The sequence below is a fragment of the Pristis pectinata genome, chromosome 6 (assembly GCF_009764475.1).
Source record: "Pristis pectinata isolate sPriPec2 chromosome 6, sPriPec2.1.pri, whole genome shotgun sequence".
Taxonomy (NCBI): Eukaryota; Metazoa; Chordata; class Chondrichthyes; order Rhinopristiformes; family Pristidae; genus Pristis; species Pristis pectinata.
Window position 1 is genome coordinate 7,115,599 of NC_067410.1, and position 72,089 is coordinate 7,187,687.

At 44.0% G+C, this 72,089-nt stretch overlaps 2 protein-coding genes and 1 non-coding gene across 3 annotated transcripts in view; 2 read left to right on the top strand and 1 right to left on the bottom strand.

The window, feature by feature from the left end:
• The first annotated feature begins 19,787 nt into the window (after positions 1-19,787).
• Positions 19,788-45,456, top strand: dalrd3 (DALR anticodon binding domain containing 3). Its single transcript, XM_052018044.1, has 13 exons — positions 19,788-19,977; positions 22,749-23,050; positions 23,178-23,473; positions 26,189-26,241; positions 27,114-27,230; positions 28,053-28,123; positions 28,533-28,591; positions 30,623-30,705; positions 31,767-31,893; positions 36,607-36,665; positions 39,445-39,558; positions 40,493-40,561; positions 44,866-45,456. The coding sequence occupies exons 1-13, from the start codon at positions 19,789-19,791 to the stop codon at positions 44,983-44,985; spliced, it is 1,659 nt and encodes a 552-aa protein (XP_051874004.1). The 5' UTR covers position 19,788; the 3' UTR covers positions 44,986-45,456.
• On the top strand, positions 35,957-36,029 carry trnaf-gaa (transfer RNA phenylalanine (anticodon GAA)). Its single transcript has one exon. It is a non-coding gene; the product is annotated as a tRNA-Phe (tRNA).
• Positions 45,457-66,740: 21,284 nt separating the features above from the next.
• wdr6 (WD repeat domain 6) overlaps positions 66,741-72,089 on the bottom strand; it is a 17,058-nt gene continuing 11,709 nt past the window's right edge. The window contains exons 4-6 of the mRNA XM_052018945.1: positions 71,476-71,592; positions 70,740-70,858; positions 66,741-70,022 (exon numbers count right to left, since the gene is read on the bottom strand). Coding sequence (XP_051874905.1) covers positions 69,358-70,022; positions 70,740-70,858; positions 71,476-71,592 — 901 coding nt within the window. The 3' untranslated portion in view covers positions 66,741-69,357. The remainder of the gene's footprint in view (positions 70,023-70,739; positions 70,859-71,475; positions 71,593-72,089) is intronic.

Here is a 72,089-nt window from a genome sequence, read left to right on the forward strand (position 1 = left end):
CCTGTCCTTGTTTAACTTCCTCCTTGGTTACTGATTCCTGACTCCACTGAGGCCAATTCCCTCTCCCTTCCTCAATCGTGTGAGGATCATTGCAACAGCAACTCAGTCTTCAATTATGATTCCCTGGCCAGCTTTATGCAGGCAAATCTCAATGGATTAGTTTTATATACCAGAGAAGGACAACACTTTATGCTTCATCAGAAAGACTTTGAGTTTATGCTGACTCTTAGTAGATCAACTCAACAGATCTCATTCCCTGTTTCCCCACAGTTCTGCAAATTATTTTCTCTCACATGCTTATCCAAAGCCCTTGTGAAAACAGTGATGGATTTCCTTCCACCAACCTTACAAGCAGTGAATTTCGGACTGTAACTACTCTCAACATTTATTTTACTGAAAATGTTAGTTCTTTGCCCCTTGTCTTTGAACCATTCGCTTATGGGAACTGTTCCCCTCTACTTACCTCTCTAAGCCAGTCATCGTATTGTGTACTTCAATCAAATCTTCTCTTAATCTCTGCTCCAAGGAGAATAACCCTAATTCCTTGAACTTTCCTCATCCCTGTAATGATTCAATTAAGTCTTTTCCGTACCACCACTACATACAAACCATCAGTCTGAAAAATAGCTGTTCACAGCTACGCTTTGCTCCCTATCTTTAAGCGACTTTCCTTTGAGCCGCTGCTATTGACCCTTTAATTTCAGGTTCTGTTAACCAGACTTTTGGGTGGGGCTTTATCAAATACTTTGGAAGAATCATTAATTGTACCCTGAGCCAACTCTGCCTCAAGGCCAAAAACAGATGTACCCAAATTTATAGCCTATTTTTTATGCAAGTTTTGGCATGGACAAAGGGCTAAATTTTCAAGCTTGTACTACCAGCAAGGACTAACTTTGAGTTATGTTGGTGGTGAACTTATTTTGGGCTCCCTGCCATGTTCATGAGATTTGAAAATCAACTCACAAATATCTATAACATGAGCTGTGCCTGTCAGTGGAAACATCCTTTGTGGAATGCAACCAGATAGGATTAAATAATGTAGATCATTATGTCAGACTTACGGTGGCTTTACCTTAAATTGCTTTTGTGTGCCATAAGGCATTTAACCACTTAATGATCCTACAGTTGTTTGTATCCACTCAGTTTAGATCATGGCTGATGCTTTCCTATCAGACAGGACTCAGATACCTTCTTTTTGTCTTGGCAACAGAGTAGAATCGCTACAGGATCTAAACCAGGGCTCTCCAAAGCATCATTCCAATGCTGATAATTCACCTAGTCTAAGTAACTCAATCCTAATTGCATTTGTTATTGTTACTAGCTGGTCTGCCCAGCCTGAACTTCATACATCGAAAGGTCTTGGGAAAAGCTGTTCTAAGTGCTGTCGATTTGTGGAGGAGTAACAATTTGGTAATGTTACTGAATTAGTAAACCAAAAGCCTTAAACATTGTTCCACGGACACAACAGTTTGGGAATTTAATTAATTAAATAATCCAGATTAAATCATCTAAAATAAAAGAAACACAGTACACAGGGCCTCATTACTATTGTTGCCAAAAAACACCCATCTGGTTTAACATGTCCTTCAGGGAAGGAAATCTGTCACCCTCACCCAATCTGATCTACATGTGACTTACTTTCTCACCCGTCTTTGTGCCTTTGGCAATTTAGCAACCATATCTTTGGTGCGTTTATCAAAGTCATTTGTGTAAATTATGAAAAACTGAGGGCCCAGCATTGATCCCTGTGGCACACTACTCATTACCCAACCAGAAAAATATCCATTTATGCCTACTCTCTGTTTTCTATTAGTCAGCCAATCTTCTATCCAAGCCAACAGTTCACCTCCTACACCATGAGCTTTTATTTTCTGCAATAACCTCTGATGCGGCACCTTATCAAATGCCATCTGGGAACCTGAGTCTCGTACATCTTTTCAGTTTTCCTTTATCATCTTCAAAACACTCCAATACATTGGTCAAATATTATTTGCTTTTTATAAAATCAAATTGATTTTGGCTGATTACCTTGAATATCTTTAATAATGCCTTCTAATATTTGGGCAGCGAAGTGGCAAGCTAGTAGGGTCACTGCCTCACAACAGATTCGATCCTGACTTTGGGTGCTGTCTGTGTGGAGTTTGCATGTTCTCCCTGTGACTGAGTGGGTTTCTTCTGGATGCTCCAGTTTCCACCCACGCCTCAAATACATGTGGGTTGGTAAGTTAATTGGCCACTGTAAATTGCCCCTTGTTCATAGACAAATGGTACATTCTGAGGAGAGTTGGCGAAAATACAGGATTAATGTAGGATTAGTACAAATGAGTGGCTGATGATCAGTGCAAACTAGGTGGGGTAAAGGACCTGTTTCCATGCTGTATCTCTTTATGATGCTATTTCCCTGTGACAGATTTAGGCTAACTGGCCTATAGTTTCCTGCTTCCTGTCTCTCTTTTTGAATAAAAGATTTACTTTTGCTACTCTCTGATCTAATGGAGGAACCTTTAGAGAATATTGGACAAGTAAAACCATAGTATCAATTTTCTCACCAGCCACTTCCTTTAAGACAGTAGGATGAAGTCCATCACAAGCTGCAGATTTGTTAGCCTACTGCTCCAACAATTTGCTCAGTACCACTACCCTGTAGGTTGCAATTTTCTTGTTTCCACCCCCCCCCCCTTTAAATTTCCAATTTACAGCTATTTCTGGGACGTTATTTGCATCCTTTACACAGAAGACTGATACAAAATACTGTATCTGTTTAACTCATTTGCTTTCTCCTTGTTTTCCATTATTAACTTCCTAGATTCACTTTCAATACAGGACCAATGCTCACTTCATTAAATCTTTTCTTTATAAAATGTCTACAGAAACTCTTGCTGTGTCTTTCCCATTTCTGGCTAGCTTTATCTTGAGCTCTAATTTTTCCTTCCTTATTAATCTCCTAGTCGTTTGTTGCAGTTTCATTTATTTTTTTATATTCTCTCCAATTTTCTGACCTGCCACTCATCCTAGCACAATTAAATACTTTTCTTAAAGTTTGATACTATCTTTAATTTTTTTATTTAGCCGCGAATGGTGGAATTTTCATTCTTACTGGAATGCATCTATTTTGTCTATTCTGAAAGATTTCCTTAAATTTTTAGAAATCTACTTACCCATCCCAAAACAAATCTGCCAGTTCACTTTAGCTAGCTCTGCTTTCATGCCTTTATAGAGCTGTAGGGTTGTACAGCATGGAAACAGGCCCTTCAGCCAACCGGGTTTATGCCAACCATCATGCCTTATTGTACTAATTCCATTTGCTTGCATTAATTCCATGCGCTGGTCATTCAAGTACCTGTCCAGATGCCTCTTATATGTTGTTACTGTTTCTTGTCTCCACCACTTCCTCTGGCAACTCATTCCAGATGACAACTACTCTTTGTGTGAGAAGATTACACTTCCCCTTAGATCCCCTTTAGACCTCCTCCCTCTCACCTTAAACCTATGCCCTCTGGTTTTAGACACCTATGGGAAACAGACACTGGCTCTCTACCCTATCTATGCCTCTCATAATTTTATATATCATGCCACCTCTCAGCCTTTTTCACTTCAGGGAAAACAGACCCAGCCTATTCAATCTCTCCCTGTAACTCATAGAACATAGAACACTACAGAACAGTACAGGCCCTTTGGCCCACAATGTTGTGCTGACATTTTATCCTGCTCTAAGATCTATCTAACCCTTCCCTCCCACATAGCTCCCCATTTCTCTGTCATTCATATGTCTATCTAAGAGTATCTTAAATGCCCCTAATGTATCTGCCCCCACAACCTCTGCTGGCAGTGCGTTCCACGCACCCACCACTCTCTGTGTAAAAAACTTATCCCTGACGTCCCCCTTATATCTTCCTCCGATCACCTTAAAAATATGCCCCCTCGTGTTAGCCACTGTCACCCTGGGAAAAAGTCTCTGCCTCTTATCATCTTGTACACCTCTATCTGGTCACCTCTCATCCTCCTTCTCTCCAAAGAGAAAAGCCTTAGCTCACTCAACCTATCCTCATAAGACATGCTCTCCGATCCAGACAGCATCCTGGTAAATCTCCTCTGCACCCTCTCTAAAGCTTCCCCATCCTTCCTATAATGAGGCGACCAGAACTGAACACAATACTCCAAAGTGTGGTCTAACCAGAGTTCTAACTCATTTAAATTTAAAAGATTAGTCTTGGATTCAGTATTCTCTGCATCATACGGAATGCAAAACTCAAACAGATAATGCATGCTACTACCTAGGGATGCTTTAACAATGGGAAGAGAAATGGCAGATGGAATTTAATCTGGCCAAATGTGAAGTGTTGCTCTTTGGGAGATCAAATGTAAAGAGACAGTACACTGCTAATGACAGGATCCTTAACAGTGTTGATGAACATAGGGATCTTGGGGTCCAAGTCCATAGCTCCCTGGAAGTGGCTGCACAGGTTGATAGGGTGGTAAAGAAGGCATATGGCATGCTTGCTTTTATTAGTTGGGGCATTGAGTTCAAGAGTTGGGAAGTTATGTTATAGCTTTGTAAAACTTGCCTGCATCTGGAGCATTGCATTCAATTCTGGCCACTCCATTATAGGAAGGATGTGGAGGCTTTGGAGAGAGTGCAGAAGAGGTTTACCAGGACGCTGCCTGGATTAGAGGGCCTGTGCTATAAGGAGAGGTTGGACAAACTTGGGTTGTTTTCTCTGGAGCAACAGAGGCTGAGAGGAGATCTGATAGAGGTTTACAAGATTATGAGAGGCATAGAAGAGTAGACAGCTGGTATCTTTTTCCCAGGCTCAAAGTGTCTAGTACTATAGGGCATGCATTTGGTGAGGGGGGTAAGTTCAAAGGAGATGTGCGGGGCAAGTTTTTTTTACACAGCGAGTGGTGGGTGCCTGGAATGTGCTGCCTGGTGTGGTGGTGGAGGCAAATAAGGTAGAGGCTTTCAAAAGGCTTTTAGATAGGCACATGAATGTGCAGAGAACAGAGGGAAATGGCCATTGTGTACGCAGAAAGGATTAGTTTAGTTGGGCATTCAATTACTAGTTTAATTAGTTCAGCACAACATCATGGGCCAAAGGGCCTGTTCCTGTGCTGTACTGTTCTGTGTTCTAATGAAGTGATTAATTATCCTATCTTATTACACAACCTCAGGTCTGGTCTAGTCCAATGCATGCTCTTATAAGAAACTGTTCTGAAAACACTTCATTGACTCCTTATCCAGGCTATCTTTGCCAACCTGATTTTACCAGTCTTTGTGTGGATGATTATGATTATCACTGTACCTTTCTGACAAGCTCCCATATTCCTTTCTTTATACTCTGTCCTACCAGGTGCTTATCTTAGGTGGCATGTTGACCACTCGCAAAAGGGAGTTCTTGCCTTTATTATTTCTCATCTCCACCCGACTCGCTTCTACCTGGTTTGCTGAATTCAGTCATCCCTCTCCATTGCACTCCTTGAGTTTCCTAAATAACATGTTCTCTTTAATATTCAGGTCCCAAACAAAGTCATGCTGAAGCTAAGTCTCTGTATAGGCTGTCAGATCAGACTTATTTCTACTTGCACAATCGGTTCACGTTTCATTTCAAATGCTGCATTCAGACTCAAAACATCCTTGTTTGCTCCCCTACTTGAATGGTTTCCTGTACCACATGGTCAGTTAATTCATCCACCCTGTAGCCTCATCTCATCCACAGAAGCAAAAAGGACCTCACACCCATTGGGGAATTGCAAAAGCTGAGGCTCCTTCACTCCTGCCCTCATGGTCCCTTACTTGCCTCACCTTCCTCTGTCCTTGACACTGACCAAAACACAAACCCCTGTCTAATAGGGTATGATCAATTCCTGGTACAAAGCATCCGGGTAACATTTCTCCTACTTGATGTGGGGCAGTGCCTGCAGCTCGGTTTCAGTGCAATGACTTTCACCTGAAATTCCTTTAGCTGAAAACACTCACCTATTTCCGTGTCAATGGCAAACTTGGGTATCTTTCAGTCTGCCCATTCCTCCAGGTCATTAATCTAAATTATAAATAATTGTGAGCCAAGAACTTATCTTTGGGGCACTCCACTAGTTACATCCTTCCAGTACCAAAAAGACCCATTTATTCTGAGACTATCTTCAAGGCAATAACCAGTCTTCAATCTATTGCTAACACACTTCCCCTAATACTATGACCTCTTATCTTGTGCACCACTCTTTTATGTAGCATCTTGTCAAAACTTTCTAAAAATCCAAATACACAACATGTATAGGTTCCCCTTCATCAACTCTGCTTGTTACATCCTCAAGGAACCCTAGCAAATTTGTCAAATGTAATTTACCTTTCATTACAACATATTGATGGTTTGATTACATTAAGTTTCCCTTAATGACTGGCTATTTCTTCCTTTATTATAGACACCAGAATTTTGCCAACAATAGGTGAAAAGCTAACAGGCCTATAGTTAACCACATTTTGTATTCCTCCCTTCTTGAACAATTTGTAGTTTTTCAATCCACTGGCATCGTTCCAGAATTCAGTAAGCTTTGAAGAACTTCAACCAATGGCTCCACTATCTGTGCAGCTGCTTCCTTTAAAACCCTCGTCTAAAGGCCATCAACTTATTTGCCTTTAGTCCCATTAGTTTTTCCAATACCTTATCCTTCATGATTGTTATACATTTTTCCACACTGTTTGAAGCTAGCCCATCAGATATCTTTGGGACATTTGCAGTGATCACCACCATGAAGACTGATGCAAAGTATTGATTTAATTTATCTACTATCTCCTTAATTCCTCAGTCTCTAGGGTCACACACCTACCCTAACAATCGTCTTCTATTTTATATATCCAGAGAAGCCCTTGCTGTTTGTTTTGATATTACTTTATAGCTTTCTCTCGTAATCAAATTTCTCTCTCCTTATTAACATGAATCTATTTTATTACCTGAAAGCTGATAGAATCAAAGGGAAAGTAGCAGCATGTATACAGAATGGAGTTGTTACAGGAAGCCGAAGATGGTAGTGAGTGAATATTTATTACAGATTGGGATATTATTTGCAATGGTATTCTACATAGCTGAATTTTGGATTCAACGCCCCTTTTCACTTAGTCTTCAGCTTAGATGACACCGGTTTGTAGATGATATGTAACCTGGTAAGCAGGTTTGCATGTGTGGACTTCAGGATGGCAGGTGGGATGGTGACACGGGCAGTAACTTAGCAAATGAGTTTAGTGGAGAGAAATGTGAAGATGACACATGAGAGGAATAATATTGAGAGTATACAATAAATGGAATGACTTTGAAAATGTAGATGAGCAGTGAGATTTTATCGTTTATATACACAATTTTTTGAATGGTCCAATTACTCTGTAGCCTCTCCCTATCCTAATAAATTAGCTACAGCAGCTGCAAACATTCAATGCAGCCACTGGTACCAAATTCAAGATTATTTATAAGACTATTGAAGGGTCCCAAGCCCAAAGTTGATCACCTTTCCAAACTGATATTTTTATTATTCACACCAACCTATCTCCTCACATCCAGCTAACTTTCAATCCATCCTTGTACCACACCCCATTACATGCCTGCTAATTTTATGTCCTAATTTTGCATGAAATACCTCAAATGTCTTCTGTAATTACAAGCACCTGCTCCACGAGCATCTAAGTGATATCTTATTAGAAAGAAATAAGCACAGTAGGAGGTATTTATTTTCAATTCTAAATGTATTTCAAGAGAGATCAGAGCATAGAGAGGACTGTATTTAAAAAGTTAATCTTGTAATCAAGTAGTAAGAATGACTGACTCACATTGTTTGAAATATAATCAAATTGCATTGCAATTCCTGCCAAAATATAAGAGGGAGAAAAATCATAACTAGCAGTTCTGTAATGAGAGATTTCTGCAAGTAAGTGACAATCATGAAAGTGCTTCTGAAAATTGTTACTTGTTATGTACACTGCCATGTGGTCGATGTTCAGGGATCTTACGCAGGATGTTAGGGATAAATATGTCCTGGTGAGGCAGAGAAGGAATGGCAGGGTGAAGGAACCGTGGGTGACAAGAGAGGTGGAACGACTAGTTAGGGAGAAGAAGGTAGCATACATAAGGTATAAGCAGCAAGGTTCAGACAGGGCCCATGAGGAATATAGAGTAGCGAGGAAGGAACTTAAGAAAGGGCTGAGGAGAGCTAGAAGGGGACATGAAAAGGCGTTGGCTAGTAGGGTTAAGGAAAATCCCAAGGCCTTTTTCACGTACGTGAAGGGTAGGAGGATGGCTAGGGTAAAGGTAGGTCCAATTAAAGACAAAGGTGGGAGAATGTGTCTGGAGGCGGCGGAAGTGGGAGAAGTTCTCAATGAATACTTCTCTTCGGTATTCACCGAGGAGAGGGGTCTTGATGACGTGGAAGGGAGTGCTGGTAAGGGTAATGTTCTCGAGGTTGTAGATATCAAGAGAGAGGATGTGTTGAAGTTGTTAAATAATATCAAGACAGATAAATCTCCGGGGCCTGACGGGATTTTCCCCAGACTGCTTCAAGAGGTGAGGGAGGAGATTGTTGAACCGCTGGTAAGGATCTTTGAGTCCTCGTTGTCCACGCGGATGGTGCCGGAGGATTGGAGGGTGGCGAATGTTGTCCCCTTGTCCAAAAAAGGTAGTAGGGATAGTCCAGGGAATTACAGACCAGTGAGCCTTACGTCTGTGGTGGGTAAGCTGTTAGAAAGGATTCTAAGGGATAGGATCTATGAACACCTGGAGAATCATGGACTGATTAGGGACAGCCAGCATGGCTTTGTGAAGGGAAGATCTTGCCTCACAAGCCTGATAGAGTTCTTTGAGGAGGTGACGAGGAAGATTGATGATGGTAGTGCGGTGGATGTGGTCTATATGGATTTTAGTAAGGCGTTTGATAAGGTTCCTCATTGTAGGCTTCTTCAGAAGGTCAGAGGCCAAGGGATCCAGGGAAGCTTGGCTCTGTGGATTAGGAATTGGCTTGCCTGTAGAAAGCAGAGGGTTGTGGTGGAAGGAGTGCCCTCGGATTGGAGGGCAGTGACTAGTGGTGTCCCGCAGGGATCGGTTCTGGGACCTCTACTTTTTGTGATATTTATAGATGACTTAGATGAGGGGGTGGAAGGCTGGGTTAGTAAGTTTGCGGATGACACTAAGATAGGCGGTGTTGTGGGTAGTGTGGAGGGCTGTCGGAACTTACAGAGGGATATTGATAGGATGCAGAGCTGGGCTGTCAAGTGGCAGATGGAGTTCAATCCGGAGAAGTGTGAGGTGGTACACTTTGGAAGGACAAACTCTAGGGCAGAGTACAAGGTAAACGGCAAGGTATTTGGCAGTGTAGAGGAGAAGAGGGATCTGGGGGTTCATATTCACAGTTCACTGAAAGTTGCCTCACAGGCGGATAGAGCAGTTAAGAAGGCCTTTGGGATGTTAGCTTTCATAAATCGTGGGATTGAGTTTAAGAGCCGCGAAGTGATGATGCAGCTTTGCAAAACTCTAGTTAGACCACACTTAGAGTACTGTGTTCAGTTCTGGTCGCCGCATTATAGGAAGGATGTGGAGGCGTTGGAGAGGGTGCAGAGATTTACCAGGATGCTGCCTGGATTAGAGCGTATGGAATATGAGCACAGGCTTAAGGTAGTAGGGCTTTATTCACTGGAAGGGAGGAGGATGAGAGGAGACATGACAGTATATAAAATATTGAGAGGAATAGATAGAGTAGATAGCCAGCGCCTCCTTCCCAGGGCACCAATGCTCAAGACGAGAGGGCATGGCTTTAAGGTTATGGGTGGGAGGTTCAGGGGTGATGTCAGGGGGAGGTTTTTCACCCAGAGAGTGGTTGGTGCATGGAATGCACTGCCTGGAGTGGTGGTGGAGGCAGATACATTGGACAGGTTCAAGAGTTTGTTGGATAGGCATATGGAGGAATGTGAGATAGAGGGATATGCGGGAGGAAAGGGTTAGATAGTGTGAGGGTGGTCTGATGGACGGTACAACATGGTGGGCCAAAGGGCCTGTTTTGTGCTGTATGGTTCTATGGTTCTATGGAGTAAGAATTTGTATGAGTCAAAACTGAGTTTTTAATCCATTTTTCCACGACTGTAAGTATATTCCAAGTTAGGCATCTATGAAAACTTCCAAAACGATAAACAGACATTGAGGAGACCATAAGCCAGTTTGACAAAGGTAATATAAAAGTTTAAATTTGCTTCAAAGTCTAATTTGGCTTCAAATTTAAAATTCAGTTTTGTCATATTTATTTACAGCTTCCTGTAAATACTCAAAGGGCCGAATGGCCTATTTATGGTCTTATGGTCTAAAGAACTTCTACTTAAATGATTGTTAACATTCACTCTGAGGGAGAAGCTACCATTTAAAGACAGAATCAAGGGCCGTCCGGTCATAATAAGATGAAAAGTTGAATGAGTTCACCAAAAACACTATATTTAATTAACTGATCCATGATCAGTGGTTAGGTGAAAAAGCTGCTGTGAGAAAAAGATCAGTCATTCCTGCAAGTACACTGGAAACCTTGTAGTGTGTACTGAGTTCATCTGATGATTAGTTTCCTGCGTTGACATGCTTCACTACGAGAGCAGCCAGGATCAATCAAGCTCATGGCTTGGGCCAATTTGTCCGCAAGATATTTAAGAATTAGGCAACCCGATTGGTTAAGAAATCAGTCAATACCAAAGATGATAGATGACCTGAGTTCATAAGATTCGGTAAATATTATAAACTGGTAACCAAATGTACTTAGGAACAGTTGAATTTTATGCATGCATTTGCAAGTTCAACATAATCGTCTTAACATACACACCAAAAAAGTGATGGCAATTGTTTGTACCAACTGCTGTCACACAGCATGCCTGTAAACACATGCATTCCACCAAGAACCAGTATCTCTTAAAATAGCCTCTCAGCACCATTCAATATATATATTGCAACAAGTTTTACTGCTCGTTGCTGTGGCTCATGCACACTTGGCTTTCTGTCATAGGTTGAACTCTTGCCAAAGCAACAAGTTTATTCCAATACCAAACAAGGTTCTCAATCATTGGCTGCCAGTTTCTCACTGATGCGTCAGCCAAGGTCGTTGTCACTTTATTCATGGATGAATTAACATTTTGAGAGAGACAGAGACATAAGAGATTGCAGATGCTGGAATCTGGAGCAAAACAAAAACAAGCTACTGGAGGAATTCAGCTGGTCAGGCAGCATCTGTAGATGGAAATGGACAGTCGACATTCTGGGTCAAGACCCTTCATCTGGACTGTAAGAGTAGAGGGGAGGTAGCTGGTATAAAGAGGTGAGGAAGAGGGGTGGGGCAAAAGATAGCAGGCGATAAGTGGATGCAGGTGAGGAGGGGCTGATTGGCAGATGGAAGTCAGGAGGGGGAGGGGAGGAAAGGGTGGAAATGGTGAGAGAGCCTGGGAGGTGATAGGTGGAGGCAACAGAGGGCTGCAGATTATGGAATCTGATAAGAAATTTAGGTGAAAAGGAACCAAATAAGGGAGATGGCCCTTATTGCACTGCACTTTCTCTGTAGCTGTGACACTTTACTCTGTACTGTTATTGTTTTTACCTGTACTACCTCAATGCACTCTGTACTGACTCAATGTAACTGCACTGTGTAATGAATTGACCCGTACGATCGGTATGCAAGACAAGTTTTTCACTGTACCTCGGTACAAGTGACAATAATAAACCAATGGGGAAGGACAACAGTTTAGGGTTCTTCTGCCACTGGAGAGGGAGGGGTGGAGTCAGGCAGGGAGGCTCCTTATATATTGTTAATATGGGATTGGGGTATCACCCCAGGGAGCCACATGGGTGGCATCAGTGCTGTGGTTTTTTTACAAAACGTAACACTAATGACTGATGATTGATCTGTACACAAATGTAAAGGTTTGCACTGTTTTATTATTGTATACAGTTTGTCTTTTATTATGAATAAAGTTTATTTTAGTTAAAAAAAATACCAATACCAATATGTGGTGGCAGATGGAAACAGTGGGGTGAAGGACCTAGTGGGGGGAATGTGTGGAAAGAAATTGGGAGGAGCGGGTTGCTGAGCTGAGGGCGGGGGGTGGGGGAGTGGGCTGGGCTTAGCTGGAGGGGGGGGGGTGGGGGAGTTGGCTGGGCTTGGCTGGAGGGGGATGGAGGACTCGTAAAGAAGGGTGCGTGTGAGAGGGTCTGGGTAAACAGAAGGAGAGTGAAAGCGACAGAAGGGGATTGTGATACCTGAACCTGGAGAATTCAGTGTTCGATCTGTCGCTTTGTAGACTACCCAGGTGCTACTCTTCTAAATAACATTATTTTAAATTGGTTACCTCTTGAATTACACAAGAGCAGAGTGCTCCAGGCTGTTAGGTCGACAATGTCGGTGTCATTTGGCAATTAACCCTTTTGCTTTTAGTTACAATAAAATATCCACAGAAGGTGATGACAGCCCGCCAGTATTCTGTCTTGACAATTTGCAAAGACCTCACCACTAGTGATGCCAAACTCACTGAGTGCCATACTTTTTATATATTGAAGTTACAGAAGTTAGAACAAAAGGTGCATGCTAAACCTGCAATGAAAGCAAGTTAAAGAGATCTAAAGAGCCAGAAAGCATTCTGTAACTGAGTAAAATAAAAGTTTTTCTGCAGCAACATTCACCACACCAGAGTGACTCCAACTGTTCCAGAGGCAATGAAATGTTTTTTGAAGTCCAGTCACTGTTATATCGCACAGCAAGCTCCCACGAGCAGCATTATGATCTCTTTTTTTTCTAATGCTGATTAGTGGACGAATAAAGAAGAATTCCTCTGCTCTTCTTTTGTATCCACCTAAAAAGGCAGATCGAGACCTAGTATTTGACCTGAAAGGATCAAAGCAATTGTGTACAGTGAATGAAGAAAATCTATTATCTATTGAATAGCTCAAGGAATTATACTTTTTAGAAAAGGCTAGGAAGGGAGGGAATGAAAATGTGACCATACAAGGAAGAGCCCTTTGAGAGGAGCTGTCAATCTAAGAACGCACCTAATGTAGAGCTTTGAGTTAATTTGCAAAGTGCTCAGTTCAAGAAATAATTCATCATAAAGAAGCCAACTGGAATTGTATTAATCAAAGTCATTCCCTCTCTGGAGTATGCCAATAGGAGCTGAAAAAGGGAAAACTTACATTCTCCAGTATGGATAATCCTCTACTAGATTAAATGTAAATGACTGGGCATCAGGTTACAGGAAAAGGATTTAAAACAACTTCTAATTATGTAGCACATTACTACATCTTAGACAGCTCTGTTTTAGTATCTTGCAAAATGCAGTAATCATTTTGTATAAAGAATCCACAAAATGGTTACTTACTTGTATTTACATACTGCCCTTTAACTAAGGAATACTCAGCTCCCGTTCACTCAAAAGCCCCAGACTTGTGAACTATGTTGCCTCACAATAAAGAAATAATACGATTTTAAAATCCCTGTGTTTTCAAATCCTGCCCTGGAACTTAGCCCTCCCTATCTCTGTATTCTACTCTACTTCGAGAAACCTCCAGGATCTCTGAGCTTCTCATTTACAGCCTCTTGGACATCCCCAAATTAAAACCATTCCATCATTGGTGGCACTCTCTTAGCTGACAAGGCCCTAAACTCTGGAGTATCTTCCCTAACCTTGTAATTTAAGACCATTTTGACCAGCTGTCGGCCATCTGCCTTAATATCTATTTATATGGCTCAGCATCAGTTTTCTTTCGTTAATTGCTCCTGTGAAGCACTTTGGGATGTGCTACCACCTTAGAAGTCCAATATAAATAGAAGTACGAGAAACACCATGATGCTGGAGGAACTCAGCAGGCCAGGCAGCATCCGTGGAGAAAAGTAGGCAGTCAATGTTTTGGGTCAGGACCCTTCCTCAGGAATAGAAGTCATTGTTGTGAGAATCTTAGGCAATCCCATAGGATCGTGCATGATTTAAATGATCTGAAATAATCATGGGAATAGAGAGTAAAGCACCACAAAGAAGAATAATCAGGAAAATAAAAGAATCCAAGCAAATGAAAAGGGGGTTGATCAAAGGTAGCGGTTCATCAGATAGCAGAGACACAAGAAATTCTGCAGATGCTGGAATCTGGAGCAATACGCAAAAAGTGCTGGAGGAACTCAGCAGGTCAGGCAGCAGTTTATTTCCCTCCGTGGATGCTGCCTGACCTGCTGAGTTCCTCCAGCACTTTTTGTATCAGCAGATAGCAGTCAGGCTTCTGAATCAAGAGCATATGGGTTCCAGTCTCAAACTGAGCTCAAAATCCAGGCTGACATTCCAGTGGAATAATGAGCATCACATAGTCAGAGATAACACCCTAGGCATGAGAATCTAAATGGAAGTCTTGTCTGCTGTTTCAACTGGAAGTGGAAGAACCCATGCCACCGATATATCTCCCTCATCTTTTGGTTAGGGAACTTCAGGCTGGTGGAGTGGTTGCAATCCTGAAGTTACTTAAAAAGTTAAACATGAAGAATTAATGGGCACTGCAGGATCTGCCAATGAGGACAGTGTGAAGAGTGAACATCACTTGAAGAAGAATAGCACAAGAGTAAATTACCAAATAATGGTAATTTTGTCTAGAGGTAGAGGCTTGAATGATGTGAAATATAGAAGCTTAAAGAGGTGATGTTGGCTCTCTTGAAGAACGTTAAGGTGGACAAGTCCCCAGGGCCTGATGGGATATACCCCAGGTTACTGAGAGAGGCAACAGACAAGATTGCTGGGATCTTGACCAAGATCTTTGTGTCCTCTCTAGCCATAGGCGAGGTCCCAGAGCACTGGCGAGTAGCTAATATTGTTCCTTTGTTCAAGAAGGGAAATAGGGATAATCCTGGAAATTATAGATCGGTGACTCTCACATCAGTGGTAGGGAAGCCATTGGAAAGGATTAGGGATAGGATTTATGATCATTTGGAAAAGCATGGCCTAATTAAGGACAGTCGTCGTAGCTTTGTGCAGGGCAGGTCATGTCTTAATAACTTGATTGAGTTTTTCAAGGAGATGACGACGGTGGTTGACGAACATGGAGCAGTGGATGTTGCCCATATGGATTTCAGTAAGGCATTCCACAAGGTCACACAAGGAAATCAAAATACCCCAAATGCATATATTTTAATCCGATGACTACTGACAGGTAGTGAATATAGACACGCAAAACAAAGCAGGAAATTACAAAATGTATTTACAGAGACTAGTTTTACCAGTTTTGAAAGACATCAGAAGTGGAATGTTATTTAAAACAAGATTAACATACGATGGTACTCCAGGTTGCACCGAATGTTACTGCAAGGCAAGTAATATGTAAGAACTTTTGCAATTCTCACATTGACCTTCTGATATGATTCCCAAAAGAATGGCTTCCTGCCTTCCTCATTTCAAGGACGGTATAATCGGTTAGATCAAGTAGATTGCACCATGCAAGGTTACACAATTGTGTTGGTTATACTGGAAGGATCAAAGGGTAATTAACTGGCTGTCAGTGGTAACAATCAAAACTTAAACTATTTACCATCCTGGATTTCGATTCTTCATACCCTTGGCCTCCTGGTCTTGAACACATAAAGTCTAAAATATCAAATATCTCCACCCAGGTGTCAAGCTTCTTCGCTCTATTTTACTTTTGGCTCTTTCTGCCTGGGAGAAACTACTGCACAGTACTCTGTTCAAATCCTTCCCCCCTCCTGATCCGAACCTCATTATTCTTTAAAATATGTATTTATTTTTCTCTTTTGTCCCCTCTTGCAAGGACGTTAACTTCATCCTGTAGCGCAGCGGTTAGCGTAACGCTTTACAGCGCCAGCGACCCGGCTTCAATTCCCGCCGCTGTCTGTATGGATTTTGTATGTTCTCCCCGTGTCTGCATGGGTTCCCTTCGGGTGCTGTGGTTTCCTCCCACATTCCAAAGATGTCCGGGTTAGGAAGTTGTGGGCATGCTATGTTGGCGCCGGAAGCGTGGTGACACTTGCGGGCTGCCCCAGAACACTACGTAAAAAGATGCATTTCACTGTGTGTTTCCATGTACATGTGACTAATAAAGAAATCTTATCTTATACTTAGTACCATCCAATTCGCCATTTCTCTGAGGATCATACCAAAGGAGATCATTCAGTTCATCGTGCACAAATCAGCTCTTTCGAGAGAACTATTCAATTAATCCCAGTTTACCGTTCTTTCTGAACAGCCTGATAAATATTGAGTTTTGCAGTATAATTGTCCTTTGAAAATTGCCACTGAATTACCTTCTTATTGAGACACTTCAATCCAGGTTAAAACTTCCAGGCAATAATTGGCAATGGAAGTTGACAGCGTATTCTATGACAGAAGTCACTGCACAGTCAGACTCATTTTCCAAATAGGAAAAACATTTGATTTTAATAGAAAGCTGGAAGTTCTAACAGTTACACAGGGGGAAAAAAATCTCCATTCCTTTTTTTTGTCAATCTTTTTACTGAATCTCAAATTAATTCAAATTAATATACATAACATTGATAATTATACCTATGATGCAAAGAGATTGGGATTACAATAATAAATTAATTTATACTCACAAGGAGTAAAATATGTAATCTGGACCTCCCGCTCTCTTGCTAAGTGAACATGATACAGAAAAAAAAGAAAAGAAATTTAATTATATGAAAAGAAAAGCCCCAAATCAAAAAAAAAGTATAATAATAAGCAAAAGCAAACCAAAAACTTCAAAAAAAAACTGGACTGATATTTCTTCAGTTAAAAAAAACATTATTATGTCATCAGCTCCGCTCATCTATATTCAAAGGTTACTGAAATGGACTCGAGAAAGGTAAAAATCTCCATTCCAAGGTTGCTTGCTTTGTACCTCACCCTAAGTTTACCTGAGTCGATTTATTCAAAAGAATCAGGGCTAGGATTTCTGACTGAATTTCCTAGTTCAGCATTGTTGAGTATTATTGTAGTATATATTTGCTGTTTCAGTAGGATATCAAAAGATCAATTGCCAGCAGTGACTCAGTGGTTAGCAATCAGGTTTCTGAATTAGAAGCACACAGGTTCTAGTAACTCCCTCTAGAGGCCTGAGTACAAAACTCCAGTGTAAAGTTTCCAGGTTTGGGAGGTACTATCAGAGCATCCTGAGCAATTAACTGCAGTGCATTTGATAGATGGTACACACTGAAGCCATTGTGCACCCACAGTCAAAGAAAATAATGTTTAGAATAGTTGATGGGTGCCAATCAAGTGGACTGTTTTGTCAATAGATGGTGTCAAGCTTCATAAGAGTTGGCACCGCACACATCCGAGCAAGTGGAGGATCAGCAAGCCAGAATATACAAATGAAAGAAAAAGGAAGGGAGGCATGGCTGGCAAAAATGGCCAGTACTGATACAAGCAGAAAGAGTGAATTATCTATAGTTGGAGAATTTGATATTGAGTGCTGCAGGCTGCAAAACGCCCAGAGGAAAGATGAGATGTTGCTCCTCAAGCTTGCATTGGGCCTCATTGTAACAATGCAAGAGGTCACAGACAGAAAATTCAGATTGGATGTGGGATGGTGAATTAAATTGGCAGACAACCCAAAGCTCAGGGTCATTCCTGAGCAGTCACCCAATCTCCATTTGGTTTCTCCGATGTAAAGGAGATCACATTGTGAACACCGATTGTAGTTCACCAGATAGGAAGAAATGCAAGTGAATCGCTGTCCTACCTGGAAGGATTATTTGGGCCCCTCAATGAAGGGAAGAGGTTGCATGGAAAATTGCCATATGATTGGGAGTAGTAGGCAGGGACAGAAGAGCAGACCAGGGATTTGTAAAGGAAGCAATCCTTTTGAAGTGCTGAAAGGGAAAGGGAAGAAAATATGTGTCTGGTGGTGAAATCTTGGAGCTGTCAAAAATTACAAACGATGATCCATTGAATGCAAAGGGTGGAGGGGTGGAAGGTAAGGACCAGGGGAACTCTGTTCTTGCTCTGATCAGGAGGAAAAGGGATGAGAGCAGAGGTACAGAAAATAAATGAGATGCAGTCAAGAGCTTTGTCCACTATGGTAGAGTATCAAGTATCCAGTATGCCTTCTTCACCACCTAATCTCCCTTGTGCTGTGACCTTCAGGTATCCTTGAACTTGCAAACCATGATCCTCAGTACTCCCTGGGATTATATAATATCCATGCCAACCACAAAGTTGACCCTAATCCAAATGGAGACAAAATATCCCTTGACATTACATCAAAAAAGAGCAGGGGAATTCTCCTTTGGGTCTCCTGCCCATTTGACCACTCTGTCAACATTACTAAAGCATATTATCTGATCATTACTGGGTTGCTCTTCTGTTGAAGCTTGTGCGGGCAGAAGGTACAGAAGCTTGAGAACATGCCAGCAGGCTCAACGATTCCATCTGGCTGTTATAAGACTCTTGAATGGACCTCTCGTACCATAAAGATGAACTCTTGATCTCTCAATCTACTTTGTCATGGCCCTTGCACTTTATTTGTCTACCTGTACTGCATTTTCTCTGCAACTGTAACACTATATTCTGCGTTCTGTTTTGTTTTCTTTTTCATTTGTACTACCTTGATGTACTTATGTTTGGAATCAAATTCAAAGTCGAGTTTATTGTCATATGCACAGGTGCAATGAAAAAAACGTACTTGCAGCAGCAGAACAGGCACATAGCATCGGAAACACAACTTTCACAGGAAAAATATAAATTAAACATAAATTATACAAAGAACGTAATTAGAACAAAAGAAACAAAGCCCATTGTAGTGCAAAGTGGTCAAAGTGTTGCTTTCCTGAGGTAGTGATTAGGATTGTGCAGGTTGGTTCAGGAACCGAATGGTTGAAGGGAAGTAGCTTTCTTGAACCTGGTGGTGTGGGACTTCAGGCTTCAGTACCTCCTGCCCAATGGTAGCTGCGAGAAGATGGCATGGCCCGGATGGTGGGGATCTTTGATGATGGACGTTGCCTTCTTCAGATAGATGTAGACTTCCGATGGTGGGGAGGGATGTGCCTGTGATGTATTGGGCAGAGTCCACTACTCTCTGCAGCTGCTTACCTTCCTGCGCATTCCAATTGCCGTACCAAACCATGATGCAACCAGTCAGGATACTTTCAGCAGTACATCTGACAGTACAATGATCTGTCTGGATGGCATGCAAACAAAAGCTTTTCAAGCGTAGGGGCAGGCACGGTAGTGCAGCAGTTAGCACAGCGCTTTACAGCGCCTTACAGCGCCAGCGACCCAGGTTCAAAAACAGCCGCCGTCTGTAAGCAGTTTGTACGTTCTCTCCCCGCGTCTGCGTGGGTTTCCTCCGGGTGCTCCGGTTTCCTCCCACGTTCCAAAGACGTACGGGTTAGGAAGTTGCGGGCGTGCTGTGTTGGCGCCGGAAGCGTGGCGGCACTTGCGGGCTGCCCCCAGCACACTCTACGCAAAAAGGTTGCATTTCACTGTGTGTTTTGATGTACTTGTGACTAATAAAGAAATCTCATCTTATCTTGTGGCAATAATTACATTACCAGTGACCACACTTCCAAACAACAGTACTTGTAAATACTGTATAGACGTGTCTGCTTCCCCTCTCCCTGTGCAAAGGGTTGGATTCATCAGACAGACCCATGACTCTGCTGCCTGGGACGGAGACACTGAAGAACGACCTTTATGATACTCACAGCAGCAGCATGTCCAACCCTCCACTTTATTCAGCCAGCATTGCGGTCGCCATGGCAACCCCGAGCCGGAAGTCGGGCGGATGATCCGGAAATGATGTGCTCGCCATGGCGCTGGCCGGCGATGGTGGCGTTGACGCCCCCGCGGGGTTCACCCTCGCCGGCTGTGTGGCCGCGCTGGAGGCGGTGCTGGGCGGCGGGGGCGTCTGGTTCAAGGAGAGCAGCGGGCGCAACCTGAGCTCCCGCGACTGGATCGGGCCCAGGGGCGCCCTGAGCAAACTGTACCCGCAGGGTCAGGTGGGCGGCGGGGATCGGGGGTCACGGGGGGTGGACCGGGGGGGGGGGGGAATGGGGGGTTCCTGGGGGGATGGGGGGCCCTTGGGATGGGGGAGTGATGGGGGGGGGGAGTGATGGGAGGGGAGGGAGGTGGGGAGGGAGATAGATGGGGAGGGAAATGGCGGGGTCCCGTGGGGGGATGAGGGGGGGAAGGAGGGGTCCTTGGGGGGGAGGGAGGGAGATAGATGGGGAGGGAAATGGGGTCCCGTGGGGGGATGAGGGGGGGGAAGGAGGGGTCCTGGGGGGCGGAGGGAGGGAGGGAGGGAGATAGATGGGGAGGGAAATGGTGGGGTCCCGTGGGGGGATGAGGGGGGGAAGGAGGGGTCCTGGGGGGGGAGGGAGATAGATGGGGAGGGAAATGGTAGGGTCCCGTGGGGGGATGAGGGGGGGAAGGAGGGGTCCTGGGGGGGGAGGGAGGGAGATAGACGGGGAGGGAAATGGCGGGGTCCCGTGGGGGGATGAGGGGGGGGGAAGGAGGGGTCCTGGGGGGGAGGGAGGGAGATAGATGGGGAGGGAAATGGGGTCCCATGGGGGGATGAGGGGGGGGAAGGAGGGGTCCTGGGGGGGGGGGAGGGAGATAGATGGGCAGGGAAATGGCGGGGTCCCATGGGGGGATGAGGGGGGGGAAGGAGGGGCCCTGGGGGGCGGAGGGAGGGAGGGAGATAGATGGGGAGGGGAATGGCAGGGTCCCGTGGGGGGAAGAGGGGGGAAAGGAGGGGTCCTGGGGAGGGGGGGAAGGAGGGAGGGAGATAGATGGGGAGGGAAATGGCAGGGTCCCGTGGGGGGATGAAGGGGGGAAGGAGGGGTCCTGGGCGGCGGAGGGAGATAGATGGGGAGGGAAATGGGGTCCCATGGGGGGATGAGGGGGGGGAAGAAGGGGTCCAGGGCAGGAGGGAGATAGATAGATAGATGGGGAGGGAAATGGCGGGGTCCCGTGGGGGGATGAGGGGTAAGGAGGGGCCCTGGGGGGTTCCTGAGGGAGGGAGGGAGGGAGATAGATGGGGAGGGAAATGGCGGGGTCCCATGGGGGGATGAGGGGGGGGAAGGAGGATCGGGGAGGGAAACGGGGAGGGGGTTCCTTTGGGGGTATCCTTGGGGGAGGGAAATGGGGGGGGGTACTGTGGGAGGTGTGAGGGGAGGGAAATAGAGGGGGTCCTGTGGGGGAATGGGGGGAGGGAAATGGTATTGGTTTATTATTGTCACTTGTACCGAGGTACAGTGAAAAACTTGTCTTGCATACCGATCGTACAGATCAATTCATTACACAGTGCAGTTACATTGGATTAGTACAGAGTGCATTGAGGTAGTGCAGGTAAATTTAAAAGTGTAGAACAATTATAGTAAGGGTAATGAGTAGATCTGTAGAGAGCAGCTTGCAACGAGTCGCCACGCTCCGGCGCCGTGGAGGAGGTCTCATGGGGGGAAGGGAGGTGGGAAACGGAGGGGACCCTGTTGGGGGGGGGGAATGGGGGGGGGGGTCCCATGGGGGGAGAGCTGAGTGGGGTTCCTGTGGGGGGCATGGGTGGGAACCCTTAGCAAATTTTACCCACAGGGTCATGTGGGTGATTAGGTCAGGGATCACGTGGGGGTAGGGTTCATGTTCCGGGGGGGTATCCCCTGGGGGAATGGGTGGGGGTCCTGTGGGGGAAGCGATGGGTGAGGGTCCTGTGGGAGAATGGGGTGGGGTCCGGTGGAGGCATGGGGGCAAGAGATGGGGTGGGGGTCTGGTAGGGACATGGGGGTGAGAGATGGGTGGGGGTCCCATCGGATGGGAATTTTGGGGGTCCTATTGGGGGGGTGAGGGGAATCCTGTGGGATGGGGTGAGAAATGGGTGGGGGTCCCATGGGGGTGTGGGGATGGGGTGGTGAGAGATGGGTGGGTGTCCTGTGTAGGGTTGGGGGGGAGTCCCATGGAGTGGGGGGGAGATGGGTGGGGGTCATGCACACTCCCTCCCCTCCCCTCCCTGCCCATGCACACACGCAACCTTCCCTGAGATACTTCAGACTTTGTCTTCTCTGTTTAGCTCTGTGGTTCTGCATCAAACCCATCTGATGTGTGCTGTGATGCAGACCTACCAAATTAGCCAAACAGTGAAGCTCTAAAGCTTGTTGATGCAAATATTTCTGATTATTTTCAAACATTTGATATTTTGCCATAACGTAAAATGGTAAATTTTGATCTCATGCCCTTATTATGACGGCTTGTTGCAGGAGCAGGGTTGATTTGAAGTACGGTACCTGCTCCCAAACAAGTGGAAGGGTGGGAAAGCTAAATGGGAAGTGGTGCATACACTTGGGTTCAGGTGTAGAAACAAATCATTTTGGTATAAGATAAGATATCTTTATTAGTCACATATACATCGAAACACACAGTGAAATGCATCTTTTGCGTAGAGTGTTCTGGGGGCAGCCCGCAAGTGTCGCCACGCTTCCGGTGCTAACATAGCATGCCCACAACTTCCTAACCCGGACGTCTTTGGAATGTGGGAGGAAACCGGAGCACCTGGAGGAAACCCACGCAGACACGGGGAGAACGTACAAACTCCTTACAGAGATCAGCCGGAATTGAACCTGGGTCGCTGACGCTGTAAAGCGTTACGCTAACCACTACCGTGCCTGTTCTCTGTTCTGCTTACCTTTTCTGGTGTCAATACCCACCAAAGTTTTGTTTTAAAAATTAAATATAAGGCGCAAAATAAAACTAAACAACCAATGTTCTTAAATGCTTTTAGGTTCCTGAAGATCTCATAGAAAGGCTGCTGTCTGAGTATCGTCATCGCCTGTACATTCACAGCTGTGTGCAGACCGGAGCTGGGGTAGTCATTCACTTGGACCATCCTGCCCTTTTTAAGCAGGTTCTGAGCAATCTCCCTCTCTACACAAGACCTCTGAAGTCTGTGCTGCCAAAGAAGAAATGTGCGATTCTCAACTGCACACCTCTGCAGGCGAGTAGGGGACCTGAATCACTGACCATTAATCAATTACGAGCTATCCTCCTGGCAGACCATCTGGCTGAAGTGTTAAGGCAACAAGGGTAAGTTTTACTGGAACAAACGACAGGTTTTCTTGAAGAAAATCAATTCCATAAATTGGAGCCAGTGCCCTTGCAATTCATTGTATGTTGAGGAAGAATTTATGGTTTGTTTCACTTTTTCCTACAGCTATGTCGTACGTACAGTGCCAAATCTTCAGCAAAACGCTGCAGTCTGCAACTTCCTGAAATCAGTAGGAGTCAACTGGACATGCTCCCTACAAACTGCTTCAGACAACAGAAGAGTTTCTGACTTCAAAAGGATTCTCTCAGAGTCAGTGTACACACAACATGGGCAGTTGGAAGCTCCTACGGATCAGACACCTAACATGTTGCCAAAAGATGTGCAATACAAGGTGCACTTAAGACAGTTCGTGGAGGAGAAGGAACTAGAAGGTTACGATACAAATTTGGATGTGGCTTTGGGTAGGTCCGTGTGCCTTTAGTACTCTCATATTAAGTTGTTCTGTGACCCTTGTGGTGTCTGAGATAGATATTTTCATATTTCAAGGAATGGAAGGACTGGGAAGATATCTTTGAACATTATTTTTACTTTCAATCGAAGATGTTTAAAAGATCCTCTCCCTTTTTTTGGTAGTGTGGGAAATAAAAATATATTCAGAATAACATTAACTATGAACCATGGAAATCCTTTCAATCCCATAATAATGCAAAGTGGAACATATCTTTCCCATATTGCACATGAAGTGCAACAACACCTCAGAGATGATAGTGAAGACTTAAGATTTTGTTTATGATTCGTGAATCAAAATGTTTTGACCTGTGAAACTCCTGGTAGATAATTTGAATGTTAGTTATCGGAGATCCACTGAGAAGTGGGCATTGGGACAGACTAATCTTCACGTCACTCAGTGGTGTCTCCATATGAAGTAATTTATGGAAGGAAAACCTAATCTTTGCTGAGCACAGATTTTTTTTCCAGGAATGCTACTTTAAGTATACAAGGGTAAATAACTCAGACTGGCCTTTGGTGGGACTTGAAGGAGCAAATCTGACATTACCTTTCTAATTACCTTTTGCCTAGACAAGTTTACCTAAATGTATTTCCCTAGTTTAGTGCATCTATTAAAATGAAGTTAATTTTTGAGGGGAATTAACCCAATCAGGTGTTGTAAAATAAATGTAGCAGAGGATTGTGCACAGTATAGCTGTTTAATGAATTGGTTCAATCATAAGTGTTTCTCTTACCTGTTTTTGATAATGGTTAACATCATCTCCTGCTGCTGCATTTACCTCTGCAGTTAGTTATGCCAAGGCATTTAGAGGAAGAACAGGAGACTTTTCCCAGTCAATATTTATCTTAAAACCAACATCACTAAAGCAGAATATCTGATCAGTTGGTTCTCTACAACTGCGAGCCACACATAGAAGTCCTGTGAAAAATGCCTGTTTCTCCCTCTAGGCAATATTAATCTATACTCACCTTAGATTATGGAATAAATATCTTAAATCTCATTGATATTTCTATCTGTTAAAAGTTAAACTTGCCTTGCATCAGATTGGGGTGATTTCTGCAATGCGGCTAAGATATAACCTTTAAACTGAGAATTCCAGGTGAAGGGACTTGATTTGTGATGCAAGACAGCACCAAGATTGAAAAGAAAATTGACATTGAGGTGTGTCAAGCATTGTTGTGTAGTTTGGATTTCAAACTCCCAGAGCTATTGAGAAGAGAGCAAGTCGTTTCAAATTTTAGGTCCTGGGAAATAGTGTGAGAAATTTCGATTCCAAGAGAGTTGACGAGTTTCTGGAGTGAGAAGCAAACTGCTGGAGGAACTCAGTGGACCAAGCAGCATCTGTGGAGGCAAAGGAATGGTTGATGTTTTGGGTCGTGACCCTCCAGGACAGTCCTGATGTAGGGTCGCAACCCAAAATATTGACCATCTCTTTGCCTCCACAGATGTTGCTTGACCTGCTGAGTTCCACCAGCAGTTTTGTGTTTTCTTTTGCTCCAGATTCCAGCATCTGTAGTCTCTTGCGTCTCTAACACGTTTATGGGATTATTTATGAGCTAAGTATGGGGAAATAAAAGGTTCAGAGAACCCAAAAATAACATAGTTTTGGCTGCAACAGAAAGAAGTTGGAGTTGAGAGATTATCAGAAAATAAGTCTTTAACAAATAAAAATAGAAAATATTGGAAACACTCAGCAGGTCGAGCAGCACCTGTGGAAGGAGAAACCCTTTAGTGTCTTTGGTCTAAAATGTTGACTGTTTCTCTGTCCACAAATGCTGCCCGAGTATTTCCAACGTTTTCGGTTTTTCCTATCATCTGCCAATTTTTGATTTTCAAGACCTTCATAAAGACAGATCGTATGTAACTGTAGACACGAGAGACTGCAGATGCTGGAAATCTGGAGCAACAGACAGAGGAGCTGGAGGAACTCAAGCGAGTCAGGCAGCATCTGGGGGGGGGGGGGGGGGGGGGGGGGAATGGACAGTCGACGTTTCGGGCCGAGACCCTTCATCAGGACTGGAAAGAGAGGAGATAGCTGGTGTAAAAAGGTGGGGTAGAGCAAGAGGATGCAGGGGATAGGTGGATCCAGGTGAGGGGCATGATAGGCAGATGAGGAAGGGGGGAGAGTGGGAATGATGTAAGAAGCTGGGAGGTGACAGGTGGAAGAGGGAAAGGGCTGAAGAAGATGGACTCCCACAGGAGAGGACAGTGAACCATGGAATAAAGGGAAGGAGGTGGGGAGGGGAACTGGAGGGAGGAGTGTGTGGGTGATGGGCAGATGGGGAGGGGAAAGAGGGTGATGGGGGCTGGTGGGATCAGGAAAAAAAAAGAGGGAAGGGACAGAGAGGGGTGGTTACCAGAAGTTAGACAAATCAATGTTCATGCCGTCAGGTTGGAGACTAGCAAGGTGGAATATGAGGTGCGATGCAGTATATGAGTCTGCACTGTTTAGGTTTGCAACAGCAAGAATAAAACATGGAACTTACACATCCAGAATAGTTGCACATCAAGTCTGTTTTCAAATGGAATTAAGGTGGTGTGTGTTGGGTGGATTATTTAAAAGTAGCAAGCTGAGGCAAAACATTCTTTCTAGGAATGAGGGTAGGTATTTGCTGTTTGGCATTTTCGGATGTTAAACCAGAATAATTCATTCTGCTTTCTACAGTGCAGGAGGAAGCCCTGAGACAGATAGCAGAGCTTCAGCACACAGTCTTGCAGGTTAGTGTAAGCCCAGCTTACTTTCTAAAACTAACATGCTCCAAAATGACATATTCCTCCTTGGTACCTGATTGAAATCTAGAAATCCATGGGCTGAAGGAAGCCAATGGGTCAATTTTGACATTTAGCTGCATCACTGTGTAGCTTCTTCGTGCTGTACCAAATGCTTCTCTGGGTGTCTGAGTGTCCCTGCCATTCAGTACTAAAATATGGTTAGTGTTATCCTGTAAACTCTACGAAGTCCATACTACTTTCTCCAATACTTTAGAAGACATACGTAAGCATTAATACCATCAGATTTAGCAGTGTATAGTACACTGAGCAAAGCAACAATGCCCAACCATTTCAAATCAGAGCATGGTATACTATAGGTTAGAGGAACTCCATTGGAAGAGAGTGTCACCAACCAGGTATAGAGTGACATTTGCTGAAGATGGATCTGCCAGCCTTTAGTTAGACACGATACCTTGCAGTCCAGACCAGCAGAATAGATCTGTTAAAGTAAAACATTACTTTTGGATTGTAATGATCAGTGACTAGGTGGATGATAATTGGGGAAGAGCCACAGTGGAAATGAGATTTTTAATCAATATAAACGCAATGAATTGTTATGATTTGGAATGTGACTCCTAATAGGGCAGTGGAAGCAGATTCAGCAGCAATATTATAGAGGGAATTACATGAAATACTTGAAGAGGATGAATTTCTAGCACTATGTATAAGAGGCTGATGAGTTGAACTGATTGGATAGCTCTTTCAGAGATGTACCATGGACCAAATGGTGTTTTTGGTGTTGTACTGTGCTATGATAAAAAAGAACTCAAATTTACAACCATTTTTTAAAAGTGACTAAAATGTGTTTTGAGTCTCAGGAGGATCCGGACCAATGTATGGTGATCCACGTGGTGGGCTGTGAGCAGGAGTTTCAGCAGCAGAAGATTGATGTGCTCTGGAGGATACTGAATAGCGAGATTAATCAAGTAACTCAGGTTAGTTTGACGGGTAGACAGTTGAATGGTGGAACAAGATTCAAGAAGAGTCAAGTAGAGTGATAGAGCATGGAAATGGGCCCTTTGGCCCAACTGGTCCATGCTCTTCCTACAGAAAGTAACAACTTTAAGCGCATTACTATAAGGACATAAGTGTTTATTCAGGAGCTCATCCACAAGTACTGGAATTGTCCTTTTAAAATCGAGACAGCCATTACAGACAATACCTGTGTAATATAGTTAACATTTTCGATTAATAACCTTCTAAAGAAAGATCGTCAACAACATTACTTTTCTCTCCACAGATAATGCCTGACCTGCTGAATATATCCAGCATTTTTTGTTTTCATCTCAGATTTCGGCATCTGCAGTACTTTGCTGTTTTACCACTCACCATTTTGCCTACTTCAGGTGTTTGACCCAAGCCTCTAGTAATGACATTTAAAAGTGACGCAGTCAGATGGGTACATCAAGTTTTTGCATCATCCAAGAGCTGGGATCTTCGATACCTGTCAAGTTTCAAAGTTACCAGCACACAATGTAAACGTGTTCCAAATCTGATCAGTGCTCTTCTCTCTGAGACCTATGTGCCTCAATTCTATAGATCGTGATTTCATTCCCATTCATTATGGGCCATGTTCCATTGTTCCTAATTTAATTATTCCTTTACTGTGAGTGTTGTGAAATGATCTTAAGCGTGCAGCACTCTGGTGTTCTATTCTGGTGTGTGCAGAAGCAGTTTGAATATGTATCTAATCTGTAGTTAATGGATCCAGCACATAGGACTGAAATATTTATTGTGTATTTTTCTTTTCTCCACAGAGACACCTTGTGTGTGGCCCAGTGAAAACAACTGGTGAACACTTGCATATCAATGCTGTTCAGTATTTTGAGTAAGTCACCTGTGTAATTAAGCACAAGACTTTAGTCTGTCTCTCATACTTTTTAATTTACTATCAATTCAAAAATTTTAATGCAGACATTTTCGGTAATAAAATAAAATTTGATCTTTCTAACAATGCATCTACAACCGACCACTGTGTGAGACCTTTTACCATTAAAGTATTTAGTGGGTATCTCTCAACACCATTAAAGTATTTCATCTTTTCATTTTCACTAATCTTGGTTTATTTCATATAATGAAGTTTTAGCCCTGCATAATCATAGTTTCCTTTTTTGCAGTAAGATTTAATTACTTCAATCATAAAACCATTGATAATTTGAAGGAAGATTAAATTGAAAAAATTCAATGTTTTTTTTTGTAGAACTACTCTTTAAAACCTTAACTAATTTTTGGCCTAGATATCGAAGGTCTCAAATGCAAGAAACATCTGTAATGAAGTATGGAAACATAGTGCAAGGTAAAGATCACTAGTCAAGTATGTTATCTGGTCAATGTTTCCCTGTAGTTCACTGCATCAGTGGCCTTAGCACCAAGATGTCTCAACATTGTTCTTCCTGGACAACTACAGGGAACAAATTGCCATGTTCATTATTGGGGATTGAATTAGATTGAGCAGCATAGTTTAAAAACACTCAAGTCTTCAATTGGTTAAGGCCGTAGGTGGCATGACTTTAGTTAGTAAAATAGTTTTGGGGAGACATTGACAAGGTGATGCAATTGTTCATGGGGGGTGGGGGGATGGTTTAAAAGTGAGGTGATAGTTATTAAAAGGGAAACTTAGGTGTACATTAATGCTGCAGTTGGCCTTTGGAGGAAAAAGTTACTGAGGAAAACTTATGAAATAGTTCAAAAAGACAGCTAGATTAAAATGCAAAGAGAAGAAAGTTCTCTCAGTTCCACAGCATCAAATTATCTTATTTACAGCCTGTGGAAATACTTTTTTGAAGCATAGTCACTGCTGTAATGTGGTATATGGTGATTAGTATATGCACAACAAATTCATTGAAAAATTACATATTGCCTGAGGGGTATTAGTCGGAATGCCAGTGATAGTTATTATAGTGTATTTTACATCCACCTTGGAGGGTCAGCAAGGCTTTGGTTTAACAACATGCCTAAAAGACACCACTGCAGACTGTGCAGTATCTGCCTCAATGTTGCACGAGTGTCAACCAAGGTTATTATGTTCAAGTCTTTGGAGTACAATCCTCTGATTCAGATGAGAGTGCTGTGCGTTGAGACATAGGTGACAAGCAAGTTAAGGGCTAAAGTCGGGTAGTGAATTGGCAGGGTTGCTATTTTGCTGTTTGAGGAAAGTGTGAACACGGTGGGGAAAGTGTTTACTGAAATAAACTACAGATGCCGTGAATCTGAAATAAAAACAGAAAATGCTGGAAACGCTCAGCAGGTCAGACAGCACCTGGGAAGTAGAAGCAAAATTGGGAAAGAAAAATATCAAGCTAATTTTCAGTAGCAGAGGTGAGAGAGGGATGGTTGGAACAAAGAGAATATCTATGACAGGGTGAGACTAAATGGGTCATTGTGGCAGTCGGAAGCCAATTATGCTGCTTTGTCTGTGTCATGCGTTGCTAATAGCAGGGCTGTGGGACATGGCGAACATGCTAGACTGTGTTAGTAAAAAGAGAATAACTGAGCTAAAATGATGTCGGGCAGAAATGGCTAACTCTGATACAGACAGAAAGAAAGGCTGAGTTACCTTAAGTTGGAGAATTCAGTCATTGAGTCATGCAGCAAGAAAACAGGCCCTTTGGCCCGACTTTTTCTTCTTGGCCCAACCAAGTTTCTTCTAGAGTGTTTGGCCCATATCCCTCTAAACCTTTCCTATCCATGCACCTGTCTAAATGTCTTTTAAAAATTGTAATTGTACCCACATCTACAGCTTCCTCTGGCAACTCATTCCATATACCCACCAGTCTGTGTGTGGAAAAAGTTGCCCCTCAGATTCCTTTCCTATCTCAACTCAAACCTATGCCCGCTAATTTTAAACTTCCCTACCCTGGGGAAAAAAGGCTGTGACCACTCACCCTATCCGTACCCCTCGTGATTTTATAAACCTCTATAAGGTCACCTCTCCTCCTCCTATGCTCCAGGGAAAAAAATCTCAGCCTGTCCAGTCTCACCTTACAACTCAAGCCCTCCTGTTCTGCTAAAATCCTTCTGCATCTTTTCTGCACCCTTTCCAGCTTAATGACATCCTTCCTATACCCAGGTGACCAGAACTGCACACAATACTCCAAGTGTGGGCTCACCAACTCTTGTGCTCAGTGCCCTGACTGATGAAGGCAAATGTGCCAAATACTTCCTTCACCACCCTGTATATCTGTGTTTCCACTTTCAGAGAACTATATACCGGTATCCCTAGGTCCCTCTGTTCTTTAATATTTCAATATTGAAATATTTACTATGAAAAGGAAAAATTTTACTACATTTGAATAGTTCTGACAAGGTTTGCTGTATCTTTTCCTAGGTGATTCATGGGCTGAAATAATCAATAGCATGACCTCAGCTGTTATAAGGTTTGAACTGCTGGCAACCGCACACCGCAGTCCAGTAAGTAATCGACGTATTCCAACGACAGCAAAAGTAGTGTAGAGACTGTCAAGAAAATATATTCTTTGTTTTTCATATGCTGTGTTCTCATTCTCTGCTTTTCTGACAAGAGTTGTTGTGCTGCTACTGTTCTGGATCTTTATAATAAATAAAGGTGGAGTCTGGCACAGCCCAAAGCCAACTAAGATAGGTACCCCAATTAGGGTGCTCCTTTCCACTCTCATGGGGAAGCCCCACACATTGCCATTCAGCAGAAGTTTCTGGGCTAAAACAGCAAGGATATCGGTCGCAAGCACGAGAAATGGTACAGAGCAGAGTCAAAAGGTTGTCGAAGGATCTAACAACACTTAGAATGTTCATCATTGAAAGAAGGTGAATTCAAGGCCTTAAATATAATAAACAAAACAGTAAAAATATAACAAGACAGTAAAAATATAGGGCTGATGTCATGAACTGTCTCTTTACAATAATGATTGAACAAATTGGATTAAATAAATAAAATGCTGAGGAAGTTGGGCAGTATTTGTGGGAGGTGAAGCAGAATTAAAATTTCTGGTTAACAAGTTGGAAAATGTTAAATGTGATTTAAAGGCTAGAGAAGGGAGAACAAAAGGGAAAGTCTGTGAGAAGATAGACTGCCGGAGAGGCATTGCAAAAGAGAATAGTAAAGAGAGGGCTGAGAGTGGAGCCAGCATCCTGAAATTATTTCAGATACAACTGCAGAAATTGGTTTCATGTGGTAGATGGGCTTAATATCCCACTTTCCACATCCCAATTCTTCTGCATAATGACATAAGCTTTTCAACAGGGTGGCTAGTGACTGTAGTATTTCCCTGTGTTATTCTTGGGAGGTTTGGGCTTTTTTTGCTTCAGCAGAAAGTCAGCCATTTGATTTTCCTTTTAAAACAAAATATACTACTGAAAGAATTGATTTCAAATCTGCAGAAGCTGAGGATGAGAAACTGCAAGAATATCAGGTGGAAAATAAAAATGATTCAGAACAGAAATTCACTTCATCTCTCTTTCCTCAAACTCTCAACCCACCCGCCCATGAATTTTAGCTGAATTTGGACCTGGCACAAAGAGTCAATATCTCAACCAAAGGAACAAGGAGTGGTGCATTTGTCATGTACAACTGTGCCAGGCTTGCAACGTTGTTCGATCATTTCAACAATTCTGTGGAGAAAGGTAACTGCTGCATTTTTTTATTATTATTTGCTGGATTTAGACAGCCTGCTCATTTTTTTTCTCTGGACACCTTCCCATTAAGTTCTTCACAAAACTGTAAATGTACCTTTAGTCAAAACCAGCAAGCTTGTATTTCAAGCAGCGTAACAAAAAAAGGCATAGATTAAGTCGATACTTCATACCAGCCAATGTCTGATCAATGTTAAAGCATTGGGGGATTATATACTGAATTGGATTGAGAATTGGTTAACCTATTCTCAGATAGAAAGCAAGGAGTGGGAATAAATTGATTGTCCTCGGTCTGGCAGTTTGAGTTGAGTAGGGTACTGCAGGGATCAAGGCTTGAGTCACAGCTGTTCATAACCTAGAACAACGATTTGGCTGAGGGAACCGAATGTCATATTCCCAAGTTTGCTGATGATATAAAGCTAGGTGGGATTGTGAGTAGGGAGGAGGATTCAAGAGGATATGGACAAGTTGAGTGAATGGCCAAGAACATAGAACAGCACAGGGACAGGTCTCTCAGCCCATGGTGTTTGTGCTGACCATAACGCCAATTTAAACGACACATCTGCCTGCACATGGTCCATATCCCAACGTTCATCTGCCTGCCTAAATACCTCCTAAACACTGCTAACATATCTGCTTCCTCCACTTCTCCTGGCTGTGCACTCCAGGCACCTACCACTCTGTGTAAAAACTTGCCTAGTAAATCTCCTCTAAACTTTCCCTCTCTCACCTTAAATCTATGCCCTCTGGTATTTGACATATCCAGCCTGGGAAAGAGACTATCTACCCTCTATGCCTCTCATAATTTTATATACTTGTATCAAATCTCCCCTCAGCTTCCAGTGCTCCAGAGAAAACAATCCAAGTTTGTCCAACCTCTCCTTGTAGCTAAGACTAGTAGGGCAAATGGGATGTTAGCCTTTATTATGAGAAGATTTGAAATCTTACTGCAAATATATAGAGCCTCAGTGAGATGTACCTAGAGTTTTATGTGCAGTTCTGCTCTCCAAAGAATGTATGTGCCACAGACGGAGTGCAGCATAATCAGATTTACTAGCACTGACTTGTACGTTGTGAAATGTTGTTTTGCAGCAGCAGTACGGTGCAAAGACATAAAATTACTATAAATTAAAAAAATAAATAAATAGTGGGGAGAAAAGGGAATAATGACACGGTGTTCATGGACTGTTCAGAAATCTGATGGCAGAGGGGAAGAACCTGTTCCTGAATTGTTGAGTGTGGGTCTTCGGGCTCCTGTACCTCCCCCCCAATGGTAGTAACGAGAAGAAGGCATGTCCCAGGTGTTGAGGGTCCTTAGTGATGGATGCCTCCTTCTTGAGTTACCGCATCTTGAAGATGTCCTCGATGACGGGGAGGGTTGTGCCCTGGATGGAGCTGGCTGAGTCTACAACCCTCTGCAGCCTCTTGTGATCCTGTGCATTGGAGCCTCCATACCAGGTGGTGATGCAACCATAGAACCATACAGCACAAAACAGGCCCTTCGGCCCACCATGTTGTGCCGTCCATCAAACCACCCTCACACTAACCCTTTCCTCCTGCATATCCCTCGATCTCACATTCTTCCATATTCCTATCCAACCAGACAGAATGCTCTCCACCGTACATCTATAGAAATTTGTAAGAGTCTTTGGTGACATACCAAATCTCCTCAAACCCGTAAAGAAGTAGAGCCGCTGGATTCACGAGTCCAGTTCCAGGGATGATGGGTGTGCTGTATGAGAAGAAATTGAGTAGCCTGAGACTGTGTTCATTAGAGTTTAGAAGAATGAGAAGTCGTCTCATTGAAAATTTCTTAAAGGGCTTGACAGGCCAGATGCAGGGAGGATGTTTCCCCGGCTGAAGAGTCTAGGACTGTGGGGCCCACGATAAGGAGTAGTTCATTCAGGCATGAGGAGAAATTTCTTCGCCGAGGGTGGTGAACCTTTAGAATTTTCTCCCCCAGTCGGCTGGATTTAACAGAGATCGGCAGCACCAAAATAATTAATTCATTCATGAACCATGAGTTAGTTGCTGATTATTTATTGTTCACGAATAAACAAAATGGCAGGAATCTCATTTAATTTCGTACAGTGACCGACGAGGCCTTTTCCGCTGGTGGCAATGAATGTTTGCAGAGGGGTCTGATTCACAAGATCAGGGAGATCTGGTTTTATCTTCACGTGAGATTTTTAGCTGGTTTTACATTTAGCATTTATAATTTGATTGGCCTCACAGTAGGAAGAGATGGTTTCTCCATATACGGACACATTCCAGAGGTCGACAAGTAGACCCATCCTCCATTAAAGTGTGAGGACTCAGTCATGCAACAACCAAGGTCATTTGTTCCTCGTTAATGGAGGAGCAGCTGAACACTTTGAGGTGGGGGTGAGCTCCAGTTAGCATTTCATGCTGATTTCTGACCCTGAGGCTGACTGCTGTCACCACCACAGACCAACTGGTTCAGTGATAATTCGGCACTGGACCTGGCTCAAACTTCAATTATTTTAATATGCATGAATTGTTAATCTGAGAGCAAGCCATTATTCTTCGTAGTTGGTTGACTTGGAAACTGAATGTTATTGTAACATGTTTACAGGGATTTGCTGAGAGCAGATTATCAATGACATAGAGAAACATAGAAAATAGCAGGAGTAGGCCATTCATCCCCTTGGATAGGATTATTGTTAATCATCGACTTCAATACCCTGTTCCTACTTTCTCCCCGTATCCCTTTTCCTATGTAGCATTAGGAAATATACCTACTTTCTGCTATAAAAGGTTTGTTCTGATGCAGGGTTTCGACCCAAAGCATCGACAGATGTGGAGCTCCTCCAGCAGATTGTTTGTTGCTCCAGATTCCAGCATCTGCAGTCTCCTTAAATGGTTTGTCTTTGATTGGACCCACCATCAGCACAGCCAAGACTCCAAACACTAGTTTGGAGGGAGTACTGCACCCTCAGTTTTGCTGAATTTCCAATGTGATGTTAAACCCAGGCTTGTCTTAAAGATTAGGGAAGTCTCCCCACAGCTCTGGCTGATAGTGATCCTTCAATCAATATCATTAAATGTGATGATCTGGTCATTAGTACGTTGCTGCCTGTTTGACTTTGTTATGTGCAAATTAGTTGCTGTGTTTCCTAAATTTTAAGTGACTACGCTGCAACGGCTAAATGTTTAGGGATGAAAGTCAGGTACACCATGTAAGCTTTTATTATTTTTTTCAGGAGAGGGACTTTGTATTTGATATAAAACATTCATTGTGAGTCTAATTCTTCTGAGCGCCATTGTCAAAATTTGCATCCCCACAGTTGTGGAGTGGGATATTGCTGAGTTTAACATGTTAGTACCATGCAGATGGTAATATTTTCATCTGATTCCAAGTCTGGAGACTTGAACACAGAAATCTACACCAAAGCTTCAGTTCAGTGTAACTGAAGTGTTGCACTGTCAGTTGTACACCTGTTAAACTGTGGCCCCATCTGCTTTTGAAGTGGCCATAAAAGATCATGTGGCCTGGTTCAAAGAAGAGCCTCCCTGTGTCCTGACAAATATATGGCACTCAATCCACAAGAAAAGAAATTACCAATGCGTGCAAGTTAACCATGTTAGAAGAGGTGAATGCTCTTCAAAAGTACTTAATTCAGTGTAAAGCTGTTTGGGATGTCTTTGAAAAGTGCTATAGAAATGAAGTCCCTCTTTCACATACCATTCCTCTGGACACATTTCATCTCTTGGTTAACTGGGGGTGCGGAAGCTCAGCTCTGTAAATGAACCAGACCAACTGTCCAGTTGTCGGTAATGCCCTGGAATATTATTCATGTGCGTAACTGAAATAATTCTTATGGTCAACAGCAAGCATCAGAAATTCTGTCAGGTTGATTCAAGCCATTTTTCAAATCCTGCCCTCTCCTTTTGCTCATCGCCTCGGGGGGAGGGTAACAGCGAGCCTGGAAAAATTAGGATCAATTAGAATAGGTGGGTGCCAAATTAAAAACCAATTCTGTTTAGCTTTACAAGTGTGCTTATTATAATAATATTATAATATTATTTGTCAGCTGAAATAGCTCAGTTGGGAGAGCGTTAGACTGAAGATCTAAAGGTCCCTGGTTCAGTCCCGGGTTTCGGCAGCATGGGTGTGCATTTTGGGGTGTCTCGGTAGCGTAGCGGTTAGCGCGACGCTATTACAGCGCCAGCGATTGGGGTTCGATTCCCGTCGCTGTCTGTAAGGAGTTTGTACATTCTCCCATGTCTGCGTGGGTTTCCTCCCACATTCTAAAGATGTACGGGTAGGTTAATATGGGTTTAAAATGGGCAGCGTGGACTCGTTGGGCTGGAAGGGCCTGTTACCACGCTGTAAATAAAATTTACCTGTAGAACAGCCCTTCCTGTTTGATCTTAACTCAGATTCCACAAGGACTGAACATAGGGTAACTAAAATGTTTTAACAAACAATCTGTTGGAGGAACTCAGCGGATCGAGCAGCATCTGTGGAAGGAAAGAAATTGTCGACGTTTTGGATCAAAACTCTGCATCAGGACCCAAAATGTCAGCAATTCCTTTCCTTCCACAGATGCTGCTCGACCCACTGAGTTCCTCCAGCAGATTGTTTGTTGCTCTAGATTCCAGCATCTGCAGTTTCTTGTGTCTCAACTGAAATGTTTTCTTTGAAACAGTGAAACAGATTTTCTTTGCTTTTTTTTGCAGGATTGTACCCACATTTCCCAGAAACATCCCAGTTGAATTTTTCTGCACTCCAGGAAGAGGTACTAAATCTCTTTATAACTGATGTGATTCTTTCTGTCCTCATGAGGTACTGCAATTAAGAGCAAAGATTGCTGCAAAAACAGTCAGGACTTGCTTACTATAAATTGTTTCTTCATCCAGGAGATTTGCCCCAAGCGAGGGTCTTTTAGCACACGTTAGCTGTTGGTGGGGTGGGAGTGGAGGCATGTCAGACACAGGGTCACTTATCTACCATCTGCTCCTCAAGGACACTGACGGAATGGTTGAGATTAACAATGTGCATGATCAGGACCTCACAGCCTACCAATGTAATACACAAACATCCAAAGGACGGTGCCACCGAAGGCTTTGCAGTTTGTTATCTGGTTTGACTGGTGCAATTAAGTCTTCCGTTTACATTGGAGATTTTATTTGAAAATAAGTGAAGGGCTGGATCATCGTGGATTCAGCTCACTGCCCAAACCTGTTGCCTGCTGTGTCCACCTACCTGCACACACCTGATCCAGATACAGTCTGCCCACAAGGCAGACCAAGCTATAGGTGATAGCTGGACCTCAGACACCCAGCCCTTGGAGTGCCCTGCTGGCTTTTGGCAGCTCACTGGTGTGAAAGCCTTTGAACCTTTTTTTTGTTCTGATATCCAGAAGAAGTGGTGTTCAGATAATTATAAAAGTTAAAATCTATTAAAAGAAAATAGATTTAATCAAACGCACTTTAATTTCTTAAAGTTAATTGGAAAGTAGTTAGACAAAGGAAAATAAGTAAACCACTTACTTGCACTTACCTTTAAAACTCGGGATCAACGAGTCCTCTTGAAATTAATAGGGTCATACTACTAATGCGAGCTATGTAAGGTGTGTCTGGCTGCTCTATCCAGTTGGTGAGTGCTCTGTTCCCAGACCAGGTGGTAAGTCCAACAATGGAGCAAGAGGTCAGATCCACTAGTTCTTCTATGACTTCTTTGGCCATGTGTCAGAGACAAGCTGACCAGTAAGGAGGAGATAGCTGGGGTACTCGAGGGACCACTGGTCGGCAACATTAATTTCTAATGAGCCTAACCTGTAATGAAACCCATCATATTTCTCAAGAATCTCAAAAACATTGAGAGAACTAGTGAGGTGGAGTTTAAATTGGAATAATGCCCATTCAAAAGAATTTTTAGTAGACTGCCACACTCAGCGTCTCTTGGGCCAATGTGTTCGAGTTCCTCTCCATTTTGTATGGGAAACCTTATCTATAAACAACCTAGCTCTAATTTTGGCAGATTATCTGGGTTTGGGGCACATACTATGCAGGGGCACACAGAACTTGCTCAGAAGAAAAGTTTGTGTTGATTGGGAGGCATCAAGACAAATATTGAGACGAAAGGGATTCTGCAGATACCGGAGTCTGGAGCAAAATACACAAGATGCTGGAGGAACTCAGCAGGTCAGGCAGCACCTAATGGATGGAAATAAACAGTCGACGTTTCTGGTCGAGACCCTTCATTAAGACAAATATTGAACTACCGTTGTTTAACCAGCTAAAGCCAAGCAGTTTATTAGCTCTGGACACTTGAGCCTTCCAGTGTTTGTGCACTAAATGTAGAAAGTGACAGGCAGACAAGGACATATAGTTTCTCAAACATAACTCCATGCAGTTGTGATATGTGAAGACAATTTGAGGAACGGGTGCAAGAGTGGGTTAGGCAGCCCATCAAACCTGCAGTGCCATTTAGCAAAATGATACCTGGACTTCCAAACAACTCTACATTGCACCTGATCCCATATCCCTCTGTGCTCAACTCCCTTCAATAGACACAACGACTAAGCCTCCACAGCCCTCTGGATTGGAAAATTCAAAAGATTCACCACCACCTGAGTGGTGACATTTCCTCTTATCTCAGTCATTGATGGCCAACCCCACAGTCTAAAACCATGAAGCTTCTGTTTCTGGACTCCTTGCATCCAGAGGAGAAATGGCCTCTCAGCATCTACTCTGTCAAACCCCTCAATCACTGTTTCAGTGAGATCACTACCCATTCTTCTGAACTCCTCAGACTAAGTATATCCCACTAAGCCTCTCCTCATTGGGCAGTCTTCCAGGAGTCAATGTAGGGTCATTTCTAGAAATTATCCAATGAGGATTGTATAAAGCACCCTGATTGGACATGGTCCACCACCAAACTCCACCCACCCAAGCAGCTATGCTATCATGTGGGAGGAGCATAAAGATCAAGAGAAAACTCTCAGCCAATAGAAGATAAAATCAAGGAACATTGGCTGGATTACATAGCCTGATATTTCACATGCCTTTTGAAAGACTTGATCTCTGTCCCAACCAGGAACCATTCCAATAACTTGTTCCTGCACTCTCCTAGATCTCAATACTGGAACTCAGTAATCCACTCATTGATTGCTGTCCTATGTTATAATAGTGGCTGCAGCTCAAAGTATGGCTGCCATGCTAAACACTGACATTCTGGTAACTTCAGGTGTAGCCAGTAGGTGATGCTATTGAAGTGTGCAAGCTTTACTGCATGTGTATCATTGAAGTATATTCAGAGCTGAGAGAACATTGGACTACAGGGAAAGTGTTGCAGGAAATGGAGCCAAGACCAAAATGGTGAAGCAGGCTTGTGGCCAAGCAGCAGCTGCACCAGCTATCAGTAAATTGTCTTTAAGAAAAAGTTGAGACATTAAGATGTAAGGAGAGAGGTAGTTTAACAAAATGAATCCAGGCTCATTAATTTTAAGCCCATTGTTTGTTTAACACGTGTTAAGCTTTTGTGGAAGAGTAACCAGTTTCCTTCACCTGCAGGGCGAGTGGCTGTTGCTGTACAATTACATTATTCCTTTCCGAGAAGTTCTTGCCCAGATAACACAGTCCATGAGTTCAGCTAAAGGGATCCATCTGAGCATCAACACAGAAACAGTAAGCAGAACTGATAAGGGGTAAGGAAAAGCTTTTAATTTAAAAAATAAAAGCTTTTCCTTATTGTCGGGGAATCTTACCAAAACAAAGAAGCCTTTTGTCCCTCTGCTCGCTCTGTCTACTCAATGTAGCCATTCTATGTCCAATTGCATTCAAAGTCACCTCACCTAATTGTATATTTCCCACCAACAAAGGGAATTGTGTTAGAACACTAAGTACCCAGGCCAGTGGATTGAAGTACTGTTAGTACATACATCGATGTATTGGACAAGGGAAAAGAAACTCAGTGCATAAATGACAGTACCTAAAAATTACATACCAGCATTTCTACAACTCTAATTTACTGATTTCATTCATGAGTGTTTTTCTGTCTGGAATGCTGTTTCTAAAATCCCTCCCCTAGCTACATTTTGTTTTCCATTGTAAAGCTTCTTAAAAGCCTCTCTGATCATTATTCCTTTCCCCTCCCAGTTTTCCATCTCCTTCATGGTGTCTACCTACTGGGACTACGTAATTCAACATTGTTACACTACCTTTTCATGCCCCATGGTTACAGTCTCACCGCAGGTCCCACTCCAGAGAATGAGCTTGTGCTCAAGACTGACCCCTTGGAGGTGCCATCTTTCAAATGAAATGTTGAACCAAGACCACATCTTGGATGCCATGTATAAGATCCACAGCATTGTCTGAAGAGCAATTCAGTTTTTTCAGTGCCCTGGTTAATATCGGTTCATCAACCAGCTCCTAAAACAAATGACGCATCACATTGTTGTTTCTGGGACCTTCCTGGCTGCAAGTTAGCTGCCTTGCTTCCTCTATTATGTCAGTGACCAATCTTTAAATGGATTTCATTAACAGTGAAGTGCTTTGGGACACAGAGGTTGTGAAAGCCACAGATCTTACTAACTGAACACCCTTCTCCTGTAACTTGTAGGTGTGCAAGTTTCTTGTAAACCTCAGTATGGATTTCAGCTCCTATTACAACCGTGTGCACATCCTGGGAGTAAGTATCATTGTAATAAGTACAAACGTAATAGTTCACTGTCACCTTACTAACTCTTTTTCATTGGGCTCACTGTTGGAATCTCAATATTGAACGATTTAAGAATTTTTTCCTGCCATTTTTAATCCTTTTTCTGACTACTTTCTGGATTATCCTTTTCCTTGCTTCCCCACCCAACTTTAATATCACAATATTTTTTTAAATTTACTTTTTCTTTCACCATTTCTGATGAATTTATTTTGCTCTCTTTCCTTCTCCTGTCTTCCTCTCAATTCTTCCCACTTACTGAAGGTGATAACTCCTACCGTTGCTTCATACGCAAGAAAACATGAGCACGAGTAGGTCATTTAGACCTTCGAGCCTGCCCTGCCCTGCATCGCAATTGTGGCTGATCTGCCCAAGGCCCTGCACTTTTCTGTGCCAGTTTCCCATAGTCCTCAAATTTCTAATCTTTCAAAAAATGCATCTGCTTCCTCCAGTAATCTAGTCTCTGAGGTAGAGAATTCCACCTTTTCTGAGAAGAAATTCCTACACGCATCAGTTTTAAATGACCAACCCCTTTGTAACTCTGCCCCCTTGTTCGAGCCTCTCCCACTGGTGGAAACATCTCAACATCTACCCTGTCACGAGTACTTGTGTTTCAGTAAGATCACCTCTCGTTCTTCTAAACTCAAGAATAGGGACCCAACTTCGGAAGCTGTTTGTGATAGGACACCCTCTTGTCCCAGTAATTAGCCTCATGAATCTCTTTGGGCTGCCTCTTTTGCAGTGATGTGGAGAGCAGAAGCCCTCAAATACCTCATCCAAGTGGACATTTTCATGGCTGGAAAAGTGGCAACTGCTATTAGGAGCAAGAATCTTGGTTAATGTGTTCTCCTCCACTTTGCCCCCACCCACACTCTAATCCAAGGTGAAATACAATAGTTTTGATAAGGTACGGCCAGTGGTGAGATATCTTAAAGCAATGCTTTGATAGCCTGACCTCTGCTGTACTCCAGCATGTTTATAATTAATAAAATTCTAACACTTCAATTAAAAATACCTTTGGATATAGATTCAGAGTGAAACAGCAAGGATATACATGTCAACCAATATGTCTGTCTAAGCTAATTCTATTTGCTGCATTTGGCCCAATCCCCTCTGAACCTTTATGTATCTGTCCAGATGTTTCTAAAACATTGTAACCACCCCCAACCTCCTCTGGCAACTCGTTCCATATACCTGCCACCCTCTTTGTGAAATCCTTGCCCTTCAGATCCCCTTTAAATCTTTTCCCTCACCTTAAACCTATACTCCCCTACCCTGGGAAAAGACTATCTACCCTATCCATGCCCCTCATGTCATCCTTCAGCCTCCTTCACTCCAGGGAAAAGAGTCCCAGCCTATCTAGTTTCTCCTTAGAACTCAAGCCCTCCAGTCTAGACAACATCCCCATGAATCTTTCCTGCACCCTCTCTGACTTAAATCACATCCTTCCTATAGCGTGCCAATCAGAACTCCACAAAATACTCCAAGTGTGGTCTTGTACAACTGTAACATGACATCCCAAGTCCAGTAGTCAATACCAAGGTAATTGAAGGCAAGCATGCTGCCTTCACCACCCTGTCTATTTGTGTTGCCACTTTCGGGGAACTATGTACTTGTACCCCTAGCCTCTCTGTTCAACAAGGCTCCCCAGGATCCTGCCATTCACTGTATATGCCCTGGTCTTGTTTAACTTTTAACAGAATTCATCACTTCACACTCGTCTGAGTTAAATTCCATCTGCCATTGCTTTGCCCACTTTCCCAGTGATCAATATCCTGTGGTGACCTGAGACAACCTTCTTCACTGTCCATTATACCACCAATTTTGGTGTCATCTGATAAGATATCTTTATTAGTCACATGTACACCGAAACACATAGTGAAAAACTTACTGATCTACATTCTCATCCAAATCATTAATATAGATGGCAAACAACCATGGATCCAGCACCGATCCCTGCAGCACACCACTGGTCATAGGCCTCCAATCTGAGAAACCAACCCTTCACTACCACCCTCTGTTTCCTTCCACTGAGCTAATTTTGTATCCAATTGGATAGCTCACCCTGGATCCCATGTGTTTTAACCTTCTGGACCAGCCTAACATCCAGGATCTCGTCAAAGGTCTTACTAATGTCCATGTAGACAACATCTACTGCCCTGCCCTTGTCTATCCTCTTGGTCACCTCTTCAAAACAAAAAACAACTTGCATCCTACAATTTCCTAGGGTACACTCGATCTGACCCTGGGGGTTTTTCCACCTTTATGCACATCAAGACCTCCAACACTTCTTTCAGAATGTCATTATGTTTCAGGATATCTCTTCCCTGAATTCCCTAGCCTCCATGTCCTTCTCCACAGTAAATACATATGAGAAGTATTCATTTAAGACTTGCCCTTTTCTGGATGCTCTGTCCTGATCCTTAGGGGACTTACTCTCTCCCTAGCTACCCTTTTGCTCTTAATATACTTAATATAGTCTTTTAGGATTCAGAAGCAGGTTTATTATCACTGTCTTATGACGTGAAATTTGTTGTTTTGTGGCAGCAGTACAGTACAAAGACAAAAAGCTATAAATTACAAAATAAATAAATAGTGCAAGAAATAAGGAACAATGAGGTAGTGTTCATGGGCCGTTCAGAACCCAGCTGCCTTAACCTGACATATGCCTTTATATTTTCTTGCTGAAAAGATGAGCTTCTTTGATAGGATCTCTCTCTACGCTCTTCACTACAGGTGAGAATAAAGTTTCACTGACAGCAAGGTTAATAGTGACTCTCTACCGGATCAGTTCACCATCCGTCAGTACATTCATACAATGCAGATGTGTTGTCAGGTTACAACTAACAGCCAAATAAAATTTGAAAGCCAGCAAACTAAAAACAAACATTGCATTGATATTTGAGATCAGCAGGCAGAGAAACAGTGAAATTGATACCAGAGGAATAGTTCTCTGCAGGTATGACCCACTGAATTTTGAAGCTCAGAGTTCAGGTTTGCTATAATCTTGGTGTTACCATCTGTGACCCAAGAAATTCACAGAAGATGGGATAAAATGCCTCTAGTTGTTAGTTTCATCGAGAAGATTGACACAGTGTAAAAGATTGCCAGTTGTTAACCCTTGCATTCCCAGCTATGTAAGGGTTAATGGTATGCTCATTGTCAGCTTCTTCCCATAGAAAGGAATTACCTCAGCCATGGGGTGACGAGAGTTTTGACTGGATTGGAGGCCAGGTGTGGGTAAGAAAGACATAGTTATTTTAGACATATCTTCTTGTGCTAAAAGCTTGCGGTAAGCAATTGCTGTAGTAGGTGCAACTTCCCACCAAGCTTTCCCACAAAGTGGGTATAAAGGTACGCAGTAACCGGTGCATCTTTGAGTGGGTCTAATACTGTTTAACTCTTTCTCTGTATCCCTCACTCCCACTAGTGTTAAACTAATAAAGCATTGATCGTAAGTTCTTTGATTCTGTTGTTGTCTGACTTATTACAGAGCGTGGGTCGACTTTGACAACAGGTATGAAATAAGAAACTGGGAAAAAATGAATTTTATCCAAGGATACGCTAATACACCAGAAGTTGTAGCAAGCAGCTGCACGAAATGACCAGTGTTTATTATACACTGCCTCAGTTTTTCCAAACACAATTAAAGTACAAATCGTTTTTCAGGAATAGCCTGATGCACTCAAGCAAAGGAGTGGCATAGATAAGGTGAATGGTCACAAATTTCTCCTCAAGGTAGAGGAGTCTAAAACTAGAGGTTTAAGGTAAGAGGAGAAAGGTTTAAAAAGGGACCTGAGGGGCAACTTTTCCCCCCACAGAGAAGGTGGTGGATATATGGAATGAGCTGCCAGAGAAAGTGGTAGACGTGGGTACAATTCCTTGGAGAGGTACATAGAAAGGTTTGGAGGGATATGGGCCAAATACAAGCGAATGCAACTAGCTCAGGTAGATATCTTGGTTGGCGTGGACAAGTTGGGCCAAAGGGCCTGTTTCCATGCTGTATAACTCCATGACTATGAGAAGCAAGAGTTTGGTTGGGAACAATGGTGTGAAACCAACATCGGTAGTACCATCAAAAGATGTCACGTGTAGTTGGGGAAAGCAGTGTGTGAGAGTGGCCCTCAGCAAAGGCAATCAGACTTACCGAGCAAGTAGACTACTGCCGTGTAATATGTGTTGTGCAGAAGAAAGGGTTTATCTGTGTAGTTTTGTGCACTCGTACTGTGCAGTTTTAGTGCTACTCATTATTAAAAGGGGGATGTTTGACTCCACAGGAACCATTGGAGCATTTGTTCAACCAGATGTTTGCACGCCTGCAGTTGATGAAAGGATTGAGAGAGATTTTTCATACGGCACTGGGTACACTTCACATCCCACCACCCAGCCAGCTCTGAGAATCCAGTATGTCCAGTATTCCATTCCACACCACCAGGTTGAAGGAACCAAGAACCACGTGGCCTTCATCAGCCTCAGACCAGTTGACTGAAGTGGAGCAACCTCAACGTTCCTTTGTCAGTGCCATGTCTCTACTCGGACCTCCTCCATATAATCCAATGACCATACCGAATGGTGGCAGTCTGATAATAGATCTGCTTCATCCACTATTCCTGTTAACTCTCTGCACATCATCCAGACATCCTGGGGGCTTGTATCCATACTTATCAGAATCAAATGCTGGCATTGGGTGGTACTGTGTGAAACTGGTCTCTCTGGGTTGGCACAAGATCTTCAGTAATTGGGAGATCCGTTATTCATCCTCTTCCGTGAAAATCACTCATCCTGTGTGACCAACCCTTGACCTGAACAGATTCCATTTCCTTTGTACTAATTTATCTCAGCTGTTTCTTAAATAAAAATAACTTTTTAAAAAGTTGTTGAACTTTGGTTGGAATCCATCAACAAGCACACACGTGCAAATACACCTGAACTGCTGGGCTGTATTCTTTACAGCATCTCATGGTAGATGCAGTTTGAGGGATTGTCAGTGGAATAGCTCGGTTCCAGGGTGGCATCAACCAATTGTTCACCTGTGGGGTGAATTTAGAGTGGCACAAGAGATCCTCTGGTCATCTATGGAGAGATAATATCCTTTGCAGTCAGAGTGTCTCTAAGTACTGTAAATAACATGCATGCAGCTCTCATTGAAAACATAGTTGTGAGATCTGCAAACTGATAAGGAAACTTTTAATTACAAGGATATGTTCCTGCCGCTCTCTCAGACCACGACTCCACCTACAATTTTTGACCCCAATATTTTTGGCTTATTTTATCCAGAGAGCTCATTTCTTCCTGACTCAAGTATTTTTCCTCCCTTGTCCAATCTTTTCCCACCAGCAGTCAGACACACTGCACCACATTCACAATTTCCAGGCCCTGACACTCTCCTTTTCATTTACATATATCCAGTCCCTCCACACCTCCATCCACCAGCACTTTGACTTATTCTTATACAGAAAAACTTTTCACTTGCAGAAGCAAGTGGAGCAGGGCGTTAGGGAACCCAAATGAGTCCCTGTGATGCCTGGCTTTTTATGGGACACATGGAACATTTTTCATTCTATTCCCATTCAAGTCATCTCACCTTTATCTGGTACATTAATGACAATATTTTGCTTCCACCATGAAATAAAAAATGTCATTGACTCTGCTATCCATATTTTCTCTCACCTTCACATAACCCATTTTCCCTGACTTCCCAGCCACAATTACTGGGGCTTGGTTGTTGACCATTATCCAAACCTACCTTCACCACATTCTTTCCACACTGCTTCCTGTGAGACTTCATTCTACTCTCCCAGTTTCTCCAGTGTATCTGCTCCAAACCAGTGCTTCTGATAGATCTTTCCTCCTTCCTCAACCAAGAGTTCCTCTCCATTGTTTGACACCTCCACTAGCCCATTCCCCAACCAAACCCAGATTAAAATTAAGCAAAGGCCCATTCTCTATCCTACATTAAAATACAGACTGTTAAAATGTATTTCTCAAAAGCAAATGTCAGAGGAATCTAAGCAAATCACGTCAATGTACAAAATGCCAACAAAGTTGCCATGTAGGAGAGAGACAAATGCTACAAATACTACCAAATACGAAAGACACAGCCGCAGAAAATAGAAATGTCAACTCCACTAACCTGGGTTCAATCATGACCTTGGGGGCTGTGTGCATGGAGTCTGCATGTTCACTCTAACTCTGGATTTCTCCCAAGTTGTCTGGTTCTATCCCACATTCCAAAGACATGCTGGCAGCTTAATTAGCTACTGTAAATTACCCCAGAGAATAAATTGCAGGAGAACTAAAGAGAGAATAGAACCGATGGAATTTCTTTGCTGGGAGCCAGCATGTACTGTATGCCATGGATTGAATGGCCTTCTGTTATGGAAACATTTTGGGAGCACAAAACGAGTTAGTGAGCAACTGTGAAAACGAAAGGGATCATCATTGCAACTGGGGCTGAGAAAGATCCCAGCACATCACAGTAATCCGGGTATCTGCCCTTCCACATCACTGACTACCCTGTGTGGTTCCAACACTCATTTTTATTTTCAGTATTCACAAGTTTATCTTCTGTTGTTTCCAGTCAGAAACCGTACAATGGTGCTGTAAATTTCAACTAGAGGAGTACAATGTACAGTGAAACTTGCATTTAACAAAGTATGAATGGTGGTACCTTGTAACTGTTACAGTCATTAAACATCACGTGAGCAAAGGGATTTAATGTTTTAATGCCATATTTAATGCCCTTGAGCATATGAACCAGTTTTTGGCAAGTAGGAAAAGATTTGCATGGTATTTCCAAGGCAACTTTCATAACCTTAGGGTGTCCCAAAACACTTTTCAGCCAAAGAAGGATAGTCATAGGTGTAATGGAACCCTGGCGTGCAAATTATAGAACATGGAACAGTACAGCACAGTACGGCCCACGATGTTGTGCCCACCTATATAAACCTTATCCACATTCTATCTGTCCCCCTCTCGACTTCACCTCCCGTAACCCTCTATTTTTCTTTCATCCATGTGCCTAAGAATCTCTTAGCCCCTACCATCCCCCCCCCCCCACCGCCATGCATTCCAGGGACCCACCACTCTCTGTGTAAAAAACCTACCTCTGACATTGTAGAAGACAATGGGAAGGGAGCTCTGGTGAACAAAGGGTTACTCTCTCTTTGCTCTGGGGTCTGTTTTCACACGTTCGGCTACCCGTCCTACTGCTCGCTCACCTCTGGTGGGAGGTTGGGCTTGGGGTATTTGCTCCGCACCACGGGGTGCTTGTGCCAGTGCCAGCAGTGCTGGAGCTTGATGATCTTGAGGTCCCGGGGGTGGGGGGGGGGGGGGGGGGGTGTGGTGGGGGAGCATACGGGGTTGGTCTCACCCACAAGGAATCTTCCAATTCCTCATCCTCATCATTCTGCAAGAACAGGGTCGCCATGCCTGACAATGGGCCCCCGGGGTCATTATCAGTCTTAATACCTTTGGCCATTTTATTAATCAACTGGAGCTGCGCCTGGACTTCGTTATCTCTGCGCTTCTTTTCTTGGTTGTCATACCATTCACACTCAGCCTTTAACACCTCCCAGCCTTTGGGTGCACCCTCCTTAGTGCATAATGTTGCTCATTAACTATTCAAAGCTTATTAGCCCTCAATTCTCAAAAAACCTTACATAATATGAAAGACAAAAATAACCCAAAAACAACACTTACACATTAAAGTATCAATCTAAAAAACATGAATTTCTACCACAAACTGAAAAGCACCCTTGAAATTAAAGAGCGGACTTAACATGAAATTAGAGCCTTAAAAAAATAGAAATTAAATATCTCCCTCGACGTCTTTTAAACAAATGACTTAATGTGCACCTTGTGCCACCGATCGGCCACTCTTCATTACCTAATCTTTTAGTTACCGATTGTCGATACTGTTTTCGATGTTCTGGGTGCAAATAACACATTTGTTGAACTGGGGCACCCCCATCACTTTTATCTGAAGTTTGTCCCATTCTAGTAAATGTCTGATGTCCAAATCACAATTTATCCTGGCCTCACTGCCACAGGTGAGATTACAATTTATCCCAGACCATGTTTCCAAACGAACACTATTTCCAAACAAACTCTGTAGTACTACTTTAGTTTTCCAAACAAACTTATCCCAAACGAACTTATTCTTACCAAACGAAGTTACTTATTCCATACGACCTTATTTATACCAAACTAACTCTTTTTTATTCCATACAAACTCTAATTATCTTCCAAACGAACTCAGAATTATTTATCCATACGAACCAGTTTTTTTTTTAACCATACGACTATTTCTTTAAAATAATACGGTCCTACCTGTGAATTTCTTTGTTCTTTTTGGATCTCAGCAGGGAACCAGATCTACGTCAGATGAGGGACCACAGTGTTCCCAGAGGTCAATGTAGGAGTCAGACACAAGGGGTCTGAAGGCGCCTTATTTCTGCCATTGACCTTCTGAACGCCGTCTGCCACTTACTCAGTCTGGAGGTGTCCAGGTATCCCAGCGAGATCCTGCCAATTACGCCAAATGTGAAAGTTGATCCACGCTGTAATAAAGCAGACAACAGCAGAACCAAGGAGCGTACAAAAAGTTCTTTATTATTTAACAGAAAAATAGGCAACAGGTCTCCAGATATCACCATGATATTGGGTAAGTACAGCCGTGGCGCACTCTTGCATGATTGTAACATAAAGTTGGAATGGGCAGTCATCCAAGTGCAGGAGCAGAGCGCAAGGCTTCTTTCAGCTCTTTAAACATCTGTAAGCTGTTGATCAGAGTAAAACACTGTGGCGCATTAACAGAGGCCAGAGGGGAAAGCTCCTTAGTCAACGTCACTACGTTAGGAATCCATTGTCGACAAAAATTCACCAGTTCCAAAAAGGCCCACAGTTGTTTCAGTGTTTGAAGGGCAGAGTAATTAGTGATGGGAGTAGTACGAGCCAGAGTGAGTTCTTTTTCAGTGGCACTTAACATGATTCCGAAGAACTTTACCTCTTCTTTACCCTGCATTACCATCCGTGCAGTGCCTTCACAAGCGACTCAGTATCCTTGTCATTTGTTTCTTTGTCCGGGCTGGCCAGCAACAGGTCATCTACATACTGAATGACGGCGGAACTGCCGGGAAGAGGTAATGACGTCAGCTGTTCCCGAAGAGTCTGCGAGAATACTGTAGGTGAATGAATAAAGCCTTGCGGAAATCGCGTCCACGTACACTGCTGTTCCTCATGTAAAAGCAAAAAGGTACTGGCTGTCTGGGTGTAGAGGAACGGCAAAGGCGGCATGCTGTAAATCGATTACCATAAACACCATAGATGCTGCAGGAATGAGACTCAGTATTGTGGCTGGATTTGGCACAATAGGATGCATCGGCATCACAACGTCATTGATAGCACGCAAATCCTGTACTAGGCACCACCCAGAGCGTCCAGGTTTCGGCACCGGAAAAAATCGGTGTATTGTAGGGGGAGCGGCAGGGTACGAGGATGCCTTGACGTACCGAGTCCACCAGCTCCCTAATGCCTTCACGTGCTTCCAGCTTCAAAGGGTACTGTGGTATGGACGGTAGCTGGACGTTGGGTTTTACCGATATGTGTACAGGTGGTCTTTATGGAGATGCCAACCAGACCTCATCGGGAATTTCGGTCCTGTCCTGTGACCGGTGATGTTTCAATATGCCAAGGACTTCTTGAGCTGTCGCCCAGTACGTCAGCACGCCTTGAGGAAACTCCTGCTTAGTAGTCAATTTAGGATAAGCAAGATTCACCAAGCATTGTGTCAAAACACCAAGTTCCTTAGCCGTATGTCCCTTATTAACAGTGAGTGTAACATGTGGAGGGATGAATCCAGTTTGCTTCCACATCATATCTGGCACTTCTGCAGTCAGGGCCGTTCCTTGCCGTCCCTCAACTTTCCCTGTCAAGCGTACGTTAACCGTGTGTCCTTCATACGGCTCAGAAGTGCTCCTTCTCCCAATCGTGACCAGTGGGATCATAGCACAGGGTGACATGAGGGTTGGGTAGGTCAGATAAGAGCAGCGCCAGGGGAAGGTCTACTGACCACCATTGGGGAGAGCTGACTGCCATTAGGGCTCGTGGCTGCACAGAGAGTGAATTCACATATAGCCCCCTATCGGTACACAATATTTCCACTCCAAGTCCTCTGAGCAAGTCCCTTCCGGCCAAAATGCAACCCAGATTCGATGTAAGGGTGAAGGGTAATGTGTGGGTGATATAATCGTAAGTCACTTGTAAGGGTGCTGTGGTCGCATAGTCTCTGAGATTACCTTCCAGTCCAGACATTCAAACAGTATAAGTAGCTACAGGGAATCCATATTCCTCCACAAGTTCCTGATCCAGGGTGGATAAGGTTGCCCCTGTATCAATCAAAAATGGAAGAGAGACTCCCTGCACATTCATCATCACAAGGGGGCTCTTCACTTCCGCCTCTCGCTATTAACGGCAGAGCCCTTCCTGCAACCTCGGGTCACTGTCTGAAGGGATTGTTGGTGGTAAAGGGTCCCCTCCTTCTCTCATACCTGACCTTCCACAATTGTACAACTGTTAATCCAGCCTCTTATCTGACGCAGCCCCCTTCTGAGATTTCGGAGCCTGATCGTGACTGTCTGCAGGGAAATCATTTCCTAACCTCGGCTCATGAGGATTTGTAAAAGATAGTTGGGAATGCAAGGGTTAATGGCTGGCAATGTAAGGGTTAATGGTATGCTTCTCATTGTCAGCTTCTTCCCATGGTAAGGAACTACCTCAGCCATGGGGTGAATATAGCTATGACTGGATTTGAGACCAGGTGTGGGTAAGAAAGACAGTTATTTTAGACATATCTTCTGGTGCTAGAAGTAAACAACTGCCTTAGTAAGTGCAACTTCCCACCAAGCTTTCCCACGAAGTGGGTATAAAGGTACGCAGTAACCAGTGCATCTTTGAGTGGGTCAATTACAGAGCTCAGGTTACATTGTTTACTCTTTCTCTGTATCCCTCACTCCTGCTAGCATTAAAACTAATAAAGCATTGATCGTAAGTTCTTTGGTTCTGCTGTTGTCTGATTACAGAGCGCGGGTCGACTTTTACAGATTTAAAGGACAAAGGTCAAGGTCCACCACTTTTGAATAAACGTAGAGAGAAGGAAAAGAAGCACATCAAAAGACTCTTGACCAGTTGGCAGAAGAGGTAGCAGATATAACAAGAAGCAATTCTACCAGAGCTCCCTTCCCATTGTCTTCTACAACATCACCTGCATGATGGCTATGAAGCTACAGCCATCGAGATAAAGACAACCATCTACTATAATTCGAAATTTATGGAGGGTGGTGATTCAATGGATCCATTGGAGGTGACAGCAACAGAAGAAAGGAGGAAAAAAGATTCACCCAGAAGGAAGAAAAAAGTGTCGCTGCAGTTTTAAACAACATCCGTATCCCTTTGAGAAGTGCCCTGTTGAAGGTTGCAGTGAGATCTATAATATCATGGGAGCGCTTCATAACCATCTGAAAAGATGCCATCAAATCCGGTCCATGAAGGCAACCTGCACACTATGTGGTCGGATTGGTGAACTTCACTCTATTGCCTGTCATGCAGGCAAATGTAAAGATTCACAGAACCAGGATAACGTGAAGCCCTTTGTGTGTAGCATCTGCAAAGAGGCATTCCGGACGAAGAGTGGTCTTGGACAGCATGCTGCCCGTCACGCTGCCGTGAGAAACGCTAAAAGAGCTGAGACACTCTTGGAAAAGAAAAAGCCAGGAAGAAAGGAGCTGTGGACAGAAGAGGAGGTTAAACCCCTCTTGGAGTTGGAGAAGTTTAAAGGGGCACGCTTGGAAAAGAAAAAGCCAGGAAGAAAGGAGCTGTGGACAGAAGAGGAGGTTAAACCCCTCTTGGAGTTGGAGAAGTTTAAAGGGGCACGCTTCATTAATACATAGATAGAACATAGAACAGTAAAGCACAGAACAGGCTCTTCAGCCCACAGTGTTGTGCCGACATATCTATTCCCTCCTACCTACAGAATGCCCATATCCCTCTATCTTCCTCTCATTCATGTGCCCATCCAAGACCCTCTTAAAAGCCCTCAATGAATTTGCCTTCACCACCCTATCAGGCAACACATTCCAGGCATCATGTTGAGATTGTGAAAATTTTAACTACTAAGACCAACAAGCAAATCTCTGACAAGAGACGAATGCTATTGAGAGACCACGTAGTCACTTGTGGGCCCAGCGGAGAAGTGAATCTATCGACAGCTGCGGCTGTTGACCAGGATTTGGAGGAAGATCATGTTGATGACTCGCCAATGAGGATGAAGCAAAAAGCTAGTATGACCAACAGAAGGCAATTATCCCAGGATATGGGCAATAACCTGAACCAAGCGGAACATCTGCTTCGGAACAGAAAAAGTAAAATCAATTTTGCCACGGGAGTCAGTCCAGTGGAGAGTATCACAAGTGATCTTGTCAGACGGTTCATGAAAAAGAGCAAAGGAAAACATCGTAAAATGGCTAACCAGAGGATTGATAAGAAATCGAACCCTGGGATTAAAAGACAAACAGCCCAGAGGAAGGCCGAATACAAAGCAGCCCAGATTCTGTCCGTAAAAGATCGAAAGTGCCTTGCGCGTCATTTGATGGGAGCACCAGTGCAGAGTGAATGCCCCCTGAAAATTGAGGAAGTTTACCAACGCTTCCATGAGAAGCTGGGTACAGCAAATAATTGAGCAGACCTCAGAAAATTGGAAGATCACGACGATGATTTTGATGAAGAGAACCTCCTCAGAAAGATCGAGGGGACTGAGGTCAAAGAAGCTCTCAATGGAATTAAGGAAGAGAGTGCCACAGGTCCAGATGGGATTAAGAAGGACCTTAACATTTGGCACGACGAGGATCTACTGCCACGTCATTTTACATTAGAGTGAGGTCTCCCTGACTTCCCGTATCCTACAAGAGGAGCATATTTCCGCCCTGACTGTCATTCCCACTGTTCTATACAAAGAAAGTAACAAATAAAGAGAACCTACCAGAAGAAGCCTCTGCTCACCTACTCCACCTCTTTACGCTGAAGCCTCTTGAGCCAAAGCCTCAATTCCCCTCTCTAACACTGTCCACTCACACAATGGTTGCTCCGCTTGACCTCAATTCCTTCTTATTGGCTAATTTCTTTTTTGGCAGCTGCTGCCTAATTATCCAATTAGCTAATCAACAGGCCTATCTACTCACCACAGCGACAAGAACTACAAAAACGGGCCTGCCTTTTTAAACTGCTTCCAGCTCTAGTTCTTGCAACACTTATCACGGCAAACGAGACTTCCCTCTCCTATGCTCGTACTACTCATGAATAAACCCCCACAAACAGCATTACAAGGGCCCGATGATCTGTAGAAAAAATGAACTCTTAAACCACCTGCCCACTGTGTTACAGATGACTTTTCTTCAAAGTTTTCAAGTTGGGGTCATCAGTGGGCCTAATTGACCCAAAATACCACATTTAAACCACAATACCCCATGCACAAGAGGCAGACCAGGTAAAAGGAGAAATCCTTCCCTGAAGGCATTGGTGAACCAGATGGCATTTTACAACTAATCTGGTGCTTTTGTGGTCTAAATTACTAAGGCTGCCTTTTTCATTAACCAAACTTAAATTGCACAGCTGTTGGGATTGAACTGGGGTCTCCGGGTTATTAGTGCTGTATCTCTGGGTTACCAGTCCAGTGATTTAACCACTGGCTGTGAAAGTGCTAGTTGTACATGAGGATCCTGGTCTGGCAAATTAATCTTCCCCGGCATAACAAGCAAGACGGCGCCAGAGCGTGGCAACTTGTTGCAAGCTGCTCTCTACAGATCTACTCATTACCCTTACTATAATCATTCTACACTTTTAAATTTAAACTCTATGTCACTGACTATTACTAATACTGTACCGAGTGTACGGAGCGTCGGAGTGTGAGCAAGTGGCCTGCGGAGCGGCAGCAACCTACCTTGGAGCTGACTGGTGGAGCAACCTACCTTCGTGCTGATTGGTGAGAGAGCGGCAAATTCAACTTCGAGACTTTAAAAAGGAGCAGAGAGAGCGCGGCCTTGTGTACCAAGTGTACGGAGCATTGGAGTGCGAGCAGGCAGCCTGCGGAGAGGGAGCAACCTACCTTGGAGCTGATTGGTGGAGCAATCTACCTTCACTATATAAGAGAGGCATTGTCTGACGGAGCGGTCGTCGGAGTGGTCTGAGTCAGAGTGGTAAGGCTTTGGCGAGAACAGGTAAGAGGCGAGATTTATAGTGAGGGGGTAAGTTACTGGTTTATTTATTTAGTAGCATTAGACAGTAGCAAAAGCAGTGTGCATCTAGGATTAGTGTTATGCTTGGAGTGCCAGCTGTGGGGACCCCGGGAGACTTCCAGCCTCCGAGGACGTCTGCGCCAGGTGCACTGAGATGCGGCTCCTTAGGGAACTGGAGCTGCAGCTTGATGACCTTCAGTTAATCAGGGAAAGTGAGGTGATAGCATCTCTGTGGCAGACCCCCTCAGAAATCAGTATATCATTTTAAATACTGTTGAAGAGGATGACCTGACAGAGGAAGACCACGGTAAACAGGACTCTGACACTGTGCCTGGTGCCATGGTCCAGAGAGCAAGGAGAAATGCAGTAGTTTGCAGTAGTTATAGGGGATTCCATAGTGAGGGGAACAGACAGGAGATTCTGCAAGCCCGATAAGGATACCCGGATGGTGTGTTACCTCCCTGGTGCCAGGGTACGGGATGTCTCAGATCAGGTCCAGAGTATTCTGAGGGGACAGGGCGAGCAGCCAGAAGTCTTGGTACATGTTGGTACCAATGACGTAGAGAGAAAAAGAGAGGAGGTCCTGAAGAAAGATTACAGGGAGTTAGGAAGAAAGTTGAGAGGCAAGACCTTCAGGGTAGTAATCTCAGGGTTACTGCCTGTGCCACCTGCTAATGAAGGCAAGAATAGCAAGATCAGGCAGATGAATGCGTGGCTACCAATATCCTGGTGGGAATGTTTAATATAGCTGTTAGGGAGGGTTTAAACTAATTTGGCAGGGGGAAGGAAACCAGGGCGTTAGGGTCGAGGAAGAGGAAAATAGAAACAAGTCAAAGATAGTGTGCAGCAAAGATTGCAGGGAGGACAGGCAGGTGAAAAGACAGGATAATTTGCTGTGCAATAGAAATACAGCGAAATCGGTAGCAGATACTGGTCTCAATATATTGTATTTAAATGCATGTAGCATTAGAAATAAGGTGGATGACCTTGTGGTACAGCTACAGATTAAAAGATATGAGGTTGTGGCCATCACCAAGTCATGGCTTAATGATGGATGTGATTGGGAGCTGAATGTCCAAGGGTACACAGTGATAGGTGGGTAGGTAGAGGGGGTGGCGTGGCCCTGATGGTAAGCAACAATATTAAATCACTAGAAAGAAGGGACGAAGGATCAGAAGAGGTAGAATCCTTGTGGGTTAAGAAATGGCAAGGGTAAAAGGACCCTAATAGCAGTTATATACAGGCCCCCAAACAGCAGCCTGGATGTGGACTACAAATTACAGCTGAAAATAGAAAAAGCGTGTCAGAGAGACAATGTCAAGACAATTATGGGGGATTTTAACATGAAAGTGGATTGGGGAAAGTCAGGAAAGTACTGGATCTCAGGAGAGTTTGTGGAATGTCTATGGGATGGCTTTTTGGAGCAGCTTATTGATAAGCCCACCAGGGGATCGGCTGTTTTGGATTGGATGCTGTGTAATGAACCTGAGGTGATTAGGAAACTAAAGGAACCCTTAGGAAGTGGTGATCATAATATGACTGAGTTCAGTCTCAAATTTGAAAAGGAGATGATGATATCAGGTGTGTCAATATTTCAGTGGAACAAAGGAAATTACAGTGGCATGAGAAAGGAACTGGCCCAAATTGATTGGAAAAGTAAGCTAGATGGAGGGACGGCAGAGCAGAAATGGATGAAATTTCTACAAGAAATGAGGAAAGTGCAGGATAGGTATATTCCAAGAAAGAAGAAAATTATGAATGGAAAAATGGCACAAATGTGGCTAACGAGAGAGGTTAATGCTAAAATAAAAGCAAAAGGGAGCAAGGAAGCAAAAATTAGTGGGAAACAGAAGACTGGGAAACTTTTAAAAACTTACAGAAAGAAACTATGAAAATCATTAGGAAAGAAAAGATGAATTATGAAAGGAAGTTGGCAGATAATATACAAAAGGATACGAAGAGTTTTTTTTAAATATATGAGGAGACACGGGTAGATATAGGACCAATTGAAAACGGTGCTGCAGAAATTATAATGAGTAACCAAGAGATGGCAGAGGAACTAAATGAGTATTTTGCATTAGTCTTCACTGTGGAAGACATCAGCAGTATGCCTGATAGGGGTCTCAGGGGACAGAATTGAGTACAGTCAAGATTACTAGAGAGAAGGTGCTCGGGAAGCTAAATGGGCTAAGGACTGATAAGTCTCCCGGACCAGATGAAGTGCACCCTCGGGTTCTGAAGGAGGTGGCTTTAGAGATTGTGGAGGCATTGGAGATGATTTTCCAGGAATCAATAGACTCTGGCATGGTTCCAGAGGACTGGAAGGTCGCAAATGTAGTTCCGCTGTTTAAGAAAGGAAGGAGGCAGCATAAGGAAAATTACAGGCCTATTAGTCTGACATCGGTGGTTGGAAAGTTATTGGAGTTGATCCTCAAGGATGAGGTTATGGAATACCTGGAGGTGCACGACAAGATAGGTCCAAGCCAGCATGGTTTCATGAAGGGAAGATCCTGCCTGACCAACCTATTGGAATTTTTTTGAGGTAATCTCAAGTAGGATGGACAAGGGAGAGACTGCGGATGTTGTGTATTTGGATTTTCAAAAGGCCTTTGACAAGCTGCCGCACAAGAGGCTGCTTAATAAGATGAAAGCCCATGGAATTACAGGAAAGATATTAGGATGGGTGGCGAAGATCTGGAACTTTTCCTGGAAGTCTGAGTGAGGCAGAAACCCTCACCACATTTCAGGAAGTACATAGATGGACATTGGAAGCACAGGGGTACAGACCAAGTGCTGGGAAGTGGAATTAAACTGAGTGGCTCTTTTAATCTGGCAATGACACCATGGGACAAATTGTGCAATAAATTTCTAAGGCTCAGATTTTGTACAAGGACAAAACAGGATGCTTTGCTTCGTGGTGTATCGTTCTGTAAATACTCTGGTACTTCATTCACTCAGTGGCATGACTGCAACCTGGCAGAGACTGAGAACATGTTATTCATTATACAGAATGTGACAAGGGCAGTGTTCATTGCCCATCCCAGACTACTCTTGAGAAGGTGGTGTGAGCCACCTTTTTGAACTTCTGTAGTCCTTCTGGTGAAGAAACATCCAATGTGCTTTTGGTAGGGAGTTCCAGAATTTAAACCCAGCAGTGAAGGAACAGCGATGTATTTCCAAATCCAGACAGAGACACAAGAGACTGCAGATGCTAGAATCCAGAGCAACATGCAAGGTGCTGGAGGAACTCAGTGGGTCAGGCAGCATCAATGGATGGAAATGGATAAGAATGAGTCCAGATGAAGGGCCTCGACCCGAAACGTCGACTATCCGTTTCCCTCCATAATGTTGCCTGACCCGCTGAGTTCCTCCAGCACCTTGTGTCTATTTCCAAGTCAAGATGGCCTGCAACTGCAAGGGGAACCTGTAGGTGGCGTTTCCCATACACCCGCCACCCTTGGTGGTAAAAGTCATGGGTTTGGGAGATGCTGTTTAGAGTAGCCTGGGTGAGTGACTGCAGTGCATTTTGCAGATGGTACAGCAGAGATGTAGGTGAGAGAGTAAACATTTAGCACGGTGGACGGAGTGTCCAGTCAAGCAAGCCACAGGAAACCTCTGGGATGTGAACATCCTTCAGCCCCACTCATCTGGTTTCCCCTTGGCCTGTTCACGCGAGACCAGATTATTCCATGGCTTTGTGCCAGGACAGGATTCCTTCACTTCAGCACCATACACAGGATCAGTAGCGAATCTGCTTCATCTTGAGGTAAACCCCGTGGGTGCTCTGTGCCCGTTGGCGCTGTGACTGGTGCAGAGGCAGCTGGAAGAATGAGAAGGTGAAGTTGCGGCTGAAGCTGAGGTTGGAGATGTTCTGCACCGGAGGTAGTTTCCCGCACTCCCACACTTTGCCCCGTGGCTTCCTGCGGCCCCCGTCGTCCTTTCCACTTCTCTGAGTCAGGAACGCCTTCACCCCCTTGGGTGCACTGCCTCCCATTCCCACCTGCCAGTCCTGGTTTCCACCAACGTTGCTCTGCTCCTCGATATCGACAGGGAGGCCACCCCGAGGCTCAGAGGTGCTGCACGGTACGCAACAACAGGATCCAGTGTGACCGGGGAACGGTTCCAGCGACTGTGGAATGACACCACCAGAGGAATCCAGGGGCGAATCTCCAACCCACGGTGTGATGTCCCCGCTGCTGTGTCCTTTGCCTTTCTTTATACACGGCGCCGTCCGTAGAGGTGGTTTCACCAGCTGGACCGGCAGTTTCTTCCAAGGGACTGTACCTGTCACAAGAAAGTGAATGAATGAAATGGAGATACAAGAGACTTCAGATGCTGGAATCTGGAGCACAAAATAAACTGCTGGACGAAATCAGCGGGTCAGGCAGCATCTGTGGAGGCAGAGGGATGGTCAGCACTTTAGGTTGGGACGCTGCTTCAGGAATGCAATGCTGCCTGACCTGCTGAGTTCCTCCAGCAGACTGTTTTGTGAATGAATGAATGAAATAATTGTTTTTGTATAGTTAACATACGGCAGGCCACTGACCTGACATGTTCAACATCTCTCGTCATAGATGCAACGTGATGTACTGTGTATTTCTAGCACTTTGTTTTCATTTAAGATTGATGTTTTTTTGCTTTGCATGTTTATTCTAGTTCACATTCCCTTTCAGGACTCCAGTACCACTCCACAGCTAATGATGTGCTTCCTGAAGTGTAGTCACTTGCCATGCAGAAAACTCAGAAGCCAGTTTGTGCAAAGTAAGCTCCCACAAAGTGCGATAATCTGTGTGTAGTGATGATGTTTAAAGGATGAATATTAGTCATGATACCAGGAAGAACTTCCCACCTCTAGAATGATACCTTTGGATCTTTTACATTCACCCAAGACTGCAGTTTAACACCTCAATTCTTGATTCTTGGTAGTGTGGAGGAGCAGAAGGATCTGGGGGTCCTTACCCACAGATAAATTGCCTCACAGGTGGATAGGGTAGTTAAGAAAGCTTCTGGGATGTTAGCTTTCATAACTCGAGGGATCGAGTTTAAGAGCCGCAAGGTAATGATGCAGCTCTATAAAACTTTGTTTAGACCACACTTGTCCAGTTCTGGTCACCTCATTGTAGTAAGGATGTGGAAGCGTTGGAAAGGGTGCAGAGGAGATTTACCAGGATGCTGCCTGGTTTAGAGAGTATGCATTATGAGGAAAGACTAAGGGAACTAGGGCTTTTCTCTCTGGAGAGAATGAGGATGAGAGGAGACATGATAGAGGTGTACAAAATATTGAGAGGAATAGACAGAGTGGACAGCCAGCACCTCTTTCCTAGGGCACCAATGCTCAATACAAGAGGGCATGGCTTTAAAATAATGGGTGGGAAGTTCAAGGGAGATATCAGAGGAAGGTTTTTTACCCAGAGAGTGGTTGGGGCATGGAATGCGCTGCCTGGGGTGGTGGTGGAGGCAGGTAGATTGGTCAAATTCAAGAGATTACTAGATAAGCATATAGAGGAATTTAAAATAGAGGGATATGTGGGAGGAAGGGGTTAGATAGTCTCAGGTGAGGTTTAAAGGTCGGCACAACATTGTGGGCCAAAGGGCCTGTATTGTGCTGTACTGCTCTGTGTTCTAACTGGTTTTGACAGTATTGCACTGACCTCTGTTTTTGTCAGAATCGGGACAAGAGTTTTACCATTGGGCACAGCTCAAAGTTTCATTCTGTTCCCCACTCTCTTGGATTTCATCACGTTAAAGCTCAATGTGCTTTCTTCTTTTCTGGCAGCTACTTCGAAACTTGAAGCCCCATGAAGTAATTCACTTAATAAATTGTCTTCAGTTTGTAATGAAGCTTGGAGTAGAATTTATAAAATTATGAGAGGCATAGATAAACAGAATTTTTTTTCCCCTAGGGAGAAAACACTAGAGGACATGCATTTAAGGTGGGGGGGGGGGTGGTGAAGAGGGGAGTTTAAAGGAGATGTGTGAGGCAAGGTTTTTTGTTACTTTTTGTTTTTACACAGAGTGGTAGGTGCTTGGAACAGGCTGCCAGGGGTGGTGGTAGAAGCAGATACAATAGTGTTGTTCAAGAGGCTTCTTACACATGAATATGCAAGGGGTGGAGGGATATGGATCACGTACAGGCAGAACAGATTTACTTTAATTTGGCACAGACATCATGGGCCAAAGAGCCTCCCCGTGTGTGTACTATTCTATGTTTTAGAATGCTTGATTGAGAAAACTGGTTTCAGGCATCAGGAGCTGGTTGAGTGGGACGTTGGCCTGGGAGAGGAGGCTGACATTGGTCCACCGTTACTGCCTTTGGACTTGGAAGATTTTGTAATCCTCCAACATTTTTAAAGTTGATTCAGAGCCCCAAGGACCCGATCTCATTTTTGAGTAAAAACCCATCTGGTTAAGTAACGTTTTCTAGGTAAGGTCGGCAGATTCCCTTCCCCAGTCTGGTTTGTGTGAGATTCTGCCACTCAGTTGTGCCAAACAGCTACTGCAAGAAGTGGCTTATCACCACCTTCAACGGCAATGAGAAATGAACGATAAATGGTAGTGCTGTCACCACTGGGCCCAAATCCTGGGATTCCCTCCCTGGAAGTACTGGCAACAGCTTCAAAACGAAGGTTGCAGTAGTTCAAGGTGGCGGCTCACCTCCTTCTCAGGAGCAATTAGGGATGGGCAGTAAACCTGCCTTTGACAGGGACACCAGAATCCTGAGAGTGAATTAACAAAAAGAGCAAGGTTGTTTGAAGGTGGCTGTGCCTCCAGCTTGTCCATTCTTGGCTGGATGGACCACTAAGTCCAAATCTGGGCCCCATGCTTTAGGGTGGTCGTTAGAGCCCGAGGGCAGAGGTGCTATTTTCCTGTTCAGAGAAAGGTTGATTGGCAAACTGCCAGCCAAGGGGCAGAATTAGGCATAAGATCAGGCACACAGCAAGTGACTGGACAGCAAACAAAGTCCATTCACTCAGAAGACAATTGAAATAGAAGTTACAATGGAAACATCTGCCAGTAAAAACAAGTTATTTCTCCAGAAAATGCAGTGAGTGGAGGACAGTTACAAATTATGTGCATAAAATCAATGTCAGTCACAGCAGTGTGAACATAATCAGCAATGGAATCAACCAATCAATGCATTGCCATTATGTGTAGCCTTTCCTCTAATCAGCCAAGGATTATATCAGTTTTCCTTCCGTCTCCCCTTGGTAGTTACACAACTCCAGACAGTTGGAGAGTCTCTGTGTTATGATGCACAAAGCCAAAGTGGACTAATAGGTCTCTTCCTATCCATGTGTGAATGCCTTTTTGGTTGATCTATGAGGGCCCAGTTTTATCAACAGCACAGATACATTAGTGCAGGCCCCTAATTTTCTTCTGAAAAGGTGCAAAGCTGAAGGTACCTCATCATAAAAGATGCATTCAATAAATGGACATTTCTAAAGCTAAGCAATGTGGTCTTTAAGCTCAGTAAGACACTATTCCCTGCAGTGGAAGAGAATTGTGGAACACCTCATACGCAGCAGTGGACATTGTCCTCACCCTTTCCAGGAGCATCAGGTCACAGAGATCACAAAAGAGGAGCAGAAAGTGGTGGAACAGAACTCAGTAACATTTGCAAGAAAAAATGTTTTCTTTTCCCCCTGTGAGTGCAGCCATTTTTTCTTGTGTGGTTCAATTCCCACACCAGACAGTGCAAACATTAAGTTGTCTTAAGATTTCCCCAGTTTATGATCCAGTATTCCCTTATTCAGAAAGAGGTACTTCCTCCATGGTTTGGTGTGAAGTCACACATCTTGACAAAGAACTCACTCTTACCAAAATCAGACTCTTTGTCTTTGCCAATGGAAGGCAAGACGCCTCTCTTCAGTTTGTGTGGGTAAAATTGATGCAGTTCTTCCTGCATTTTGATGTGGCTATTTCTTGCCTGAAAGAGACAGCAAATGGGAAAGTGATATAATTCAAAGGGTAGACATTATCCCAAACCCATGATCTCCACCATCTATAAGGACACCTGCAGGCACCCCTCCAAATTATATACCATCCTGATTGAGAAAGATATCAGTCCTTCACTGTCATTGGGTCTAAATCCTGGAACTGTATAGCCCACAACATTGCTGGAACACCTTTATTAGAGGCATTGCAGCGGTTCAAGAACATGCACATTGGGGAAAGAGATAGGCTACTGGGCTCCACAAGCCGGCTCTGCCGTTTAATAAGGTTATGGCCAAACCAATTTCAAACTCAATTCTGTACTCCACCTACCCATTAAAATCTTTCACCCTTTGCTTCTCAAGAATCTAGAGACCTCTCCTTGGCCCTTTAAGGAAGAAAGTTCCAAAGACTTGTGACTCTTGAGAGAACAAATTTGTGTCATCTTAAAAGAGAGAACAGATCCCTTATTCTTAGACAGTGAAACCTAATTCAAGATTCTCCCACATCCACTGTGTTTAGACCCTTCAGGACCTTATATGTAACAATCAAGTCCCCATTAACTCTTCTGAACTCCACCCCTTTCCAGATACTAGTTGAGCAAACCCTCTCTCAACTGCTCCCAAAATCCATCCTTAAATAAGTACAGCAATGCTGTACAGTAGTCCAGACTTGGTAGCACCAATTCAGGCCATCCATGGGTTATGAACACCCAACTAAAGGACACCCGCATATACAATTCAGCTCCTATATTAATAAAATCAAAAGTCCGACACACATATATACATTCATTCCTACGAGCAGCACAATTAGTTTTCTCCCTCCACTTTTAGTCGCTGTTCTTTCTTGTCAGCCTTATGTACCTTTGATGCCGTTCAGTACAATACTGTGGTGGAATGGTTACCATATCAAGTGATTTTTGTGTATTTTCGGACTTGTGGACAAAATCAACTTGTGGATCGGTGTCCGTTATACCAGGATTAGCCTGTACCCTATAACTGAAGCAATAACCTCCCTACTTAAGTATGCAGGACTCCGTGCAGTAAGCAATTATCCTATTAATTACTTGTTGTACTTGCAATTTAATCGTCTGTGAATTCCCTGGAGCCCCAGTACCTCAGAGTTCTCCACTCTCTCGCTGACTGTAATTTTCCCCAAGTTCCTTCCTCCTTCATACACAGTTATTTATGGGATGATACTTGAATCCGCTATGATGAAGATCAATGTACAATACCTGTTTATTAATTGCCTGTTTATTTCCCAGAAGGAGAAATTTTTGTGCCCATTTCTAGGCACACACTTCAGGAAGTGTAAAGATCTGATGGATGCTGCAGATTTACTGAAATTATGGTGAGGGGAACAAGGGATTTCAATGGCACAGAAAAGCTAGGAAAGTTGGAATTGTACTCACAGGAGTTCAATGAATGGTTTTCGAAATTATGAGCTGCTTTTAGTGGTTGGTTGGGTTATATGTTCTTCCCCATTGGCAGGGGGATCACAGAGCTAGATGATAAATGACAACATTTTCACCGGAGGGATATTCTGAGTTAGAATACATAGCCCGAGAGGGTCACAGAAACAAACACAATGGTAGCTTTGGAAGAAAGTGTATAAATAACTGAAAAGGTGAAAAAAAAATCCAAAGCTGTAGGGGAAGAAAGGAGATGACCTAATTGTAGTTAATGGTGCAGCCATTAAATTATCAGGTTACTATGGTTACTATCCAGAGATCAGTATTCAAATCTTACCATGACAACTGTGCAATTAAAATTATGAAATAATTTGGAATTAAAAAAAAACAAAGCCAATCTTATTAACTACTAGATTGCCATGAAAAACTACCCTGGTTCACTAGATCTGCCATCCTTACCCAGTTTGGCTCTGGGCCCATTACAATGGCCCAAGCAAACCATCCTGTTCAGAGGCAATTAAGTATGGCCAATAAATGTTCATGTTGCCACAGATATCTACCTCCCAAAAACATGAATGAATGGATAAATAGAAAAATGGACAGCCAGCCAGAGTTGAGTAACCTCCAGTACAGGCACAACAGGCCTCCTTCTGAACAGATTCATTCCAGGTTGAGATTTTTCCGCATCAAATGAACTATTGAACAAAAGCAGAATGATCACAGTGGCAGAATGGGCAGGGTGGCTCTGCCATAACACAATGGGCATATCCAGGCTCTCACTAGAGAAAAGATGACAGGGTCCCGGGAAGAAATATACTGGGTAACATCTTTTTCCCCCTCGGAAAGAAATCTGAAGTGTCCACCAGCAGCCTTCGGGAAGGAGGCTCAATGGAACGAAAGCCTGATTGAGTATTCAGGAATCCAGGCCCACTGGCTGCCAGAACACCACCTATCTCAGTGGTCAGGAATTCTGACAGATCACAAGTTGGATGAAGGAGACAGTCAATGAAGAAAGAAATTTGCAGACACTAGAAGTCTGAAATAAAAACAGAAAACCCTGGAAATGCTCAGGAGTGATCAGGCAGCTTCCAAGGAAACAGTTAACATAGAGTCATACTGCACGGAAACAGGGCCTTCAGTCCAACTCATCCATGACAACCAAGATGCCCATCTAAGCTGGTCCCATTTGCCTGCATTGGCCCGTATCATTTCAGGTCCAGGAACCTTCATCAGAGCAAAGGAGATCAAGATTGAAGGGAAACCTATCCTCCAGCCAATGCATGTGAAGTCATGATGCATCTCTATAGAACCGTTAGGCTGCACTTAGAGTATTGTGTGCAATCCTGGTCACCTCACTACAGGAAGGATGTCGAGGCTTTAGAGAGGGTGCAGAGGAGGTTTACTAGGATGCTGCCTGGATTAGAAGGCATGTGCTATCAGGAGAGGCTGGACAAATGGGTTCTTTTCTCTGGAGCGGTGGAGGCTGAGGGGTGATCTGTTGTAAGTGTATAAAATTATGAGGGGCATAGATAGGGTGGACGAGCGATATCTTTTTCCCATTATTGAGCGATCCAATACCAGAGGGCATGCATTTAAGGTGAGGGGGTAGGTTCAGAACAGACGTGAGGGGAACATTTTATTTTACTGAGAGAGTGGTGGATGCCTGGAATGCATTGCCTGATAGGGTGGTGGAGTTAAACTCATTGGTGGCATTCAGTAAGGACTCAGATGGGCACATGAAGGAGAGGAAAATAGAGTTCCCTCATTTTGGGCTATGGGACTCGAAGATCAACTCTCCTCGACCTGATAAGGAGATCAGCACCAACAAGGCATCACATAATTCCACAACCAACCCAACCATCGTTTTTCCCGTCCTTACCCTTCTTTCCTCTGCAGGATATCAAGTGACCAGCTGCGTGCAGAACCTCCAGAACCAACGCATCTGGTGTCCAACTGTCTCTTATTTATTCCCACAGATGGAAACAAAGTAGATGCAAGACCCCTTCCAGCTCAGTACTAAACTGCGTCAGGGAGGTTAAATCCTTTTCTTCAAAACTCTTTCAAATCACCGGTGGAACCTCTTCGTTTTATTCTGTCCTCACAGTTAATATCACATACCACGCCGGGATCACCATTATCCTGTTTACAGCCCGTGCGTCTAGGGCTTATCTGCACCACAGGGTGTGTTGAGTGCATGTGTCACCATGGTAAGCTGTTGAGAGCCAGCCAGGTGTGGAGTGAACAGCTGTCATTCAGAGCCAGAGCAGTAGATGTATGCTGGCTGCAGAACTGATGAGAAGTCCAGCATTAAACATTCATAACAATCCACATTCAGCAAGCCCACCTGGCAAACACCGTAAAATATTAATACATATGCATCTCCAAGAATTGTATTGTGTGTGTGTTAATTATATGAAAACAGAACATAATGTTCCCTTATTTTCAGCATTAAACCACTCCGTTTTCAAAGCTTATTGCTTACACAAGTACTTGTACCACTGCTCACACTTATTTACACATCTTCATGACCATGCAGCAGGGAAACAGGCCATTTGGCCCACCATGTCCATGCTAGCTAATGGACACCCATCCAAATTAATCCCATCTTCCAGCTCTTGGCCATCGCCTTCTATGCCTGGTCGATTTAAGTGCTCGTCTAGACACTTAAGTGCTGTCGTGTCAACGTTCAACATTAAATATTTGATCATGGCCTTTCCCAGTGTAAACACTTGTCTGTCAAGTCCTGCTGAGGACCCAATCAATGACACCAACTTTGGTAAGAAAAAACCGCCTGCCGTTTCCTGCAATAACCGAGGTTCAAAATGACAACAAGGCAATTCTTGCAGGTTTTAAAGTACTTTACAGACAATAAAGGTTTTAAAAGTGTGACAGCCAATATGTGCACAGCAAGCTCACACAAATGTCAATGTGACAATTATCAGATACAGTAAAACTCCGATTATCTGGTATCCAATTGCTCCGAAATCCCAATGGTTCAGCATCAGGCTCACTCATTAGTCCACTAAGGCTCGTTATCCATGGATCCGTGTACACACAAGGTCAGGCGTGCATTACTGAGTGTGTGGTCAGAGCCAGGGTCCGGAACACTGTGGGTCAGGAACGTGGATCAGTTTGTAGCCAGAGCCAGGGTCCAGACAGTGGGCTGGGTGTGACAGGGGGAGCAGAGTTCCAGGGTGCGGGTCAGGGTCTGCAGTGTTTGCATGTTTCAGCTGTGACTTGAGAGTTTTATCTTTGATTGGGTCTTTCCTCCACTTATTAGAATCATCAGCCAATCGAATCAATGCTGGCTACTGGTAGAGTCATACAGCATGGAAACTGGCCCTTCAGCCCAACTGGTCCATGCCGACCAAAGCCACCCATCTAAGCTAGTCCCATTTGCTCGCATTTGGCCCATATCCCTCTAAACCTTTCCAACCCATGTACCTGCCCAGGTGTCTATTAAATGTTGTTACTGTACCTGCCTCAACCACTTCCTCTGGCAGCTCAGAGCAATGCTACCAGTCCCATACTCCCACAGCTCTACAAGTTGCCTACCTGAGAGCCCCAATGAACTGTTTCCACCACCCCTACTGGCAATGTATTCCAGATCTTAACTACTCTCCACATAAAAATGCTCTACCCTTTATATACATTGCCCAAAAGCTTTAAATATATAAGTTTGTTGATGAGGCTGGAATTCAGTCAGATGCCTCATCTAATGTCATGGCATTAACAGCAGAGGTTGAGATTTAACAAGAACCCCAGAATTAACCTACTTGTACAGCATGCTGCTACCTGTGGGTTGCCTGGAATGTAACACACTCTGTGCCCTGGGAGTGTGAAGCTACCTGCTCTTCCCAAAGTCCAGTGACTCCAGGTATGTAGGTGACAAGGCTGCCAACCATTTCAAGGCGTCTCATACCAAACAGCCAGTTTCCGCATGCCAGCACAGGTAGACGAACATCAACGACTATTCGGACAGAGAAGGCATTGAGTCTGTGCATTTTCCCCACTGACAGGGATTGTGGACAGGAATCCTGACCAAGGGTCCAGAGGCCTAACCCAGGCACAGTAGTGTAGTGGTTAGCGTAACGCTTTACAGCACCAGCAACCCGGGTTCAAATCCGGCCGCTGTCTGTAAGGAGTTTGTATGTTCTCCCTGTGTCTATGTGGGTTTCCTCCAGGTGCTCCGGTTTCTTCCCGCGTACAGGTTAGGAAGTTGTGGGCATGCTGTATTGGTGCCAAAAGTGTGGCGACACTTGCAGGCTGCCCCCAGAACATTCTACGCAAAAAGATGTATTTCACTGTGTGTTTCGACGTACATGTGACTAATAAAGATCTGATCTTATCTCCACTATTGCCCTGGCTGAATTTAGCTCTCTGGCCCCAGCCCTGGCATACCACGAGAGAATGGGCTGCTTCTGTGCCATAAAGACTCGATGACCGGGGGATCAAAGCAGGGACAATAAACATAAGAAAAAAAATCACAAATAAATCCAGTAGCAATTAGAAGAAATATCCCTAGAAAGTGGCGAAAATAAAATCCTCGATACCAGAAAGGTTAGAGAGGGGAACAGTAGGGACGCATTTAATGGGCAGTTCAATAGTGACTTGAGGGAAAGGGGATCAGAAGGATATGTTGGTGGGGAGAGATGGAGTGGTGGGGAGAGCCTCATGAGGAGCATGAACAAGCATGGAGTGGGACCACGATAGGTGTCTGAAGGCAGCACTAAATGAACCGGCACACTGCTTTTGATAGTTCACCAAATATCAACAGCAGCTTACATTACACACGAACTTAAATCAGCAATGGTTTCATAAGACCATAAGATATAGGAGCCAAATTAGGCCATGTGGCCCATCGAGTCTGCTCTGCCATTCAATCATGGCTGATTTTTTACTCAACCCCATTCTCCCACTTTCTCCCCGTAATCCTTAACCCCTTTACCAATCAAGATTTAACAGAAGCTGCCTGACCTGCTGAGTATTTCCAGCATTTCCTGGCCTGATTTCAGATGTCCAGCATCTGCATTTGTTTTTGGACTACTGGTAAATTTGCACTGTCTCAGCGCTCAGAAGCATCAGCTCTATTCCTCTCCCTTCAGATGCTGCCTGACCTGCTGAGTGTTTTGAGCACTTTATTTCGGACTTCCAGCATTTGCACCGTCCGTCTTCAAGCCGCAAAGATCTCCCTTTTGCCAACTCTTCAGGACTTGCAGCCCGTCACCACAGACCGCGTAGAGGCGAGTTCCCAGGGGATCACCGTCCCAGATCTCTAGCTCGGCGATATCCGCCACCTGGCACCATCTGCTTTGCACCAGACTCAGACCACAGCTGCTTAGTGCCCAGTGGGTCAGTCGCTGGTCAATGGAAGCTGAAGCCAGCAGCCGTGAGCTCAGGATCCTCAAGCCAGTGACGTGGGCAGCATGCGCACTCTCGACGCAAGGCCCCTTCAGAACCCATAGCGCGGCCCTCTTGTCTGTGCTCCAGCCATCTGTGATCACCTCCAGGTGGTTCCAACCCGTGTCTTCCACCTGCGAGTCCACAGCCGTGTTGTTCCATCGCTCTTCACCGTTCCTGCTTCCCATCAACTCCATGTCTGTGACCTCCCGCTGTTCGCCCGTGCTCGGAACCAACTGATCGTCACCAAGGTTACCAGACACCACACAGATCACCCAGACACGAATGGCATTGTCATCTCCGCCACTGGCCAGGAGGTAACGTCCATCGTCTAGGGGCCTGATGTCCAGACCGTTCACTCCACACTGATGGGCCTTGAACACCAGGCAGGGAGACCCTAGGTCTGCAAGAAACACAGGAGGAGTCTGCGTCAACATCCAGATGTGTACAATCTGGCTCTGACCACAGGCTAGAAACCAGGTGGGAGACGAGAAATGTGGGAGACCGACTCACTGAAAGTCCCACCCGACACTAACTGGATTGGAATATCGGACACTGAACACACGATGAAATCTATTCCTGTTTTACTGGCCCGTGAGTCAGTTCACCCCAAATGTCCCCCAGGGGTACAATCTATCAGACATGCACTGTTCACATCCCCTTTTGGGACATCCTAAAGCAATTTACGAGCAATGGAATACATTCTTGAATGGAAGCCACTGGTGTAACGCAAAAAAAAAGGTACAGCCAATTGGCACAAACAGCAACGTCATAATCAAGTGCAGTGATGCAGATCTGGAACATTATTGAGTTAACCGGGTGAAGATTTCCCTCACCTTATCAAAGGGAATGTGGACTTGTGGCCACAGTCAGATCAGCCATGATCTTCCCGAATGGTGGAGCAGACAAGGGGCAAACTGACCTCCTCCTGTTCCCAATTCATTCCTTTTTATGGCCCCATGCCTAGCAGTGTGCACCTCAATATTGGACAGCTGCTGAACCAGTGGGCTGAGGTTTAACTGAGCTGTACAATTTAAGGCTAGGAACTGGTGTAACACAGCAAGGCCAGTGTGCCTCTCAGCCAAAGGTCTGTCACTTTACCGAGCTATGCAAGACGTACCCCAGGGTTGGTGGGTTCTCTCCGGGAAAATATTCGTAGCCTTGGCCTTCTCAATGATCAGTGAGATATCCCAAAGGGCAATCCTTCCATCTGTGGCAGCGCTGCAGAGAAACACCCTCCTACAGGCAGTGAGAGACAATCTGTTATTTGACTTGCTCCAATATCTGAATACCAACTTCTGCTCATAGCTGTGCCAAAATAAAGCAATTAAAACATTTGTCGATACCAGTGAGTGAGGTGTTGCCAAGTGTTCATCTGAGCTATAATGGAAAGGTAGGGAGAGAGAGAACAGAGGAAGTACAGGGTAAGGAGAAGGAAAGGGAGGATGGAACGGAGGCGGGGGGGGGGGGCCGATGGATAGAAAGAGATAGTGGAGAGGGAAGCAGAGGGGTGACCTTCTAGAGGTATATAAAATCACGAGGGGCATAGATAAGGTAAATGATCAGTCTTTCTCCCAGGGTGGGGGAGTCTAAAACCAGAGGTTTAAGGTGAGATGGGAAAGATTTAAAGGGGACCCAAGGGGCAACTTTTCCACACAGAGGGAGATGGGTATATGGAACGAGCTGTCCGAGGAAGCAGTAGAGGCAGGTACGATTACAACATTTAAAAGACATTTGGACAGGTACATGGATAGGAAAGGTTTAGAGGGATAAGGGCCAAATGCAGGCAAATGGCACTCCGTTCCAAGCAAGTCTTTGCATTGGTCTGCCTCTGAAGCCTCCACGAAGACGCTTACCGCCCTGTGGAGGTCAGCTGGTGTGTGAATGTTTGTAGTTTCAGCACACATCGCTGGTGGTAGAAGGATTCGGCAAGCAGCAGGATCTTCTTCTCACCCTCATCGATAACGAAGAGTCTGCACAGCAAAAACAATTGCACCGAATGTTAAAACTGCAACAGCTCAGCAACAGGACACAGTTCATGACTGCTGTCTCGTTTAGGGACACTATTAATGATCTTCAGACAAACCATTTCAGAATCAGGTTTATTATCACTGATATATGTCCGTGTTGTGTTGTGAAATTTCTGTGTGGGACCAGATAACAGTGCTGAAGGGTCTTGACCTGAAACGTCGACTGTCCATTTCCCTCCACAGATGCTGCCTGACCCACTGAGTTCCTCAAGTATCTTGTTTGTTGCACCATGTAACAGACTGCTATTCACACTCTCACTTTCCACCATATACAGACTAGGACTCTAAACCAATTTCTCCTTCCTGATTCAAGAACACAGAGGCTAAAAGTGCCCAAGAGGGCAGAGGAGGAGAATTTTTTTTGTAGAAGCAGATTCTAATTTAATTTTCAAAAGACAAATAAACAGCAAGGAAATTTTTCAGGAGTGTGTGGGGAGAAT

Bases quoted from the DNA above. Each gene is read 5' to 3' on its own strand.
- dalrd3 (XM_052018044.1), top strand. From the start codon at position 19,789: ATGGCGCTGGCCGGCGATGGTGGCGTTGACGCCCCCGCGGGGTTCACC. The intron at 23,051-23,177 runs GTAAGTTTTACT...TTTTTCCTACAG, and splicing joins GAAGTGTTAAGGCAACAAGG to CTATGTCGTACGTACAGTGC. The intron at 23,474-26,188 runs GTAGGTCCGTGT...TGCTTTCTACAG, and splicing joins AAATTTGGATGTGGCTTTGG to TGCAGGAGGAAGCCCTGAGA.